The 72,089-nt window shown below is 40.8% G+C and overlaps 3 protein-coding genes and 1 pseudogene across 3 annotated transcripts; all 4 read right to left on the bottom strand.

The window, feature by feature from the left end:
* Nucleotides 1–15,473: 15,473 nt before the first annotated feature.
* Nucleotides 15,474–22,423, bottom strand: LOC114082793 (uncharacterized protein C2orf78-like). The gene is made up of 3 exons (XM_071601717.1): nucleotides 22,333–22,423; nucleotides 18,217–18,978; nucleotides 15,474–17,389 (listed from the first exon to the last, which is right to left on the bottom strand). The coding sequence occupies exons 1-3, from the start codon at nucleotides 22,421–22,423 to the stop codon at nucleotides 15,474–15,476; spliced, it is 2,769 nt and encodes a 922-aa protein (XP_071457818.1).
* A 23,689-nt stretch (nucleotides 22,424–46,112) lies between these two features.
* LOC114091955 (centromere protein I pseudogene) lies at nucleotides 46,113–47,490 on the bottom strand (annotated as a pseudogene).
* A 6,887-nt stretch (nucleotides 47,491–54,377) lies between these two features.
* On the bottom strand, nucleotides 54,378–55,392 carry LOC114091956 (uncharacterized protein C2orf78-like). Its single transcript, XM_027934523.2, has 2 exons — nucleotides 55,314–55,392; nucleotides 54,378–54,622 (listed from the first exon to the last, which is right to left on the bottom strand). Exons 1-2 carry the CDS (start codon nucleotides 55,390–55,392, stop codon nucleotides 54,378–54,380), a joined length of 324 nt encoding a protein of 107 aa, XP_027790324.2.
* A 3,336-nt stretch (nucleotides 55,393–58,728) lies between these two features.
* Nucleotides 58,729–61,128, bottom strand: LOC139701718 (uncharacterized protein C2orf78-like). Its single transcript, XM_071601255.1, is given in 3 exon segments — nucleotides 58,729–58,965; nucleotides 58,967–60,176; nucleotides 61,067–61,128. Coding segments are annotated over 3 exon segments (1,509 nt in total).
* Nucleotides 61,129–72,089: the final 10,961 nt, after the last annotated feature.

The following is a 72,089-nucleotide window of genomic DNA, read 5'->3' as shown; positions in this document are numbered from 1 at the left end:
TATACAAACTGCTGCTTCTGTTTCCAGTCCAGATTTCTAGAAATTAAACCCTGCCGCCGTCGCCTCTTCCCCGGGGCCACGCTCAGGGGCGCCGCGCTCGTCCGCGACCGTAGCTGTGCCAAAAAAACTATATATTATTTATAGACAGGGTCTCATGAGTGGCTTAGTATCTTGCTGTTTCTGATGTTTGCTTTGAACTCGGGATCCTCCTGCCTCAGCCTCCAAAGCTGCTGGGATTACACAGTAGTGCCACCATGCCCTGTTAAACCATAATGGAAAGAAAAGACTGCAATGGAAAGAAAAGAGTACAATGAAAAGAAAAGACCACTGACTCCAATTATGAATCAAATTAAAGTGTACATAGGAGTTGTCCAGGACTGTGTGTCCCTAAACCCCAGACTAGACCCCATCTCTCTAGCAACAGTTTTAGCATAAAAAGTTGCAAATGGTGATGTCTTGAGAACTTACAGATAACAGGATTTTGACGAGCAAAATACAAAGGCATATAGTAGGTTGATGATGTACATGGCTTAACATTTCAATGTAGGGAATAAATTCAAATCCCAACCTCAGAATTTATGAGGCACCACTGAGGTTTCATAATAGGTTGTTATCTGATCGGGGGGAGCCAGGAATTATGAGGAGCCACTAAGGTTTTAGAGAGGGTTGTTATCTGGAAACGGAAAGCCAGACATGGGTGAGGTCAAGGCATGGACAGAAAATCCAAAGAAGGTTAGAAATCATAGTAATTTATAGTAAAACAGAAATTAACTTTTCATGACTTTGTGATCTGATGGCTCCCAATCTTAAGATGAAATTAGGTTGGGTTCATCATTCCCCCCTTCTCTTTTATATGTCTCTTTCAAATCTTTGATAGGGTAGAGGAAGAGCTCTGAAGGAATTTTAATCCCTTAAGTGACAGTCCCCAACTTCCCAGACTCACCCAAAACTGGCCTCCCTGATCCAACATGATTGGATTTACCTATCTATAGTGACTGTCTATTTCTGGCTTCACTTTTGTAAGAAAAAGGAGCGACAACTGTTGTGGCTTCTTCGGAGCTAAGAGGGGGCGTGATGTGAGATGGGGCAAACAGCTTTGGAGTTGAAGTCTGGTTGCGGAAGAACAAGTTGTAAAGTCTTCTGGGAATGGGTGGTTCTATGAAGGAGAAACCAAAAACATGAGTACTGAACAAATATTGCAGTCTCTGGAACATGTCAATGAATATGAAGACAACAGAAGTTAATATTTCTCACTAGGAGGTTTGAAGCCTTGAGAAGGTGTCCCCATGATAAGGCCAGAGTAGACAAGGCCTTTATATTGGAATGTAAATATTCAACATCTTTAGAGTTATCAGGAATGTAAACACAACATTTAACTTTTAATGTTGCAGATGTCCATCCCCATGAGATGTAGTTATGCTACTCAGTGTCATCTGATCTTGTAAAATTTTTACTGGTACAACCTTCATGTCTAGTAGAGAACCCTTTATTTCTGTTACTTAGGGCTGGATAATCATACTAGCAAACATCAAGCCTACCTGTATAGGTTAGGAATATCTGATGGCCTTAAATTAACTAAAAACTTCTCATTCTGGCAGTTCCTCTTGATAGTTTGTTTTGATAGTTATCAGGCATTCCTGCCTAAGAATCTCTCTTTGTATCCTCCAGTCTTACTTATTTTGGGGGGGCTAACATAAGTGTATATCTTAAGTTATATTTAACTATTATTATTTATCTTTTAAATGCCTAGGAATGGCTATGTTTTGGTTTGGACTGTTTTTGTTAGGTGTTTAAGATGAAGCAAGTTCAAACTGACTGTTGTGTCTAGTTATTGTTAAGAGTCAGCTGAGTTTCCATGGGAGTCTCTCTTGGGGGAACTTGAGAGCAGTTTCTTAATTGTGCTAGTGCCATTTGCGCTAGGATGGGTCCAGGTCTTGCTGTCCATGTGGCTTCCCTTGGAAGCATTAGGGATGTCTCCCTTCTCCAATAACCCTCCTCTCCATAGCAATTGCGTCAATTGTCTTTCTGTTCTTTAGTGGTCTCATTATCTCCCTGATTGCGAGGTTATGTGGCCCAGAGTTGCAAAGCTCTTTAGAGAAGTTTCCTTTTTCTTGGGTTTAGACTGACTCAGAGGACAAGAGCCAAATATTGGTTGTTGGTTCTTTTAATTTAACTTTAATTTTTAAGTCTTGATCTTAAATCTAGCAAGTCTGTCTCATCAGTCTTAAATTAAGAATATTGGGCTTTAACTTTTATATCTATAACCTTACAGTCATTTACCCCTTTTTATTAATTGGGGTCTCTACTATCTTATCTGTCCCTTAGGTGATGGCTTATTATCGTAAACTAACCCAGGTTGTGTGTTCTTTTTTTTTTTTTAAACATTTTTTTTTGTTGTGAACATAGTACATTTATTTTATTTTTATGTGGGGCTGAGGATCAAACCCAGTGCCTCATGCATGCTAGGCAAGTACTCTACCTCTGAGCCACAACCCCAGGTTGTGTGTTCTTGAAGCAATACCTCTGTTAAACATGAACAGGAAACATTTAGACAGCTTATAAGGAAAATAGAAAATAAAATTAACAAGAGTAAAAATGTATTTAGTTTGTGTAATAGCTACCTTGAATTTGACTGAGTTATATAGTATAACACCTGTTTGAGATCCTAATAATCTTAACAACAAGAATGAATCTTTTGAACACAACTTTAAATGAACTGAAGTCTGGCCTGCTTTGGAGTCATTCTGACATGTAGTAAGATGGGAGGCAGAGCCTTATCTCAGGTAAGGCAGGGCTCTTTATAAATCTTTATAAACCTTAAGCAAAGTGATCTAGTTCAAAAGCCGATCTTTAATTCTTAAATATCATTTTATAAATTTTACATATATTGTTGCTCGAGGTCATATAAATAGTAGCTAACACAATATGATATTACATTTTTAAAAAATATTTTTTAGTGGCCAATGGATTTTTCATTTTGTTATTTTATATGTGGTGCTGAGTATTGAACTCATGGCCTCACACATGCCAGGCAAGTGCTCTACCACTGAACCACAACTCCACTTTATATTTAAAACATGAATTACAGGGGCTGGGATTGTGGCTCAGTGGCAGAGCACTTGCCTCATACATATGAGTCAAGTCACTGGGTTCAATCCTCAGCACCACATGAAAATAAATAAATACATAAATGAAGGTATAAAAAACATGAATTACAGAAAGGCTAAGAGCTTTTTTTTTGAGGAAAAGTAGCAAAATGCTTGCCGCAGTCTGGCTGGGCACAATTCAGGAGCCACTTGTCAAAAGAAACGAACTTTATTTTTAGAACCACACACGCCAAACAAAACAGCTCCTCAGGAAAAACCCTCAGAGCCCAACTGCCACCACCGGCTTCCCACAAGCCTCCCAATCTCCCCCACTCCTCCTGCTCTTGAGGCCGATTGGCTGGGTCACGTGGGCGGAGCCAAAAAGTCCCCCAATGAGCAGCTCCGTGGTCTGAAATGGCAGGGAAACAGCCCAATGAGCATCACCGCAGAGGAGCCAATCAGTTGGCAGCTATAAGTTGCTCGGGCCACTGTGAGCCAATCATCAGCTGGCAGCTGGAAGTTTGTTGGCAGCTGGAAGTTTGCTGGGGCCCCTTTGGCTGTGGCTCTCAACATCTCCCCCTCTCTGTTTAAACAACAAGCATGTGGCTTAGGGACCGTGCCTGCCTTAGGTTGTCCAATAGTACATATGGTCCTTACCCGTTATTGGATGAACTGACCTCAAGGCGTCAGCCTCCTGTCTTAGGTTGGTACCATTGCAATTGGATCTCACCCGTCACTGACTTCCGGTCCAGTATACAGCCACACCTGTGGATAGGTCTTTGTACCAGCGGGGGGGGGGGGGGAGGTGAGGTTCTTTGCCTCACCTCTGTTGGTCCCCAAATTTTAGCTGAATGACCATGACAAGCAGAAGGGAGGAAGATACACCAAGCCAATTGACAGCTCCTTTTGGAGAAATTGTACCACCGATGACATCATCAGCAAAAATACCCCAACACTACCACAAGTTGCTGCACCAACAGATAGTTCACAATGCATATAGGTGAGTTCACAATGCATACAAGTGATTCATAGTCCAGGCAAGTTCTGCAAGCAGTTCAGTGATGGTTATTGCAGTAGCTGTAGATTGGTTTTATCTTTGTCTTCACTGGCACTGGGATGAAGATAGGAATTCTGGCAATAATGGCTAAAGAAAAAATTATATAACATTCCAGAAGGCACTAAAAGAAAACAATTTTCTTAATAATTTACATTATCTTGAACAGAATTATTAAATATATTATTAAATATAATCCCTTTCCCTGATTTCTGGTAAAGAAGTCCCAAGGACTCCTTTGTTCTTTTTGTCTGAGTGGAGTGACAGGAAGAAAGGCTTATTAGGGATTGGTAAATAAAGAGTTAAGGATTCCAGAAGAGAATTCTGGAGAGTAGAAATGGTGGAAGAAAAGGAATGGGGAGATGGAAGAAGATCTAAAAGATTCCCTTTTGAGGCTTCATAAAAGGATTTGGGTATGAGAGGGAATTTGGGTATCCAGATGTGAAAATAATGAAAAAGGCCTAAGAGGGCAAGCTTATCTCTTTTAGTGGAAGATAGGGGAATGTTCTTTAAGGCCTGGAGTCATTCTGAGGGTATTGTATGGGAGTTGGGGGGTCAGTAGGATACCTAACTATTGCACCTGAGGGGAGCAGAGCAGGGTCTTAGATTGAGAGACCTGGTACCCTAGGAGGCCAGGGCAATAAGTAGGGTGTTGGTGATGTTTGGACAATTTGGGGGATGGGCTACGGAGCAGGAGATCATCTACATGTTGTATGAGATGGCTGGGGGATAAATTTAAGGTGGGCATGTCTTGTTGGAGAGCCTGGCCAAAGAATTGGGGACTATCATGGACGCCCTGTGGGAGAGGAGCTGAGGTGAGCTGCTGAGACACATTAGTGCCTGGGTCAGTCCAGGTAAAGGCATAAGTGAGCATGAGGAAGGATGGAGGGGAATAGTGAACAAGGTAGCTTTCAGGTGGAGCACTGAGAAATGTGTGGTGGAGGCTGAGATATGAGATAAGGGTATAGGGACTGGATACTGCAGGATATGTGGGAACACTTGCCTCATTGATTTTCCTGACATTCTGTACTAGCCAGAATTGGCCATTGGGTTTCTTTATTCTGAGTATGGGGAAGGTGTGAGGAAAGGTGGTTGGTATGAGGAGATGGACCTGTAACAAGTGGGAGATGATTGATGTGCTTTAAACCTCTGAGAGTCAGGGAGTTAATGGATATTGGGGAAGGGAACATAGTGGTATTTTTTAGTTGGATATGAACAGGAGAGTGGTGTTTAGCTATTTTAGGTTGAGAAGTATCCCATACTGTGGAGTTAATTCCAATGGGCAAAGAACAATCAGATACTTCGGGGACTCAGGGACTAGATCTGGGCCAGAATGTATTAAGAAGATGGTAGTGGAATTTAAAGGGGGGATGATGATTGAGGCTTTTACTTTGTGGACCAGCTACTGTCTCAGTAGGGAGAAGGGCAACATGGCATAACTATAAAGAATGGATAATGAGAAGGATCGAATTGTGCAAAAAACTGGAGTGTCTTTAGTGGATATGTAGGGGTTCCTGAGAGTCCTATAATGGGGGTGTCTGCCAAAAAAGTGGGCCCATGCCATTGTGTCAAAAGTGAATGGCTTGCCCCTGTGTCAATCAGAAATGAAACTGCATTGCTGTACATCCGCCATGTAACCTGGGGCTCCTCAAACGGACAACCTGAGGAGGTAGAGGCAGTGGAGCCCAGGCCCCCTCATTCTAGAAACTCAATGAATGGGACATGGGAAGAGGTAGCTGCACCAAGGGTAATGGTGTCCTTGTCTGGGTGTAGCTCGCCTTCCAGTGTCCTCATTACAAAAATTATAATTTTTTTTAACTAAGCAGTGTTTTTACAGGGCAATAGTGGAGGGTCTATTGCACTGCCACAGGAAAGGATATATTGGGAAAGGATCAATGCTTGCCCTTTCCAGGGATGTCCTATCATTGGGTGATGTTTGCTTGCTGCCCAGGGATTGTCTTGTCACTAGGAAAGGATGTATTGGGAAAGATCAATGTTATTAATGTTCTTCCTTCTTCCCCCTGATTTCTTCAAAGGCCACACTGTTTTGGAGGTTTGTCAAGTCCACATCATTGAAAAGCAGTAGGCCTAAAACCAGGAGGAATGTGGTGTATTGTTAGCTTTCTGTTACTATAACAAACACCTGAGATAATCACCCTATAAAAGAGAAAGGATTTCTTTTGTTTCACAGCTTTGGATGATTCAGTCCATAGTCAGTTGGCAAGGCAGCACATGTTGAAAGGGAGTTCATGGTGGAACAAGCTGCTTACATTATGACCTGGATAGAAGAGAGAGAAGGGTGGGGAAGAGGACATATTGGGTCCTATTTTCCCCTTCAATACTGGAAACCCTCAAACCTCAATGACCAGAAGATATCCTACTAGGCATCCCCCGTTTTTTTCTGGTAGTAAGGATTATGAGCTGTCACCAGCTCCTCTTTTAAAATCTTATTTTGAGACAGTATCTTGCGCAGGTGCTCAGACCATCCTGGAACCTGAGATCATTCTGCTCAGCCTCCCAGGTAGCTGGGCTTATAGACATACAACATTTATCCTGGTTTAGGCCTCACCTCTTAAAGGTTCCACCATTTCCCTCTAGTGCCAAGCTGGAGACTATGGGACATTCTAGATCAAACTTTATAGCATGTGGTAAGATTATTATTGAGAGCAGTATAATTTGTACATACTGAAATATGCAGGTTCAAATGCTGTTTGCCACTCCTGTTCCCAAGCTTCATCACAATGTTGTTTTCCATGCACTTAATTCTATCTTGCAGTCTCAGCATCATCATATACTCTAAAACTAGTCTAAAATGTGGTCTGAAGAACCTAAAGAGCCTTGGTATAACATAGCATCAAGTCCTCCCCGACCTAAACCATCAGTTTTTATACTAAGCTTATTGTCCTAAGGGACAACCCCATCCCTACATTTTGTACTGATCAGGATGACTGGGACTCATCTTCGTTCACCCTACCATACTATCTGTCACTGAGGTCCTTCCATATTCTCTTCTCAGTTTTATTAAAGATTGGAAACCCTCAAGCATCCATATGGTACATAGGTCCTACCAAAAACTGTCACATTTTATTAGAGTCAATTATTTCACAGTTGCTCCAAATATCCCTTACTCCTGTCTCTATTTTCCTGTCCACGTATTAGGTATCTGGAAAAAATACCTAAAATCCTCCAATGACCTCCCGTGAGGCTTAGGATTAGAATTCGTACTCTTTACCTAGATTGCAGAGTGATTCAGCCACTGTGGCCTCTCTGACCTCATCTCCCACTTTCCTTCTTCCTTGCTACTCTCCAGCCACACCATCAGAACATCTGCAGTTCCACTGCAGACCTTTGCCCAGCTGATTACTCTCATGAGGTGCTTTTGTAGTGCTCTTCACTTGGCTGGTTCCATCTTATCATTCATGTCACCTCCTCAGAGAGAACTTCCCTGTCCATCCATTCTAAGGAGCTACCCAGTTACCCTGTATCAGTTGGTCTTGTTTCAGTTTTCTTGATAGTCCTTACCTCTCTCTGATATGGTTTGGTTGGTTTATTGTCTTTCATTGCCCACTAGAATATGATGTCCAGAAAGACAGGAGATTTTCTGACTTGCTTCCAGCTCCCTTCTCAATGTCGACATTGTTTTGGGACCCCAGTAATGTTCAATACATATTCCCGGTTGCCCACATATTACTTAGGTCAGTGTTGTCTCCTTATACCCAAAATCAGTTCCATGGATGGTCTAGCCAATTATGGTGATAACTACAATGTGCGAAGCTAAACCAACCGTTATGTTCCTGGGACCAAGAATTCTTCAAAAGGCAGTCCTTGGTAGAAGCATAAAGCCTCAAGGTTAGATGCCTTCATTAGCTATTATGTTTGGGAATCTATGCTAGCCAATGGATCTACAATGAAAACGAACACATCCTGTTTTGATAGATTTCATAGATGTTGGCTTAGAGCCATCAGAAGAACAAATAATTTTAAAAGATGAGCAAAGGGACTGAGGTTGTGGCTTAGTGGTAGAGTGCTCACTAGCATGCATGAGGCACTGGGTTTGATCCTCAGAACCACACAAAAATAAAATAAAGATACTGTTTCCACTTAAGCTCAAATATAAATATTTTTTTAAAATTCAGCAAGATCCTTGGGAGGATTTAGGTGGGTTGCATGCATTGAAACACTACAGCAGCCTATGTAAAACATTGCTAGGGAACACAGGTTATCAGAAAGCAGAAACGGAATGTGTATTAAAGACAAAGTGTTCACACTGGTAAGATGTTTGCTGTGAACCCATTGGGAATATAAAAAGACAGAATTTGAAAAGTAGATACTTGGGAAGACAAAGATGGGATGAACTGGTTCAAATATAGGTAAATACACAAATGCATTGCAATTTTTAAAATTGTACATTATTATTGTAGGTAAATTATCTTCTTTATCACATGGAATTGGGATTACCTGATGATGTTGTCCCTTAAGAAGGGAGGTGACTTAGCCTTTGAAGAGGTGGGCATTAAGCCCACAAAATGTGGGCATTCAAGAAAAAGGTGGCGGTAAAACCATACATGTAAAACCATAACATGAAGAGTAATCTGTGTTTTGGAGCACCACCTATAGTTTCTTTAAAGACTGGTATCTCCTGTCAGCAAGGAAATGACAGATTTGGAAAACATGTTCTTCCTCATGCATGGAAAGATCTTTAATATGTGTGTCTGTTAAAATTAATGATTAAATGTGTACCTGATGGATTGGTTGTATTTTATAAATACTCTGTTCCTTTTTTTATGGCTAGTTAGCTATGCTGTATGTAATTTATATTAAGTAATTCAAAATCTTTGTTTCAGTTAAAAGTTTTATCTCAAGGTTGAGAATTTCTAAAAGAGTTAAATGCCATAAGAAACTTTAGGGTTGTTTGGTGTGCTTCAGGTCAGGGATTTTATCATTTTCTATTTGGTTTACACATTTACTTTATAAAGTGGGTAGTAAGCAGACACTGTAACTGTTTTGTATGTATAATTTTTAAAAGTTTTTAAAATTTATTTGTTCTTTTTGTTTATACATGATAGTAGAGTGTATTTTGACATATTAGGCTTACATGGAGTACGACTTTCCATTCTTTTGTGTTTGGTTTTGGGGGAGGAGTTTAGAGGAACATCCTTTAATGGTATATACGTCAGCACACTCCCACACCCAGATTGGAGTGGAGTCAAAGAAGCAGGGATGAGTGGGTGACCCCACAGAGCCTCACATGGCAAAGAGGAAGAGGAAGGTGACCACCAAACAGAAGAGCCGATGGCCTTAAAAGGCAAAGGAGAAGAGCTGTTGCTTTGAGAGATGGGTTCCTACCAGGGACAGAGATCAACGCCAACCCAGGGAGAGGAGAAAATGAGAGTGGGGGAGGGTGGAGGGCACAGGAAGGTGAGGGGAAGGTGACTGTGAGGGTCTAACCTGCACATACCCTGGGGATCTGATAGATAACAATTTGGCAACTCCAAGTGAACCTGGCTGGACACACATTTAGATTCTGGTTTAGATGTCACTGGCATAGCCAGTGGTCAAGCTGGCTTTATAAAATGGCTAATAAGCAACCTGGTAACATTTTTGTATTTCTAATTTTTAAAAAGTTTTTTTTTTTTTTTAAATTATTGATCATTTTGTTTATACATGATAGTAGAGTGTATTTTGACATATTAGGCATACATGGAGTATAACTTTGCGTTCTTTTGTGTTTGTTTGGTTTTCGGGGAGGAGTTTAGAGAAACATCATTTCTCTAAATACAGTTCCAAACCAGCCTCTGATCTGGTCACACCAACAGTGGCAGCCCTGCCACCAATGAACTTGTCTGCTGAGTCAATGTCCCAGGACACAGTCCTGTTCTGGAACTTCTGTCTGGCCACCTGGAGAGGAGCTGGTGTAGGAAGGCTGTTTAGATGAGTCCTGTGGTCTACTCAGGAGGGAGACAGACACAGGCCTGATTAGACCCCTGGTACAACAGCGGGCCAGAGCTGGAGTAATAAGCAGTGCCTGGGTGGTCTGCATTTTTTCAGTCTCTCACCTTTAGCCCTTGGTCCCAGTGTTCAGCTGCCCAACCCACGTATCCCTAACTTCCCATTCTTGTGGTTGTTTGTGGGGTGAAGATAACTGGTCATGTATTCACACATGAACACAGAAAACCTACGTCCAATTCATTCTACTGCCTTTCCTATTCCCACCTTCTTTCATCCCTACATTCCTCTTTCTCTAATCCAATGAACTTCTGCTCTTCCCTCCCCCATCCCCCAACATTCTGTGTTAGCATCTATGCATATCACAGAAAATTCAGCCTTTGGCTTTTGGGGGATTGGCTTATTTCTCTTAGCATGACAGTCTCCAGTTCCATCCATCTACTGGCAAATGCCATGATTTCATTCTTCTTTATCACTGAGTAATATTCCATTGTATATAGATACCACATTTTCTTTATCCATTCATCTGTTAAAGGGCTCTGTTGGTCCCATCGTTTAGCTATTATGAATTGAGCTGCTGTAAACATGAATGTGTCAGCATTAGTATAGTATGCTGATTTTAAGCCCTTTGGGTATATGCCATTCAACAAACATGTTCTGATCAGCTCTTATTTTTGAGACACTGTTTAAGACATGGGACACATGGAAATGAACAACATATGAGAAAATTTTGTGCCCTCAAGGGTCTTACATTTTATGAATTGACGGGCAAGGGAGTGATGGAAAGTCTAAACCTTAAAGACAACAAAGAATTAAATTGCACAGTGTATTGAAAGGTTCACAACACTGCAGGAGATGTGGTCCCTGGTGAAGGGAATCAGATGGAAGGAAGGGAGAAACCCTGAGAGGTGATTACAGTTTCAAAGAGTGTAGTCAGACAAAGCCTTATTGAAAGGTACAATTTGAGAAGAGGCTTGAAGGACGTGAGGAGTGTTTTTTAGGCTTGGAACAGCAAGTGGGCTCAGGGGGTCTGGACTGGAGTGATTGAAAGGGAGCATAGCAGTGGATCAGGCAGAGCCAGAGTCTGTGAAGCAGTACAACCTGTTTTTGTGAATAAAGTTTTATTAAAACAGAGCTAAGGTCCATGTATTCTCCTATTTGCATGGCCACGTTCATGCTACAAGTGCAGAGTGGAGCTGTGGAGACAGAGACAATCTGGCTCACAGACAGTTATGTATTTACCATCTATCGGTCTTTTTATGGAAAATGTGTATGTCCCCTATCATGGTTAGAGAAAGGCAGTAAATGGTTAGGGATTACGTTAGAGCAGAAATCGGGGAATGGAGTTAGAAGTGGGTAGGTTCTAGATGTGATGTGAAGAGAGGTCAGATGAAATTTACTAAAATTCCAAGTGTGTAATTGGGAGAGAGAGAGAAAGGAGTCAAAGAATGTCAAAGATTTCTGGCCTGGACAACTGGAAAGATGACCCTAAGGAAGACAAGGAAACTGTGTATAGACCCGACACCCCACCCCCACCCACAGGGGAAGGAGAGCAAATAGGAGATTCCTTCTCTGATGTGTTCAGAAAGAAGATACAAAGAAAAGAAAAAGACACATTTAGACTAGAGGCCATGTCCCCATTCTCCACCTGTCCAGAAGACTACTCCCTTTTCCTGTGGCCAGATGTCCCTCCCCCACGAACCTTGAGATTGCTTCTCACTCAAACACCAACATAGCAAGCAAAGACACCAGGTGCCATGGTCGTTACAGGTGACTCACAGTCGGCCTCAGAGTCTTAACTAGTCTGGGGGAAACGAAGCTCTGCTTCAGGGAACTGAAACCTGCAATATCCCCAATTTAAAATAATTATGTTATCCATCAAGATTTCAGAAAGATGCAGGCAGCAGTGCAGTTTGGAGTCTCCTAAAACAAAGAGAAGAAAAAGACACATTTGGCCTAGAGGCCATGTAAATAGATGAAAGAAAGCCAAACCCTGGAGTAGCATTTACCACAAAAGTAGAGAACACAGTATTCCCTAGGAACCTCAGAACAAGAGGATAGGGCAAACCACCAGCAGGAGGCACCAGACCTGCCTGGCAGCAGCACTTGCAGCAGAGGAAATGGGAGACAGGAGGCTTTCAAGGCTCCAGCAGGCGTTCCTGCAAAGCCCTGTGGGCCAGCAGGAGAAGAGCAGCTGAAACAGAGGGGTTCTGGTCAACCCCAAAGTGAGTGCAGTAGGTCTCCTACAATATGTATTATACGATGTATAATCAGTATGGTACAACAGCTATTTACATAGCATTTACATTGTAGTTATGATAAGTAATTAGAGATGATTTAGATCATTTGAATGTGTGCAGTCTCTCTTCAACTCTGTGGAATTTAGTGTCTGTGAGGGGTCCTGGGTGCAATTCTCTGTGGATACTGAGGAGCAGCTGTAAGTACAAATGTCCCACATTCAAATCGGAAGGGCTGACGCTGTCCAGGCCCTAAACTCTCTTGAAAAGTGAACAGCCAATGCTCCTTTTCAGGACAAGGCCTCACCCAGAGGAGAAATCGCTGGGAGGAACAATAGACACAAAGGATAAACCTCCCTGTGGAAACAGCCAGAAAATAAGTTGACATGTTTTTAATACTTCAAGAAGGAAGAGGAGGAGGAGAAGGAGGAGAGCAAAGGGAGAATGGGGAGGGACAGAACTGGAGGGAAGAAGAAGAGGTGGAGGAAGGAGAGGTGGAAGTTGCCGTTCCATCACATAAGAAACTCTATCCTCAACCATGCTTTTACAAAGAAAATGAATTTTGCATAAAAGTGCATAGCAAGAAAAGAAGGAAACCAAATCGCAAATAAAGGTATTCTAAGAAACAGGAGAATAGCATCCTCTCAGACGACGAAAACAAGTCAGAAAAGAACCCCCCAAGCACATCAGATGGTAGCCCACTCTTTCAAAACTAGCTAAAAAACAGAAGGCCAAGCAATGCAAAATAGGACAGAACCTGAGAGGGGAATGGAAAATTATATCATGGATATAGCTTTCTGTTTGGGATTGTGAAAAGTTTTGGATTTGGTTAGTGGATAATGCTTGAACAACATTGTGCATCTACTTAATGCTATAGAGTTATCCACATAAAAATGGTTGAAATGTTAAGTTTTATGTTTCATAATAAAAAAGAACAACATAAGTGGAAATTAGATGAGATGGTAGAAATCAAAATAAGACTAATCTAAAAGGGAAAACATGAATGAACATAATAGATAATATCTAAAAAGTAAGAATAATGAATTAAAAAAAAATGAAACACATGATAAAAAATATCCCAGAGACCTGATAAATAGGAAAAGCAAGAAAGCCAGGCAAATTCTACAAAGAAGAATGCAAATACACATAGGAATTTAATATGTCATAAAGGTTACATTTCAAATCTGTAGGTCAGATAATTTAAGAAATTGTGATAACATACATTTTGGGGTTAAATATCTCTGGAAGTTTCCAAAATGTGGGAAAAGGCGATGTCTCCTGTGGGAAGAGTGGTGAAGATGGTGACTGGCAATTTTGAGGGAATGGAAAGCTGTTGGGGCTGCTGGGTCCTGCAGCTGTTGGCAAGTTGCTCCTTGCGCATGCGCACTGTGCTTGCGTTGGGTGGAGATGGAAGCCAAGGAGTGATTATTTTCTTGTGAGCTTTGGTTCATGGTAATGGTCCCTGAAGACAGCGCTTGCCAGAATCAATGGAAGAGGACCTGACAGGCTTCTCAGTTCAGTATTTATCCCCCCTTTCAAGTGTGATCTCTCTCCTCATCCTCTACCCCAAAGTCTCCATGCTATGCTCTGAAAGCCTGGTTGGCTGCCTGCAGGGGGCCCTTGCCAACAGTGAGGACTTGAGGATACAAGCCTCAGATTGAGGCCTTGCTTCTCGACTATTAGTAAAGTGTCAGAGTGATGCTGGCCTTGTGTGTGAAGGTTAATTCAAGTAGTGCATCTTTGCAGACCTGGTGCATGGGTGTTGAGTCAGTGGTGATTTATTCCAGGCCATGTTCTGGGTGGGCCTCATGCTGCTGCAGTTCACTTGGCCAAGTCTCAGGTTATCAGCTTCCCTCAGGGTAACTGTGAACCCTCTGACACCCCTGGTAGATTCCCTGTGTTTTGTATTCACCTTTCCCAGCTAGGGAAACTGACCCAAACATGGTGGAGATGTGCCCTGAATCTTCTTTTGTAAAATGCCTTTCAGGTAGGCCCAAAACTAGGCCATTCTCCATGAGATGTTTTTTGTTTGATTTTTGCGTTTCTTCTGGTCAACCTGAGCCCGTCTCCTATCATTTTCAACTTGATTGACATTTTATCATTTTAACCCTAGTTTCAAACATTGTGTTATTGGTCAGCCATTTTGCCAATTCCTGATTCTTCCAGTAAGTCCATACATCTCTCTTCTTTTTGCCTTCCTAGTGCTGGATCATATGCCTTCCTCTTTCCCCCATTCCTAGCCTTTACTTCTATTATCCTGGCCAACTTTGACTTCCTTTCTTCTCGTGCAGGCTGTGATCCCCACCGCTATCAAACTAAACCACACTTAACAGCCATTCAAACTCAAAATTCCTGTTTATTATCTATTAATCAATTCCATTACATTTCTCTATTCAGTTTTATTAAGTTTGAAAAGTATACTGGAATGAGTACATATTCATACGTCTATGAGGACAAATGTTTGATAGCCAAGTGGTAACACAAGGCCTCTTTATTATCTATTAACCAATTCTATTGAATTTCTTCATTCAGTTTGACTAAACTTTAAAAATATATTAGAATGAATACATTTGTCTCTTTGTATCTACATATTTATAAAATTTGTATCTACACATGTAGAAAACTATGTGATGCCCAAGCAGTACCAGAAAGCATCTTTATTACTTATCTCTCAAAACAATTCTATTACATTTCTTTATTCAACTATATTAAGTCTTAAAAATCTATAAGTGAATACCTTTGTATCTATGTACCTCTCTGTATATATATGTGGAAAACTATTTGGTATTCAAATGGCAACATAAAGCCTCTTTATTATTACCCTCTAATCAATACTATATAGCATTTCTTTATTGAACTATATTACCTTTTCAACTGTGCCTAATGAATAAATTTTCAACTATCTATCTATGTGTATATGAGAACACTATTTGGTACCCATGTGGTACCCAAAGGCCTCTTTATTTTCTAACAATTCTCAGTGGTATCAGAAGGCCTCTTTATTATGTATTAGTGAATTATATTACATTTCTTTATATAATTTTATTAAACTTTGAAAGCATCTGAGAATAAATAAATGTGTATCACTCTATCTATATACATGTGGAAAACTATTTGGTCCCTAAGTGGCACCACTGATCTCAGCAGCTCTTACATTATGTAGCCATAGTAGCGAGAAATCTCCATCTCTCTTTCCCTCTCAATGAAGCACTGCACTCTCCCCAAAGCAGTGTACTTGGCAGCATTCTGACGCTCTTGTTGAGCCTTCTTCTTCATGGCTTCCCGCTCTGGCCTCTGCTGTTTGGTGATGGGAGTTGATACTACTTGCCCAGGAACATTGGGTTTCCTCCATGGAATTGGTTGTAAGGCAAAGTCTTGGAGTAGATATTGGTTTTGAGACTTGAGCGGTTGTGACTGGGGCTTGGTCCCAACATTGGGAACTGGTTGCCAATGGAGAGAAGTGCAAGATGATATTTTGTAGGGTGCAGGCCCAGAAGCAGCAGACCGAGGGACACTAGGCTGGGTAGAAGCGCTCATACCTGACTGAATGGCATGAGTCAAAACGGGCTGAGCTGGCTTGGCAGGACGCATCCAAGATGGGTTGGCAGTAGCTGGTTGGGATTGATTGACTGCCATGGGTTGAGCTGAGCTAGCGGGACCAGGCTGGGCAGGGTAAGCCCCAGTGGGTGTCCGTGAAGCCAGAGACTGTGGCCTCCTATTGATTACTGGTCGAGGTGGAGGTTTCTCCAGGGTCAGAAAAGGCAAAGGTACCAATTTAACCTTCCCAGGTGGTGGAGGCTCATAAATGGATGGAGCGGGACCTTCTCCTTTAGCGCTGATATCTGGGTTCTGGGCTTTGACTTGTGATTTCTCAGCACGCTTATCCGCCAGCCATGGTTTCATAGCTGGGCATGGACGGGGGTCTTGGGTACTGCCTGAGTTTCCCAGGGCCCGGGAGGAAGAGAGCCCAGTTTTCTTATCATTCTTCTTCCCCAGTGTGTGGAAAACCTGCACCGACTCCAGCATGTGCATGCCGAGACAGCTCCAAGGCTTTTTAAAGGTCTCTTGGCAAAGCTCAGGTTGGTTCCTCTTCCTCTTCAGTTTGGGCACTGTTGGCTTCTCTTCTGCCTTGACTTTGTTGCCTGGCTGCTTCTTCTCCTCGGCTTTCCTGGAGTTGTTTTCTCTGGTCCTCTTGGTCTTTTCCTGCCCATGGCCCTTGGCCTTGCTGTTCCTGCTGGATGCAGCTTCCTGAGCTTTGCTGATAGAGTGCTTGGCTGTGTGCACAGGGGCCCTACTACTGTCTGCATCCCTGTGAGCAACTTCTCCTCCTAATGCACACTCTAGGTCCCTTAGCTGCATTTTGGCCTGAGGAGTTCCATCAGGACACTCTGAGGCTTTATGTTTGTTCTTCCTCATTGGCTCACTAGGACCCTTTAAGGCGCTTGTGATTTCCTTACCCTGATTCACCGTGATGGCTCTGGTGTCATTGGATTTTGTTATTGTGGGACTTTCAGGTTGGTCAAAGTCTTTTAAGGAACTGAAAAGCTCAGGAAGTTGAATATCCCCCAGCAGTGCAGTGAGGTCTGCAAAACCACTGCTAAATTCAATCCCATTTTCAAGTGTGCCTTGGTCCTCAAGACTCAGGCTATTCCTTTCTAGATGGATATTTTCAGAATGTGGCTTCTCCTCTTGGTCCAGAGGACCAATGGAGGCCAGAAGCTGGTGGATTTCAGGGATGTCTAAAGGGAGTAGTGGAGGATCCTGGTTCTCCATGGCAATTTGGTAGGCATCCAGTGGTTCTGAGAGCATGGTGTTAATCTCACACAAATTCTTAATCTCTGTTTGTTCCTGGCTTTGATTTGGAGGCAATGCCAAGAAATCAGTAGAACTCTGGACTGGAGTTATTGTGGAAATGTCCCCAAGTTCAATTCGTGAGTTTTTCTCAATTATTTGGCTTTTTCTGTTATTGCAGATGTATGGGAATTCTGGAGGCTGTGGCAGACAAAATGTCTGACTTGGAGGTTGCAATCCCAAGGAAGCCTCCATCCCTAGGGAAGTTTCCATCCCTGCAAAGGAATCAAGGACGATGGTAAGTAGGATGCTCCCCCTTCCCAGAAACACACTATTCAGGGAAACCACCTACGGTGGAGAAAGCATTTCTCTTAGCTCTTTTTAAGGACCACTGACAGGTATCTGTTAAGAGTTGCGTATTAGTTACAGGTGATCCCTTGAAGTCTTACTTTTGGGCTGGTCCATCACCATGGCAGCATGGGTTTCTGGTAGAGCACTTGTCTCCTCTGTGGGAAACACCGAAAAACTGTTTCATGAAGTCTCTCATTCTCATATAGGGGCCTCTCAATTCTCTCCACTCTCCCCAGAATGTAAGAACTCTTAACACCATGAACTAGGTGAGGGTGGAGCTGTTGCTCATGAAATCAGTGTGAAAGGTCAGGGGTTTTGGACTCCTGCTTTGGGCAGCATCTCTACATACAGAGGTTAAATCCTTCAGTCAATTAAGGAACAATTAAATTGTCACACCCTGATATGTGTTGATGTATTTTTCTAAACCAAAGTAAAATTAGGGAAATATATTTATAGTGTGGTTATGTAGCTGGACTGAGTGCAGGACCCTTATCCGCCAGCCATGGTTTCATAGCTGGGCATGGACGGGGGTCTTGGGTCCTAGAGGTCTCTTAAACGCATGGGTGGCCATTATGCTATGCTGCATGCTTCTCTTACAGAGTCTGAAAATGGGGACTGCTGAACAAGATTGTGGTTAAAATCTCAGCACTTGAATTCTAGGGATGTGTGGACTCACAGTTACCAGCTGAAAACTGGACCCTCCTTTCGAATGGTAATCTTATTCCTTCCCCTTTTTGCTGTTTGTACTCACCTTGAAAATTTGTTCCTTCTATACTTTGAGTGGACACAGAGTAGTAGGTCACAGGTGTAGGGACTGATGGTAGGACATTTGTGGGCTGAACTTCCTTCAGCACTGTCACCATTTCTGGTTGAGGGGCAGCGGCACTAATTCCTGCATATGGCACAGAGCCATAGGATTGCAGGCAGGGCCAATGTTCTCCAGAGAGCAGAGTCCCCAGAGAGTTTTGATCATAGTAGTAGACCTGGCTTCCTTCTTGGTGGGGTAGTGAGAGGCAACGTCCTTGATTTGGAATCTGAGATAGTGTCACCTGGACGAGCCTACCAGATAGTAGTGGATACCCGGGGATCATGACATTGGCTTCGGAAGTTTTGTCATACTGGGATGTCATAGATAGGGAAGAATCTGCTGTATTCTGGTCAGTGACAGTCAGATTAAAGTCCCCGAGTGAAGAGGAGCTCTTTTCAGCACTTCCTGGGATATACCACTCAGAAATACTTGGATAGGGGGCAGGTGCCATGGGAGTCTGGTTCTGGCCAGTAACCCCAGACACCATGGCTGTGGTAGCATGTTGATAAAGGTAGGCACTGCCCATGAGTGGCTGGAAGGAGGTGCCACAGGTTGAGGGCAGTAACCATGCTGAAGTGGCAGCTGGAGCAGAGGCTCTGGAGAAGTTGCAGACACTTCCTGTCCCGGAAGCTGCATTGGTCACCACAGGAAGAGAGAGCTGCAGAGAATCAGCATTTCCATGTAAAGAAGAATTTTGGAAATTTTCTGTAGGAAGAAGAGGGTGGTGAAAATATTGATGAGACAGACAGATTCTTACAATATTCGAGGAATAATGACATCTTAATGTTGTAGTAATCAGGAAGGCCCTCATTCCAATAATCATTGAGAGACCCCAAATCACTCCATTTAGGATGGCTGCAAGTACTCTTCTGATTACCTGCCTTTTGTCTCAAATTGGGCCCAGAAGTCCCAAGTGGTCTGCTTCACACATTGTTCCCTAAAAGCATCCTTCTACCTGTCCTACCTTTCCTTTGAGCCTGCACTAGTATTGACTCCTGAATTTGCCCTAGAACTGAAGCATTTTCAAACTCAGAGAAAACCCCAACATTACCAGTTACCAAATGAGTCCTCCAAGGGTTAGTGAAGTGAGATCGACTTGTTCAAAATCAGCAACAGATTATGGAAACTTACTCCCTGGCCAGGACTCTTGTTCCAAAGACCAGAAATCTGGAGAAACAGAAATTTGTTTTTCCCTGTTCATAGAAAATCGTACTGATATCACCACAGTGATCTTTAGTATCTCCTTTTGTTTGTCCAGGTCACATGATATTTCCTGGAGTTCAGTTTTACCATCCAAATGATAATTTAAGCGTCATTCTTTGCCCTCTTTCAGCCTAACTGCTGATCCTACATGAAAATGACTACCTGAAATTCAGTTTCTCAAGAAATGCTTCTTGAAAGAAATTAAAACTTTCTGAGCTTCAGGTTACTCATCTTTGGTGTGGTTATAACAATACCAACAGTGATAATTCATCCATGAATAAAAGTGTCATATTACATAAGATTCATGTGGGGGCTGAGATTATGGCTCAGCGTTAGGGCGCTTGCTTAGCACATGCGAGGCCCTGGGTTCAATCCTCAGCACCATGTAAAAATAAATAAAATAAAGGTATTGTGTTGAACTACAACTAATAAATAGATATTGCAAAAAGTTTCATTTGGAGGGAGTTACAGTATGTTCTGGAAAGATAGAAGCAAAAGTCAAAACCAGCTCAGAACTAAAAGGAATGACTAGATAGTAATGAACATATGTATATGTAGCAAAAGTGAGTGTATATCAAATTTGCTAAGAAATGAGTTCTGTTATCATGCATACAATATTATGAATGTTTCTCTTTGATTTTAGTGAATACTGTTAATCAAAACAAAGCTCATAATTGAAGGTGAGTTTGAATGCATTCTCAAGCAGTACATATAGACAGAGAAACTATACTAAAAATGTGTGTAATTTTAAGTAAAGTGAACACAAATTTAAGTAAAGTGAACAGATGGGTAGCCACGTGGAGAAGCGAAAACTAAAGCCAAAACCCATGATGAATCTGGGCATGGTGTGGTGGGCCTCTGGTCCCAGCACGTGGGAGCCTGAGGCAGTGGGATTGCAGGAAACCAGGAATTCAAAGCCACTCTGGGCAATTCAGCAAGATCCTATCTGAGAAAACAAATAAAATATCCTGGAGATATAGCTTGTGTAGCATGCTTGCCTAGCATGCATGAGACCCTGAGTTCAATCCTCAGAACTGGAAAGAAGAGAAGAAAGGAAGAAAGAAAGAATGAATGAGAGGAAGGAAGGAAGGCATAAGGAGCAAGGCAGGGAGGGAAGGAGAGAGAAATGGAGGGAGTGAGGGAAAGAAGAAGGGAAGGAGGACAGAAGGAAGGACACAAGAAATTTTGTACATACTAGAGAAAAAAACAATAAGTGTAAAGTAATTTCATTACTGTTCTTGTTTCTCTTCCTCTAAGGATTACCAACACCAAATAAAAGACATTAATTCCACTAGGTAGATATTTCAATTAATATAAACACATTTTCTGATAATCCTTTTGGTTATTAAAAAAAAACCAGAAAAAATGCTTTAACAAAATCATAGAAGCCTAGTTTATTATCACATTTAGAGAAAAATCTTGTCCCTAAAGTCTGAGAAAACCATCACAGTATAATAAAATAACAAATTTAAAACAATTTTTGTCTTTTATTCTGATATTTTCTTCTCCCTTTTATATTAAAACAAAATTAATACAAAAATGTTTGAGCTACCCTACACCCCAGCCCCGAAAAATTATTTGAAATGTAGACAAAACAAAAAGTCTTCACATAATTATTTAAATAAACTTGGAATTAGAGGTGTGAGCTTGAATTTTTATTCTTATATAGTTCTTTCTTTCGGTTCTTAGATTTAGAAATCATCAATGACTATTTGTATATTGTCTGTTTTAGAAAAAAAAAAAAAACCGTTGTAAAGATGGAAAACAGCTTCATCTTGACAGCTTATATCTCACAAAGGAATGTGTCCTTCTGATGCAGGTTTGGACAAAACATTTTTTAGAAATCCCTGTAGTTTAAAAATCAGAACAAAGTAGGACATGGAAAATGCCATTTCCCCAGCTCTGTCTAGAACCACTTTCCTTGGCATGTTTGGAGGAAGAATAATTTCTAAAACATACTTCTAACATGTTCATGTTCAAACTGTCAACATCATCTGTGTTGAAAGAGATCATAGAAAAACTGTAACAGCCAAGTGTGACTTTTCTGATAACCTGCTTACCCCAGTGATACCCTAATTCAAGTCTTAGTTTCCTTGCTGGTCTGTTAATCTAAACATTCTCTAAACCAGCCTCTGGGAAGATTCAATCTATGCTGTCTGTTGGTTTAAATAAAATCTTTGCTTTTCTTCCACATCCATCCCAACCCACCTCTTTTTTCTCGAGAACATCATTCTCTTCATCTCTATTATTCAAACCTTTTCTTCTCCTTTATTTTTATATTTTCTTCCTCCACCGAGTTCCTGTTGCCTTGTGCTTAAACAGTCACAAACTTGCTTTCCCAAGAACATCTGCCTCCTTACAGCCCTGTCCTCCTGTTCCTCTCTCCCTATTTCTCTTTTCACCTAGTTTAAACAGAAAACTCCCAAATATGTGAATGTCCCTTTTATGAACAGCACTAAATTTGAAATACTGAAGTAGAAATCTTGGTGAAGGGAAACTGTTACAGAGGAAACCTCTTGGTTTCCACCCTGCCTAGGATTTGTCTCTTTCAGTTGAAACAACACAACCATGAAATCTGATTTCATTCTCTATAAACATGCCCCTCAAGATGCAAGAAAAGTAAGGGACCAGAACATGGGCAATCTGTTATCCTCATGTAGCAAATCAGGAAACAGATTTTGTGAGAGAGTAAGATAGTCCAGTTCTATACCTAGTACATGTCAAATTCCAAATGAAATTAGGTGTCCAGATTTCTAGTTCTATCCTTTCCCCTATTATTCTAAGCTCTTTTGACTCCATTAGTAAATTGAGGCAGGTAAAAGTCTAATGAAAAACTTTAAAAGTTTGTTTACTCACCTGACATGGTCAGAGAAGAGGTCACATCAAATACAAAGGATGAGGAGATCACCCCAGAGGATGTGTGGGTGGCTGAGGCTAGAGAATGCATGTTTCCCAATATGGAGTTCACTGGTCACTGTTTACTGGCCACTCTAATGACTGGTTACTGGTCACTGGTCACTTGCGATGATCCAAATTTGTTTACAACTACATGGCAAGCCTAAGATTCTAGCAGGTGGCAGTAGGTTTGGTGGGAGAATGATGTCACAAAACTGGCCGTTTAAAGGTATGAAGTAGCCAATAGAGTGGTCAGACTCCCAAGGAGAAGGTGCGATTGGGTGGGGAAAATGACAAGAGAGTTGATTGGGTGGAGAAAGTGAGAGGAGAGTTATAATAGAAACTAAATGGCTCAGTTCTGGTAGGTGAAGCCCTGCAAGAGGGACATAATGGGCTCACCCCATGGCTCCCTTCCTTCAGGCTCTTGTGTTAGGGATATCATCTCCGTGTTCCTCTTATATGTTCATTAAAATATTATGAATATGTTATAAATTATGTTTCACAGTATAAGAGGTAATAGTGATACATTACTCTATTAACATATGCAGTTAACATCCCTGGAGATGGAAGAAAGAGACATCTAGGTTGAGCAAGTATAGTGGTTCTGGAACCACAGAAGTTGATTTGATTAGTGAAGTTACTGCAGTATTCAAGGATTCAGAAAGGGGTTAAAAAGTTTTTTTTTTTTTCCTAGTTGTAGATGGACCCAATACTTTTATTTTATTCATGGGTCAAGCCCAGTGCCTCACGCGTGCTAGGCTAACGTTCTACCACTGAGCCACAATCCCAGCCCTAGGGGGAAGTTCCTTGAGTGCATTCTCTGGGGAATGATGTGGCCCAAGATTCTCTTTAGTTTCTCCTGATCCCTACTTTCTTTGGCCTGGGCTGGGCCAGGTTAGACTGGTAACTCTCTTCTGCTCTCCTTCCCCCACCCCTCTTCATTGTAGACAGTTTTTCATGGACAAGCCTTGAGTCTGCATTCGTGTACATATTGATATTACTTTATTTTGACTTCCAGAAGCAGGGGTCTTTTTTTCTGTGAGTTGATTCTTTGAAAAATGAACTCTGAACAATAGCAGCAAGTCTAGAGAGGTGGAAGACTTAGTTGACTGTAAAATTTCCCTCTCTGGATTTTTGTTGTACTCCTTTAACTTATAATTTCCTGATGACAGCTCCTTGGTCATGTAGACTTTCTGCCATGAGCCTCTTTCATATGTGAGAGGCACTGAGGATCCTTTCTCTCTTCTTATGTAAGTGAATCCAGTGTGGCAGTTACTGTGACTTCCTCCCCCTTGCAAACAGCCACTATAGAATCTTGGACTTCTTGCATTCTTTGCCTTGCATGTTTGGGTGGAAGGCCAGGAGAAAAGTTAAAACATTAAGAGAACATAAAAAAGTATGGATAACATAAAGAAAAGAGAGGTTAACATGGACTTTTAAATTTTAACTTTTTGTTAGAAACAAGTCAACTCATTGAGGTCCCATTTTGTGTTAATAAAAGAGGCAATTAATTTTTTTTTTTTTGCTGGGGGGATGGGTCCTTGGAATTTAAACCAGGGACACTTTCCCATTACCTCACATCCCCAGCCCTTTTTATTTTTCTTTAGAGACAGGATCTCACTATGTTGCTTAGGGCCTGATGGATTTGTGTAGACATGTAAAGAGAGGCTTGTGGAAAAAGCATTGTGGTTATGCTGTGCACCCAAGGAAGAGGTGTGTCTGTTCAGCCCAGGTTCATCTAAATTGGTTTTGCTTTTGATCCCCTGGAGAGTATTAGTTTCACCACTTTCTCTTGTAATGCCATAAAGTCAGTCAGGACTGAATTGGTAATAATATATATATATGAGTACTGAGCTGGTTTGGGGGAGTACAGCTATGGGATTTAATCATTTTCCTTGGTGGTAAGCTTTGTTTTTTTTTTGTTTTTTGTGGTGGTGGGGGTTTACCAGGGATTGAACTCTACCACTGAGCCACATCACCAGCCCTATTTTATGTTTTATTAGAGACAGGGTCTCACTGAGTTGCTTAGCACCTTGCCATTGCTGATGTATGCTTTGAACTTGCGATCTTCCTGCCTCAGTCTCCCAAGCTGCTGGGATTATAGGCGTGTGTCACCCTACCCAGAAATGTGGTAAGTTGTTTTTTAAAAAAATATCCTGTTAGTTGTCAATGGACCTTTATTTAATTTTTGGACTTCTTTAGAGACAGTGAGTAGATAGTGTGATTCACGATGTCAAGAACCCACAAGAAGAGAAGCGCATATATAGAAAAAATTGCTTATAAATAAAGATAAATATTGCATTTACAGGCCTATTTTTCCCATCTCTTACACTGCTAATTGTGGAATATATATATATATATATATTTTTTTTTTGCTGGTTGTGTGTGGGATAATTCTTAGCTAAGAGGGATTGTGAAATGTTTGGTGGTATAAAGATATGGCTTGGAGTATGTCAACTTTTTCAGGGTATATTTTTTTTTCTTTTTATCTCAGCTGCATACCTCAGATAGCTTACTTCTATAATACTGGCATGTAATATGAGACTAAGAACATACAGTGAGTATCTGTAAGCCAGATCATTCCTTATGTTCTCTTAGAAATCAATGGTATCCACAGCTACTATAGGTTAAGGAGATGGAGATGATGGAGATTTGTGCAGACCTCATGAATTCAGCAAAGCCTTTATTCAGCTGTGGAGTCAGGCATCAGATGGGCAGACTTTCTGGTTAGAAATGGCTGCTGGTCTGGGTTTATATAGGTTACACACTGGGAGGTAACTTACCCATTGAAAACTTTAACAGGAGGTGGGCATTCAGGAAAAAGGTTACAAAACCTAGAAATTTGTTTTTATTGGCAGTGTTTTCATAGGGCAAGAATGGAGGGTGCATTGTCCTATCACTGAGAATGGATATATTGGGACAGGTCCAATGCTTGCCCTTTTCCAGGGATGTCTTGTCACTGACTGATGTTTGCTTCCTTCCCAGGGATTTTTATGTCACTGGGAAAGGAAGTATTGGGAAAGGATCAATGTTATCAATGTTCTGATTTTCCCTCCCTCCCTCTTCGTAGGCCACACTGTTTTGGGGTTGTCATTTGCATATCTTTCATTCTAGACACTGAAAAGTCATAATGAATAGTGGCAATGATTTCAGATCTGGTTGCTTCTTGCTGAGAAAGGGTCAAGTAGGAGGACCCCTGCTCTCAGAGTTCTGGAAAAGAACATGGGTTCTCTGGTGTTTTAGGCTTAAGAAGAGTATATGTGGGAGTAGACTTGGGGCTCAGGCACAGTCCTCCTTTTGTGGTTTCAGAAAGTTGCACTGTATTCTGGAGAGGGCTTGAGCCAGACAGGTCACCTCATTAAGAAAATGTTTTTTGTACACAATTAAGAATAGGGAGAAGAAAGGTTATTATAATCAAGGTGACGATTAACAGATTTGTTAGTTCTAGGAAAACAATTTTAGCAGGTCCTATCATTGGGGAGCCCATTTCCCTTAATCAAGGCCATTGTATCCCTTTCAAAAACAGGGTGCACTTTCCATGATCTCAGGAGTTCAGGTCCTTTGGAGCATTGCAAGCATGATTAATGTTGGAACCATATTTTCCTGATGGTTTAATCATTTCCAACCTGCTTGAAAGACTGTGCAGAACTAGAATATAAATTAACTGTATAGTTATAGCTAGTAACCCAGGTATATGTGTAGAAAAGTATTTCAAAGAGTTGAGGGAAGAAATCCCTTTAGCTAAACTGCCCCAAATTTCTTATCAAAAGTAGATGTTTTTGCATTTTCTATGGCAGAACTTGAGATTGTAATTTTAATTCAAACAAGTATTGATATGAAAAAGATCAAGTCCATTAGGTGATTACATACATTTTGCCCTTGTGTCTCAGTGTCATCATATGGATCTCTAGTGACACAAAATTGGGTGATATTACAGTGACCCTGAAGTTTCTGAGCCCATTGTAAATCTTGTACTTATTCTCCTAGTCAAATAATAGAATCTTTTAGTTGTTGAATTTTGTTTGAATGATCCGGATCCATATGTTCTTGAGTTTGCCAGGTCTCGGTAACATTCTTATGGAATTGTTGAAGGTAATGGGTGTTTGGACCTGCTGATGCAGTGTCTCCGCTGCAGTCAAAGCAACAGTCCCAGCTCTCAGCCACCAGATGAGCCATTTAGCATGGTGTTTCAGGTGCCTCAGTAGTTCCTACGTGGATGGTACTTAAGGGGCCTCCTGCCATGGTACTTTTAATTTTACAAGGAGCCTTTTGAGAGTCATTATAGTTTGTGCTGAACTTTGCCATAGAGTTCAAATGTTGTTGTAGCATACACTTTACACAATTTTAACATAATATAGATTTTTGTGAGGCATCACAAAATTTGAATGGGTATTTGAATGGGTCTGGACCCTAAAACATAGGGATTTAATACACATACTGTGAAGGTACAATTCCTTATGAAAGGAAATGTTATAATAGATAACATTTTTCAACTTATTATATTGAGAATTACCCTTCCAGAATGGAACCACCATTTGACCCAGCTATTCCCCTTCTCGGTCTATTCCCTAAAGACCTAAAAAGAGCATGCTACAGGGACACTGGTGCCGCAGTCTGGCTGGGCACAAAATCACGAGCCACTCAAGCAGGAACAAAGTTTATTTTTTGAAACTGCCGCCAATGTCCGGTACCGCCCGGGAAGATTTTTTCCACCCACGCGGCCTCCTCCCAGACCCGCAGAGAGAGCTCCTCCCCCGGAACTCCCTCCTACTGTACTTCCCCAACCAATGGGAACTCTCCAGGAGTCCTGTAGCCGGCCTAGGTGAACAGCAGGAGTCCAATATCCATATGAATGCAAATCTTAACATAATCATATCATCTCAGTGGCTAGCTGGCGTCACCTTTCGACCAAAAATGCCATGCATCATATACTTGGCTCTTAGCACACTGGTACATCGATGTTCATAGCAGCACAATTCACAATAGCAAGACTGTGGAACCAACCTACATGCCCTTCAATAGAGGAATGGATTAAAAAAAAAAAATGTGGCATTTATATACAACGGAGTATTACTCTGCATTAAAAAATGACAAAATCATAGAATTTGCAGGGAAATGGATGGCATTAGAGCAGATTATGCTAAGTGAAGCTAGCCAATCCCTAAAAAACTAATGCCAAATGTCTTCTTTGATATAAGGAGAGTAACTAAGAACAGAGTAAGGACGAAGAGCATGAGAAGAAGATTAACATTAAACAGGGATGAGAGGTGGGAGTGAAAGGGAGAGAGAAGGGAAATTGCATGGAAATGGAAGGAGACCCTCAGGGTTATACAAAATTACATACAAGAGGAAGTGAGGGGAAAGGGAAAAATAATACAAGGGGGAGAAATGAATGACAGTAGAGGGGGTAGAGAGAGAAGAGGGGAGGGGAGGGGAGGGGAGGGGAGGGGAGGGGGGATAGTAGAGGATAGGAAAGGCAGCAGAATACAACAGACACTAGTATGGCAATATGTAAATCAATGGATGTTTAACTGATGTGATTCTGCAATCTGTATACGGGGTAAAAATGGGAGTTCATAACCCACTTGAATCAAAGTGTGAAATATGATATATCAAGAACTATGTAATGTTTTGAACAACCAACAATAAAAATTAAAAATTAAAAAAAAAGAGAATTACCCTTCCAGATCCCCAAAGTCTCCTCAGTCAGACCTATTTTCCATACTGTGTCCTGAATTGGCAGAAAATCCATTCTCATGGCAGGTGGTAATTCTCCCTTAGACCCGTATCTAGTGATGTTGGAATGGAAAACAGCTCTATAAGCCAGATGTTCTAAATTGTCTCTGTAAGGTAATTTTCATTCCAAAGCTCTAGATTCAGCATCAGTCATTCCCCTGGAGAACCCCAATCAATAACTTGTTTTCCTACAATAGAAAGATTCGATGATAGGGTTATCACCTTCAGACCGTTGTAAAACTTTTGGTGAATGATTTCTGTGGCAATGGTAAGAGCATTGAGTCTGCTTACTGAGTAATTAACATTAACTCCCTGGCATGCAGGTGAGCCTCTGCCAGTGAGGAAAATAAGCCTAGCCTCTTGATCCTGTTATTTTGGGACATATATTAGCCGAGTTTTGAGGCCCAGTGTGGTAACAATATGAGTTTCTGAGCGAAACACAAAGAGGGGGTCAGGAGGACAGTCCTGAATAATTGAACAAAGATTGTTGGGAGGACCTGGTTGTCAAGAAAGGACCAGGCAAGATGGCCTTGGAATTAAGATAGATTGAAGGGGGAGGATCAAACCATGTTACTGGGTGAGCAGTGACAGGCTGTAGAATGTGGGCCCTATAAGCCTCTGTGTCTGTAGCCATGCTGGCAGTTGTGCATATTATGAAGACCAGCACGAGGAACATGCTAATCGGAATAATGAACTGACCTGTTTTCCTCAATTGTCCCCAGTTATCTCTCTTAACGTATTCCCATGGCCTGGGGTTTGTCCTCCAGGCTCAAGACATTAACATTTTTGCCTGTAGAGAGAGGATTCTCACTGAATACACCAGGCACTTCTTGTCTCTGCTGTTTCTGGTCTGGTGTGGCAGTTTGTGAAGTTAAAGATGATATGTGGAAAACACAAAGAGAGGAAATAAATTTGGGTGGGGGTCAGGACAATGAATGTTCCTTGAAGGCAGGAACATTCTCCTCTTCTAATGTTTGAAGAGTTGAAAGATGAAGGGGGAGTAAATATGATGAATTGAATTTCACTCTTGAGTGCTATTAAGAAAAGGAAGTAGAGGCTGGGGTTGTGGCTCCACAGTAGAGCACTCGCCTAGCACATGTGCGGCACGAGGTTCGATCCTCAGCACCCCATATAAATAACCAAATAAAATACAGGTATTGTGCCCAATATAACTAAAAAAAAAAATATTTTAAAAAGGTAGAAGGATATCTGAGACAGAAACCCTAAGAGTTCTAGGAATGAGGGACAGCGGTTTCCTCAGGAATGGCTGGAAGGTAGGTCATGTGTAGTCCAGTGAGGCCTGTGACAACAGAATGATTAGTGGCATTAGCAGGAACAGGGATACATTACTATATTAACGTATATAGTTAATATCTCTGGAGAAGGAAGAAAGAGACATCTAAGTTGAGCAAATATAGTGGTTGTGGAACCATAGAAGTTGATTTGATTAGTGAAGTTACTGCAGTTTTCAAGGATTCAGAAAGGGATTAAAAAGTTTTTGTGTTTTTCTTTCTTTTTTTGTTTTAGTTGTAGATGGACACAATACTTTTATTTTATTCATTTATTTTTAAGTGGTGCTGAGGGTCAAGCCCTGTGCCAAACACATGCTGGGCTAACGTTCTACCACTGAGCCACAATCCCAGCCCTAGGGGGAAGTTCCTTGAGTGCATTCTCTGGGGAATGATGTGGCCCAAGATTCTCTTTAGTTTCTCCTTGACCCCTATTTTCTTTGGCCTGGGCTGGGCCAGGTTAGACTGGTAACTCTCTTCTGCTCTCCTTCCCCCACCGCTCTTCATTGTAGACATTTTTTCATGGACAAGCCTTGAGTCTGCATTCTTATACACATTGATATTACTTTCTTTTGACTTCCAGGAGCAGGGGTCTTCTTTTCTATGAGTTGATTCTTTGAAAAATGAACTCTGAACATTAGAAGCAATTCTAGAGAGGTGGAAGACCTAGCTGACTGTAAAATTTCCCATTTCAGAAGATTTGTCGCTGATATACAGGAATGCCTTTGATTTATGCGTGTTGATTTTATATCCTGCCACTTTACTGAAATCATTTATTAGCTCTAGTAGTTTCTTTGTAGACCCTTTTGTGTCTTCTAGGTATAGGATCATATCATCCACAAATAGTGATAATTTAAGTTCTTCTTTTCCTATCTTAATGCCTTTAATTTCTTTTGTCCGTCTAATTGCTCTGGTCAGTATTTCGAGAACTATATTGAATAGAAGTGGTGAGAGAGGGCATCCCTGTCTTGTTCCAGATTTTAGAGGGAATGACTTCAGTTTTTCTCCATTTAGAATGATGCTAGCCTGAGGTTTAGCATAGATAGCTTTTACAATGTTGAGGTAAGTTCCTGTTATCCCTAGTTTTTCTAGTGTTTTGAACATAAAGGGATGCTGTACTTTATCGAATGCTTTTTCTGCATCTATCGAGATGATCATATGATTCTTGTCTTTAAGTCTATTGTTGTGGTGGATTACATTTATTGATTTCCGTATATTGAACCAGCCTTGCATCCCAGGGATGAATCCTACTTGATCATGATGCACAATTTTTTTGATATGCTTTTGTATTCGATTCGCCAGGATTTTATTGAGAATTTTTGCATCCAAGTTCATTAGAGATATTGGTCTGTAGTTTTCTTTCTTTGAAGTGTCTTTGTCTGGTTTCGGGATCAGGGTGATGTTGGCCTCCTAGAATGAATTTGGAAGAGCTCCTTCTTTTTCTATTTCTTGAAATAGCTTGAAATGTATTGGTATTAATTCTTCTTTGAAGGTTTTGTAAATCTCCGCTGTATACCCATCCGGTCCAGGGCTTCTCTTGGTTGGTAGTCTTTTGATGGCTTCTTCTATTTCTTCCTTTGTTATTGGTCTGTTTAAATTGTGTGTGTCTTCCTGACTCAATCTGGGCAGATCATATGACTTGAGAAATTTATCGATATCTTCACTATCTTCTATTTTATTGGAATATAGGGTTTCAAAATACTTTCTAATTATCTTCTGTATTTCTATGGTGTCCGTTGTGATATTGCCTTTTTCATCCCGTATGTTAGTAATTTGAATTCTCTCTCTTCTTCTCTTCATTAGCATGGCTAAGGGTCTGTCGATCTTATTCATTTTTTCGAAGAACCAACTTTTAGTTTTATCAATTTTTTCAATGGTTTTTTGTTTCAATTTCGTTGATTTCCACTCTGATTTTAATTATTTCTTGTCTTCTACTACATTTGCTGTTGTTTTGCTCTTCTTTTTCTAGGGTTTTGAGACGAAGTGTGAGTTCATTTATTTGTTGGTTTTTTCTTTTTTTGAGGAATGAACTCCAGGAAATGAATTTCCCTCTTAAAACTGCTTTCATTGTATCCCATAGATTCTGGTATGTTGTGTCTGTATTGTCATTTATCTCTAAGAATTTTTTGATTTCCTCCTTTATGTCCTCTGTAACCCATTGATCATTCAGTAACATATTGTTCATTTTCCAGGTGATGCAGGATTTTTCCTTCCTTTTTATCATTGATTTCCAGTTTCATTCCATTATGATCAGATAAGGTGCATGGTATTATCTCCATACCTTTATATTTACTAAGAGTTGCCCTATGGCATAGTATATGGTCTATCTTTGAGTAAGATCCATGTGCTGCTGAGAAGAATGTGTATCCACTTGATGATGGTTGATATATTCTATATATGTCGGTTAAGTCTAGGTTTTTGATTGTGTTATTGAGTTCTATAGTTTCTTTATTCAGCTTTTGTCTGGAGGATCTGTCTAATGGAGTGAGCGGTGTGTTGAAGTCACCCATAATTATTGTGTTGTGGTCTATTTGACTCTTGAACTTGAGAAGAGTTTGTTTTATGTACGTTGCAGCACCATTATTTGGTGCATACATATTAATAATTGTTATGTCTTGTTGGTGGATGGTTCCTTTTAACAGTATATAGTGTCCTTCTTTATCCCTTTTGATTAACTTAGGTTTGAAGTTGATTTTATTCGGTATGAATATGGCCACTCCTGCTTGCTTCCGAGGGCCATGTGAGTGGTATGATTTTTCCCAACCTTTCACCTTCAGCCTGTGTATGTCTTTTCCTATCATATGAGTCTCCTGAAGGCAGCATATTGTTGGATTTGTTTTTTTAATCCAGGTTACTAGCCTATGTCTCTTGATTGGTGAATTTAAGCCATTAACATTTAAGGTTACAATTGAAATATGGTTTGTACTTCCAGTCATGTTTATTTATTTATTTATTTTAGTTTGGCTAGTTTTTCGTCTTTGGTTATTTTTCTCCCCCTTTACTGAGATACCTCCCACTGTTAGTTTTGGGTGCTATTTTTCAATTCCTCTTTTTGTAGTATTTTGCTCAAAATACCTTGCAGTGCTGGTTTTCTGGCTGCGAGTTCTTTTAACTTTTGTTTATCGTGAAATATTTTAATTTCATTGTCAAATCTGAAGCTTAATTTTGCTGGATACAGTATTCTTGGTTGAAATCCATTATTTTTCAGCGTTTGAAATACGTTGTTCCAGGATCTTCTCGCTTTCAACGTCTGTGATGAAAAATCAGCCGTTAACCTAATTGGTTTACCCCTGAATGTAATCTGCCTCCTTTCTCTCGTAGCTTTTAATATTCTCTCCTTGTTCTGTATGTTGGATATCTTCATAATTATGTGTCTTGGAGTTGGTCTATTACGGTTTTGAATGTTTGGGGTCCTGTAGGCTTCCAGGATTTGGCAATCCATTCCATCTTTCATCTCTGGGAAGTTTTCTAGGATTATTTCATTTAATAGGTTGTCCATTCCTTTGGTTTGAGCCTCTATACCTTCTTCTATCCCAATGACTCTCAAGTTTGGTTTTTTTATGACATCCCATATCTCTTGGATAGATTGCTCGTGAGTTTTAAGCATTCTTTCTGTGTTGACTATATTCTTTTCAAGTTGATAAACTTTGTCTTCATTATCTGATGTTCTGACTTCTACTTGATCTAGTCTATTTGTAATATTCTCATTTGAGTTTTTAATCTGGTTTATGATTTCCTGCATTTCTAGGAATACTGTTTGATTTTTTTTAAATCTCTATCTCCTGATATTGCTCGTTCTTTACCATTTGAATTTGTTTGTTTAATTCGTTTTCAAAATATTCTTTCATTGCTTGGTCTTGCTGTCTCATGTCTTCTCTAATATTCCGTTCCATCTGAGTTAGGTATGCCTTGAGTTCTTTCTCTGTCCATTTTTCTCATGCCTCTAGGTCCTACTGTAGATTTAAGTTGTCCTGCATTGTTTGTAATCCTTTTTTCCCTTGTTTTTTCATGTTGTTCACGTTACTTTCCAGCTCTGTTTGACTGCTGTGTTTCTGCTTTCTCCTATAAATTTGTTTTGGTTTTGTATTATCTCTGTTGTCTCTCCTTTGTGCTGGGAGACTATGCCTAGAAATGTTGGGCTTTATTGTACTTTAAAGCTGATTCATTCAATTCATAAAAGGCTTCCGGATTCTCTATGCATATAGTGATTTGTTGTCTGTTCTTAAGACTATATGTTTAGGTTAGGTGGTATGAGGGTTAGTATTTCTTGGCTACTTTAGAAGATTGCTCTACTGAAGGGGGATACTAACAGGTGATTGGATCAGGGTCTTGGTAGTAGCTAGGTATTTAGGAGCCCTATAGACAGCCTCGAAACATTCACCTATTTGCATTTAGACAATTACATGTAATGGAAGACGTAATGCTTGGGATGAAAGTTGGGGGGTAGGGGAAGGAAGGTGCTCTTAAAAAGAAAGAAGGAGAGAGAGAGAGATAGATTAGAGGAGAATGGAAAGAACAATAAAACTTGAAACAGGAAAGAAAGAAAGAAGGAAAAGGGGAGAAAAGAACAAAGAGAGAAAAAAAAAGAAAAATAATTGAAGTCTTAGAGATCCATTTTCTTCTCTTCCAGTAGGCGGAGCTGTGCCCTCCGAGCCGAGCTTCTGCCCTCTATGTGCCGATAGCAATCCCTGTAAGGCGGCTCCTGGGAGTCTCTCAATCCTGTTAGTCCAGAGCTGTTTCACTTCTCCGGCCCCTCCCCCGCTTCCTCCTGCCAGCCAGCCAGCCAGGTCCTGTTCACCTGAGGCGGTTCCCCAAAGATCTGGTTACACTTGCAGCCCCACCGCGTGTCCTATTTCCCGAATGACTGAGCACTCTCTCTGTCATTCATCTAAGCCCCAGTGCTGTGATGCGGTGATCTGGGGACCAACAGTTTAATTTTTCTGGACCCCTTTGGTGGACATGCCCCCGGAAACTGGTGGCTAAGACCTTGGGTGTCACCACTGGTGGCAAGAGGAGTTGGGGATCGGGAATCCCCTCTGCTTACCTACAGACACGCCCCTGGAGAGATTCCCGAGGTTTCCTGGCTGCTTGTATCTGGAGGGAGTGGGAGTCACACACGTGCTAAAGTGGATTCCGCTGGGAAGGAATTCCGTCAGCCGACCTCCGGTGACGTCACCTCTCTGCTATGGCGGGCCCCAGGCTCCTTGCCAGAGTGTCTGAAGGGAGGGGTGGGACTGGTCTGTCTCTGGTTGGTTTCAGTTCCAGGTTCGCTACTTCATGAAGGCCTGGCTAGAGACCTCTTCCTAGAGTCCCTGCGCCGCTCCTGCTGAGCCGCGCCTCAGAGGCTAGCCGCCCAGTCGCGGGGTCCAAGGGCGTGCAGCCAACGGCCAAGTCGCCCGGGCAGCGGCTGGCAGGTCCGGACCTCTACGCCGCGTGGCGGAGATTCACTCGTCTGGGGCAAACTGTCACCTCCAAAAATCCTACCAATTGCCGGCCGGTCTCTCTTCAGTGGAATTTCACCAGGAGCCTCTAAGCAGGTAGAATCCAAGCGTATCAATGCGTCTCTCTGACCCCGTTACTGAGGAGGTACTGAAATCGCTGCCTCCCCGCCCGCCGCCATGTTGGATCTCTCTATGTAAAGTTTTTCAAGGTTCTTTTTATTGTATTTAGCTCAGTTTCATACTTTAGATAACTTACTTTTGTAAAACTGGTATGTAAGATGAGACTAAAAACATATAATAAGTATCTGCAAGCCTGATCATGCCCTGTGTTCTTATAGAATTCAGGGAATCCTTAGGTACTACAGGTTAAGGTGATAGGTGTGAGACTGGTTGTTATGTGGTATATTACTTAGCTTTCTGTTACTGAAAAAAAAAAAAAAAACACCTGACATAATCACCTTATAAAGAGAAAGGATTTATTTGGGTTCACAGCTTTGGAGGTTTCAGTTCATAGTCAGTTGGCTGTGTTGCATTTGGGCTTGTGGCAAAGCAGCACATCATGGAAGGGAGTGCATGATGGAACAAGCTGCTTACCTCATGATCGGGATGGAAGGGAGAGAGAAGGGTGGGGAAGAGGAGGTATTGGGCCCCATTGTCTCCTTGAAGCCTAGGTCCTCGATGACCAAACGATCTCCTACTAGACACCCCCCTTTTTTCCAGTGCTGGGGGTGAATCCAGGATCACTCTGAGCTATCACCAGCTACTCTTTTAAAATCTTATTTTGAGACAGGGTCTTGCTCAGGTGCTCATGCTGGGCTGGAATCTGAGATCATTCTTCTCATCCTCACAGTTAGCTGAGATTATAGACATATAACATTGTGCCTGGTTTAGGCCCCACCTCTTAAATGTTTCACCATTTCCCACTTGTGCCAAGCTGGAGAGTAAGCTTTTAGGGACATTCCAGATCAAACTTTATAGCATATGGTAAGATGATTTCTGAGAGCAATAGAATTTGTACATCCTAAAATATTCAGGTCCAATATACACTTATAGTTAGGCAAATGCTGTTTTCCTCTCCTGGTCTCCAAGCCTGATAAATATTTTCTCTTCATAATTCAATTGTAGCTTGTAGTCTCAGCATTATCATAGACTCTAAAACAAGGCTAAAATGTGGTCAGAAGTACTAAAGAGCTTTAGTCCAACACTCTGGAACTTAGCATCAAGTCCTCCCCTGACCTAAACCCTCAGTTTTTATATTGAGCGTATTGTCCCAGTGACAATCCCATCCCTGCATTTTGTGCTGATCACAATAGCTGAGACTCATCTTGGGCACATACCTTCTATCCCTGATGTCCTTCCATGTTTTCTCCATATTCTCTTTTTGGTATTCTTAAAGACTTGAAATCTTTTAGCCTCTATATGGTACGTAGGAGCTACCAGATACTGTCACATTTTTTTAGTGTCAGCTACTTACCTGTAGCTGTAAATATCCCTTCCTCCTGTCTCTATTTTCCATTCTAGTGTACTAGGTATTCGTGAATACATTCTTTTACCCTTGTTGGAACCACCCTTCTCTAAGCCTACTCTTTGCCAGTTCCCATACTTCCTGGAGACTCTATCTTGCCTAGGTCTGGATTTTGTTGTGTCAACTATAATTGAGTTTGTTGTTGCCCTACTTCTGTCTTTTTGAAAATGTAAAGTGTAAGACCAACATTCCTATCCTAGTTTCTGAGAAAATTGTGCCATTTTTATCCTTTTTATAACAGTTGTATCATTTATTTGTTCTAGCCTACTGATATGGACCCAGTTTTAATTATGGGTGGAAATTCAGAATTGTAAATGCTTGTGAGTTGAAAATTGGTTGGAATATGACAGTTCCCCAAATATTAAAGCTAATGTGGTCTTTTTGCCCACTCCTTCACTCATTCAACTATTTAATAACTGACTTTTCTGACCATCAGTTTACCCAACTCAGAAATTGTTGTGAAGATTAATAACAGTACATGTAAGGTGCTTAAAAACATTAGAAAGAAAAAAGTAAAATTTACTTTTAAATACTATAACTATCATGATTATCTATGATTTAATCTGGAATTTAGTACTTTTTTCTGTCTTGAGACACACTGTTCTTTGCTCTTCTACTTGTAGTTGAATTCAGAGTTTTCCTAACATCTTGAGTCCTGATGCCTGATAAGTATGTGCACATATTGCACTGAGCTGCACTATTAAGTCTCTCAGTTTGGGTTTGTTTTTGGTATTTGCTAAAACATAAGAGTTACCTACTTTAGCATGTTATGAAATAGTAACCCAGTAAAAGTCTGTCTATGAATAGGAGTGTAGGTTGACAGAATTTTGGTAGATCAATTAAGCAGTATCCTTCTAAATTTTAAGTTGTGTATCCTTAATTTTAGAATTTTTTCTAGGTATTTCTATTTCTAGATATAGTTGTACATATGTGTAAGGATATTGCATTGCATGGTCTGTAACAGAAGACCAAAACCTAAAACCAAAGTTTGTAATAACTAGAGGTTCTTCAACATGGGACCGGTGAAATAAACGCTGTTACTTTCAGTTATGTTACTTATAGTCCATGCAATGCTCTATGGTCATTAAGAAACTTGGATATACGTATAAATGGAGAAAAATCAATATTTTAGGCACATGGTAGAGAGAACGTATCCTAAGCTGTTCTAATGTAAGTAGAGGATACACAGATATGTGAAAGTAGATATTTCTATAAGATACACAAAATGTAAATGTAAACACTGGGTCACATCTTAAAGAATACGGTAGGAACTGGGTGCAGAGGGACCTAATTTTTTATTGCAGCTCCTGTACCATTTGAACTCAGTGCTCACAAAAACTCACAAACCTGTGCTACAGGCCTACGGCCATAGATGGCGCTGTCGCCGCCAAAGTCCTGTTTGTCAGTCTAGCGACTCAGCAAACCAGTCTGTGAGCCATCACGAGGGGCGGTGGCGGTGGCGCAGGCGCAGTGGCAACACGCCTGGCACTGTGTGGGTAGGTGCCAGGGAGACTCTTCCTACCGGGTATCTTGTTCTGGCACCCAGGAGCTGACTGAAGTCTTCGACCCTTTGACCCGCTGGCATTGGGTGGACGTCCTCTCGGCTCCCACCTTAATCAATGGCGTCATGGCCGCAGTGGCTGGGGCCGGGCACCCGACTTTTCTGGACATCTCTCAGCAAAGAGGAAGGATGGAAACCGCATCGCGAAAAGGTAATATGCCCTGGGTGCTGGGGATGGCCCTTCTGGCTCTTAGCTTCTGGGTGTGGGCTCCATGTCTTGTATCTTAGCCTCTCACTGTCGCTGCCAGGAGCTTGGCACACGCACCAAGCTGGGATTAGAGACTTTGACCCTGCCTGCGCCACTGACAGAAGCTGAAAGAAGCTGTAGAGGTCAGTGAATTCGTCCACCCTTTTAAAAGGGGAAGGCTCTATCCATTACTCCTTTGGTCTACTAGTGCTTTGAGGCGGGACTTGGTGTTGGGGATGCTCCTTGATCATCCAAATGGAACCCCCTCCTCAATTGAACCACAGAATATATGAGTAAAAAGATTTCAATTTGAGCCTGACGCGGTGGAGCAGGCCTGTAATCCCAGTGGCTCTGGAGGCGGAGAGAAGAGAATGTGGAGAGGTGCCAAGGAACTCAGTGAGAGTTCAAAATAAGGCTTGGGATATGGCAGAGGGCCCCTCAGTTCAATCTCTGTACCAAATAAATAAATAAAATAAGAAAATAAATTTGAATGAATTTCTTAGTATCTGGAGTGAGACCAGTCTTGAAAAGTTCTTTTCCATTATTTTCAGGAATCACCAAAGGCAAACTGGAGCTTCCTAACAAGTGTCACCTGAGAGATCTTCCTGTAATCCAGATGGTTAGTGTTGAGACTCTGTTCATATTTGCAGTGAAACGGTTTACACCTTGAAAGCTTCCTTCCTCCTTTCCAAGCTTACATTAAGTCCCTTTCATTTGATCTCCTGAATATCTTTTGAATCAGCCAGCTTTTGAATCTCCTTCAACATCATAATGCAGGTCTTGCCTGACCTATGGCATTGGAGTCCAGTGGTGTCCATAGATCTATTCTTTCCATTCTTCCAGTATGTTTTTTGCAGAAATCTTTTAAATAGGTCATTACAAAAAATTGAAATGGAAATGGAACTGGAAGAAGTTCATAGTTCTCATAGACAGAGTAAAGCATTATTTTGAGAATAAAAGGAATCTCCTTACATGGTCTATAGGGTCCTGTATGGTCTTGGATCCTCTCTGCCTCCCCAGCCCCATTTCTTGCTTCTCTTGACTTTCTGTGCTTCAGATATATTGAATTAACTATAGTTAATTTTAACTTGTACTATAGAAGTGAGCGCAAATATTACTTTTCAGGGTTGACTCCTAGTATTTTCAAGAGAAGTTCACAATCCCTTTTCTTTGGAAGAGTTTTCAAACATAAAGTTTAAATTCTCTACTGATTGAATTTGATACTATCAGATGTATGAAGATGAAAACATCATTTTTAGTGAAAGAATTGAATTTAAACTATTGTCCTGTGTTTGTTTTAATAACACCTCGGTATTTGGTTAGCTTTTGTCAGGGATGCAGAAGTTCTGACCATCTGATTTTAGATATTGCTTATTTCTGGAGACCTTTGTTCTGTTGCCTTGGATCTGTTTTCCAGATGGGCAGATGGGAAGAAGGGTTACTATCAGGCAGGAATGAATAAGTTAAGTGGCAGAATGAGAAGCAGAGAATAGGAACATGCTCTGTGGGCTATGACTGTGGTCTTCCAGAAGCCTTTATTCTGTTCAGGGAGACAAGGCTAACATACAGTTTGACTAACCAAAAACATATCCACTAGGTGGAAAGACCACCTCCCAGTTGGACAGAGGATGCCTGAGACTGGATTCATTGCTTTCAAAGTTCCTTTGCAAAAGGTAAGCAAAAGTTAATTCTGTATTCTTTCAGAAATCTAAATTCACCATAGAATACTGGTTTTGCTTTCTTTTCCTTTTCCAAATTAATATAGAATTTTAACATACATAGCTATATATGTAAATTTTAACACTAGATGAAAATTCATTCAAAACAAATTGTTCACTACAATGTTGTTAAAAAAAAACTTTCCTTGTAATTTACTCATCATAAACATAGGTGCCTTTTTGCAGTATGGGTTAAAATCCCTGGTATCCTCCCTTCCAAGTGGGAATCTGAAGGCAAGGAATGCCCTTTTTCTCTTTGGTAGCTGTGTAGGCCACATGGCCATCAAAGAGTCGAGTTGTTGTGGCCATCAGAGGAATAACATGGACTTCTCAGAGTGAGAGGGTATAATGAAGCTGTGACACTTTGTGGTGAGGAGCTTTTTTTCTGGGAGGTTTTTTGGGGATGTAGCTGCTTGTAATCATGCTACAATTGGCCTCTGTAAGTTATGAGATGACATTGACTCTGCCTTCTCCACCCAACTTCCTGTAGGTTTTACACATATGCAAATAATGGAACCCTTATTTATGGCTGTTTCTGGGACTTATGAGTCAAAAGTCATGCATCCATATGGTCTACGTTCCACAAAGCCAGAGCTGGGGGTTTGGGAGGAGAGCTTTTGTATTCAGGCAACGTGTCTTCATTGTTTATGTTCCTAGCCACATTCCTAGAATAGAAAAAAAAAAAAAAAAGCCTTTTTGGCTCTTCTTATCTCTCAGAGCCATTCCATGGAAGGATTATTCTATACAGTGTTATTATTTATGAAATTACAGGTATTTGGGTTGAATTTGAATAATTCCAGCATGTTGTCCAGGATACACAGCTTTTGCAACTTTCTACACAGTGTCATAGCTTTTTGTTGTCTTGTCTGCTTATACCTGTGACCCTGTGTGCCAGCGTTTGATACACCACTATATTTAGAAGCATGGCTAGCTGTAGCCAGACTGAAAACATGGAGTAGGTTCTTCAACAATGTCTTTCCTTTGAATGCATGTCCTATGGAATTTAGCCAAACTACTTATTTTCACAAATAATATTAAGAACCAGCTTCCACTGTTTTCTACAGTGTTTTTTAAAATTTATTTATTTATTCTAATTTGTTATACATAACAGCAGAATGCATTTCAAATCATAGTACACATATAGAGCACAATTTTTCATGTCTCTGGTTGTACACAAAGTAGAATCACACCATCCGTGTCTTCATACATGTACTTAGGGTAATAATGTCCATCTCATTCCAACATCTTTCCTAACCCCTGCCCCTTACCTCTCCCTCCCTCCCCTTTGCCCTATCTAAACTTCCTCCATTCCTCTCATTCACCCCATTATGGATCAGCACCCACATATCAGAGAAAACATTTGGCCTTTGGTTTTTTGGGATTGGCTTACTTCACTTAGGATGGTATTCTCCAACTCCACCCATTTACCTGCAAATGCCATGATTGTATTCTCTTTTAATGCTTTGTAATATACCATTGTGTATATATACCACCGTTTCTTTATGCATTCATCTACTGAGGGACACCTCAGTTGGTTCCATAGTCTAGCTATTGTGAATTGAGCTGCTATAAACCTTGATGTGGCTGCAGCACTAGAGTATATTGATTTTAAATCCTTTGGGTATAAACAAAGTGTGGGATAGCTGGGTGAAATGGTGCTTCCATTCCCAATTTTCTGAGGAATCTCCATACTGCTTTCCATAGTGGTTGTACCAATTTGCAGTCCCATCAGCAATGTATGAGTGTACCTTTTCACCACATCTTCTCCAACATTTTTTGTAGCCTGTATTCTTGATGATTGCCATTCTGACAGGAGTGAGATCAAATCTTCATTTTGATTTGCATTTCTCTAATTGCTAGAGATGTTGAACACTTTTTCATATATTTGATGATCAATTGTATTTCTTCATTTGTGAAGTGTCTGTTCAGTTCCTTAGCCCATTTATTGATTGGGTTATTTGGGTTTTTTTGGTGTTCAGTGTTTTGAATTCTTTATATTTATTAGAGGTTAATCCTTTATCTGAGGTGCATGTGGTAAAGATTTTCTCCCAATCTGTAGGTCTATCCTCATGTTATTAATTGTTTCCTTTTGCTGAGAAGAAGCCTTTCAATTTGAATCCATCCCATTTATTGGTTCTTGTTTTACTTCTTGTGTTCTAAGAGTCTCGGATTTGTTTTTTTCTTTCTTTCTTTCTTTTTTTTTTTTTTTTTTTTGGTGTTAAGTTTTTTGAGTTCTTTAGATATCCTAGAGATTAGTGCTCTGATTTGCCTGTGGTAAAATTTGCTGCCATTCTGTAGGCACTCTCTTCACCTCACTGATTGTTTCATTGTTTCTTTTGCTGAGAAGAAGCTTTTCAGTTTGCATCCATCTCATTTATTGACTCTTGATTTTCATTTCTTGCACTATAGGAGTCTGGTAAAGGAAGTCAGGGCCAAATCCTACATGATAAAGATTTGGTCTTTTTTTCTATTAGGCTCAGGGATTTTGGTTTAATTCCTAAGTCCTTGATCCACTTTGAGTTGAGTTTTGTGCATGGTGAGAGAGGGAGTGGCTTAATTTCATTTTGCTGCCTATGGATTTCCAGTTTTCCCAGTACCATTTGTTGAAGAGGCTATCTTTTCTCCAGTGTATGTTTTTGGTGCCTTTGTCTCGTATGAGATAACTGTATTTATGTGGGTTTGTCTGTGTGTCCTCTATTCTGTACTTGGTCTACAAGTCTGTTTTGGTGCCAATACCTTGCTATGTTTGTTACTATTGCTTCCTGCTTCACTCTTCTTGTTAAGGATTGCTTTGCCTATTCTGGCTCTCCTATTTCTCTTTAGTTGATAACCAAAGGACTTAAAAACAGCATACTACAGGGACACTCGCCACATCGATGTTTGTAGCAGCACAATTCACAATAGCTAAAATGTGGAACCAACCTAGATGCCCTTCAATAGATGAATGGATAAAAAAACTGTGGCATTTATACACAATATTACTCAGCAATAAAAGAGAATAAAATTATGGCATTTGCAGGTAAATGGATGGATTAGTGAAGTTAACTAATACAAAAAAAAAAAAAAAACAAATGCCAAATGTTTTCTCTGATATAAAGAGGCTGATTCATAGTGGTGTAGTGATGGGGAGCATGGGAGGAATAGAAGAACTCAAGATAGAGCAGAGAGTTGGGAGAGGAACAGAGGGGGCATGGGATTAGAAAAGATGGTGGAGTGTGATGGACATCATTATCCAAAGTACTTTTATGAAGACACAAATTGGTGTGAATGTAGTTTGTATACAACCAGAGATATGAAAACTTGTGCTCTATGTGTGCATAATAAGAATTGTAATGCATTCCGCTGTCATATATAAATAAAAATAATAACAAAATAAAAAAGAAAAAGTTAATTTAAAAAAAGATTTCTTATACAACATAGTGAGTACATGGTTCAGGCTTTCTTCTTTTTTTGAGGAGCTGAATTTTTAATTTAATTTGAAATATTTTAATTGATACATAATTGTACATATTTATGGTGTACAGGGTGATATTTCAATATATATGTATACACACAATGTATAATAGGGTAATTGGCGTATATATTACATTTCAAATATATATCTTTGTGTTAGAGAACATTCAAAATCCTATTAAGGAGTCATTTTGAAATATGCAGTTCATTGTTGTCAAACTCAGTTTCCCTACTCTATAAAACATTAGTTTTCTCCCCCAACAGCACCCCTTTACCTGTAAACCATCCTCTCTCCAAACTTCACTCCCCAACTTTTTCCAGCCTCTGCCAATCACTATTTTACTCTCTCTTAGGACAATCAACTCTTTGAGCTTCTACATACACATGAGAACATATAGAAATATTTCCGCCTGTGTGAAATGAAACCCTTTGGTTACCTGGCTACAGCATACCAATGTCCTGATTTTTCTTCTAGTTCAGTGGTAAGTTTTTTGTTTGTTATTCCTATTCTTTACTTCTTAATGTTGGAATACTCCAGAGGTTAGACCTTTGCCATTTTCTCTTTTTCAGCTACATTAAGTGATTTTTATCTAATGCCATGGTTATTCCCTAATGACTCCCAGATTAATTTTCAAGCCCTAAATTACACTGTGAAATTCAATTTTCTATTCAACCTCTTGAACCCAACATGGGCAAAATAGAACTCAAGTCCATGCTTCTCCAAACCTTCCTCCAGTTTGCCTCATTTCTATCTCAGAATTCACCTACTTGTTCAAGAAAAGAAAATCTAGGAGTCATGTTTTACTTTTCACATTTCTTCCTCCTTATATACAAGTCATCAATAATCCTAATTTCTCTATCTTCGAAACAGAGACTGAATGCAAAATGTAACCACTTGTCCGTCATCTGTGAGATTCGCCTAAGACTCTTGCCTGGAATATAGTAATAACCTATTTGGTCTCCCTGCTTTTCCCTCAACCCTCTTCTTCCCTACCTTTCCATTATAGCTTCATATTTCATACAGGGAAGCCAAATTGTACCACTCTACTTCTCAATCTCACTAGTGGCCTCATTTACATATACTTACTAGGCTAAATGGACCTTTTGTAAAATAGTCTCTGCCTTTCTCCCCTAGTTCTTATGACTCTTTTTTATTTATTTTTTATGAGAGAGAGACAGAGAGAGAGAAATTTTTTTAATATTTATTTTTCAGTTTTCGGTGGACACAACATCTTTATTTTATTTTTATGTAGTACTGAGGATGGAACCCAGTGTCCCGCGCATGCCAGGCAAGCGCGTTACCACTTGAGCCACATCCCCAGCCCCAACTCTTTTTTCTTAATCAGTATGCTGCATCCTCACCAGCCTCTGCTATTCCTAAACATGCCACATAAGTTAATATTCAGGGCCTTTTCACTGCCTTAACCTCTCTGCAGAATGTTCTTTCCTAGTCGCATGGCTTATATGCTTATGAGATTCTCTTCCTATGTTGCCTCTTTAGACAGACCTTCCCTAGCCACCTTATTTATAGTAGCAACCACCTCCACATTCTGCCCCAATCCCTGCTTTTTCTTCTTAGCACCTGATGTTATATATTGTTTATAATGTTTTGGTCAGTCTTCTTCACTGGGATGTAAACTCCATAAAAGCAGGTACATTATATGAGATACAGCTGTATAACCAGCACACAGAAGTATACCTGGCACATGGTAAGGAATCCAATACATATTAATTCAGTCTATGAGTGGATGAATGGAATTTCTGTTATCCAATAACGTAGTTTTTGTTTGAATGAATAGGATATTAAAGAAAGTTAAGGATGTGCCCATAAAGACAAAAGATGAATTCAGATTCATTCCTCTCAAATGATACGAATTTTTTTTTAAGACTAGGAGAGTTATTCAGTAGTAGTAAAGAAAAAATTTATTTTTTGAAATACTATTTCAGTTGTTGGTGGGCTTTATTTGTTTACTAATTTTTATTCATTTACTGTGCAGAGAATTGAACCTAGTGCCTCACATATGCAAGGCAAGCTCTCTGCCACTGAGATACAACCCCAGTGATTCAAAATGTATATTTTCAACAAGAGAGTTTACTTTATATGAAATTCATAAAAAGCCTCAGTATTACTTTTGAATGGAAAGTTACACTTAGTGTATTTAGGCCTGAACATTTAAAAAGCAGATATATATACATACACATATACACACAAATACAATAGTTTTATTAAACCCTTCAGTATAAACAGAAGCATCTTGATTATCCCCCTATCCTTTCCCCTTTCTTCCCAAAACAAATTTTTACCAGGAGGCCATCAGCTACTCAAGGCTTTAGAGTCCTATCTGTTGTACCTTTTCAATTTGGTACTGCTGCACCTGTTCATAAGAAAACATGGCAATATCTACATTGGTTTCACAGAGGCAGCAAAGTATTCTGCATAAGTATGTCTGTGAATTTTCTACCACTATGCAGCTGATAGTTTACAAAAATATGGAAAATCCCACCACGAAACAGATGTCTTTCTGTGTGTATAATTTGCTAGAAGGCAGGGCATGGTTAGGAGGTCAGTTTTCACTAGTGAGCTGAAAAATCTAAATTATGAAATATAGGTAGCCACACCAAGGCCCTCCTGAGCCATGGACAGAAGGCTGTTCTGAGTACTCCTGGAAGATGGCAGTCTGTTAGTGAGATGAATAGGGAAACACAAGTTCAGCCACTTGGCTTCTCTAGAATTGAGGAAGGATTTTAAGCCAGCATGTTCCGTTTGGATGTCAACATTCATTTAACTTTTATCACGGTGGCTGTGCTCTCTGATAAGGGGACAGCTGTGATCATGGCACAGAAGAATTATGAATATTACTTCCTATGAAGACTTTCAAGCCAAGTAACCCTTCTGAGAAGAAATGCTCTCAATACCAGTTCCATTTCTTCCCCCAAAGAGAGCTCATGTTTATTGTTCTTTCTTCTGGACTTTCCTGCACCAGAAAAGGAAGCAGCAAAGCTTAATAGAGAAGGGCAATAGACTCAATTTAAACTATTGTATTACTTACTACTAGAGGTTTTTCTAGGATTTGGAGGTCAATATATGTTCCTTTCTAAAATGGTTTGCACGTGCACAGGCAGCCAACCATGGTTGTCAAGTAATGATAAAATTGTTCATAGATAGATCTTGCTGCTGAAAAAGGAGTCTGATTTTGCCTTTTGAACCAACTCAGTTTTCTTTGCAGCAGTCAAACTTTCACGATACCTGTGCATAATATATCAGAGCTGGTTCAGTATACTGGTACCCAGGCTGAGTAGTGCAGAGTCAAAGATCCCAGGAGGAAATAGTACTAAAGGGCGGTCATAATTTACATAGTGTGACATACTTTCTCATAGAAATCCCAAATGAAGTGCAATAAGAAAGTACTGCTACTCTCCAGTGATATTGCAGTAGTGGACAGCCATCCTACATAGTGAATCATAGACACAGAGTTCATGAATCGACCCAAGGTTGTCTCTAGAGGACTGCTTGTCACAGGTTTCATTCGAATGTCCACAGAAAGCCACAGCAGCCAATTTTGCAATGGTTCTTTCAGACTGTGAAGAACACTGAACTTGAAAGAAATGGCTGATGTAAAGAAGAGCTGTGCTGGATGGTCAAAAGGAAGAGGCTTCACATCTGAGAAACTACTAAAAGGAATGCAGCTTAGGAACTGAAGGAATTGTGACCAACAACAGAGGCCATCCCAGAGAGGGAGGCTCTTAGACAGGAACAAAACCCTTCCTGTAGGAAGCAGTGGGCCCTGATGATAGTGTCCAGCAAGTTGGGAAAGTCTTATCTCCATGTTCATAAATTTTCATTTTATACTAAATACATTCTTGTTGTAATATTTGCTCAACCAGTGATAGAGAACCCAGTAAGATCAACTCATCTCTGACACAGTTACTATAGGGAAGTAGCAGAGAGTTGTTCAAAATGAGCCCATCTGAGCAGTGGAAAGTCAAACATCTGCACAAGCCAAGGCCCTTCCCACCACAGCATGAGTCTCTTTTGTGTTCCCTGAATCTCTCACAAATGTGCCTGCTACTGTGCATTTCTTGGAGGCTCTGTGAAGCTAGAGTTTCTGAGACCAACTCCAGGACCCCTCTGATGCACAGCATGGTAAACCACCACAGCCCTGTTCCAGTGCACTCCTGGTTCTTGAAAAGCTCCAGGTGGAGTACCATTCTCTTCCTTTACTCATGTCTAAAGCAGTTTCTGTCTACTGCTAAGTCCTTCTCATTAAGACTCAGGTTAAATCTGTTCCACTTCCTTTATGGATTTATTGAGCACTTACTTAGTAATGGATTCTTTTAATTGCCTCCATTCAGTGATATCTGCTTCCTCAAAATTCCTAGTGCTTGTATGGTACGTAGTATGAAAATGCTATTTATTTTTTATTGTATGTTTTCCATCTCTCCAGAGTGATTGGACACTTTTTTTGGACATGTACTCTGTGCCTTACGTATATTTTATATTCCTAGGGCCTACCAAAAGTATGTGCTCTAACCTTGATGATATAGGTAATGACTAGATCTTTCTACTAAATTTAGAATTTGGTATTTCTAACTCTAATATTATTAATCAGTTCAAGCCAAGGGACTCTGAAAAGTAACCAAATACATAGTCAACAGATCCAAAGTGACTACACTATATAGTCCTTGGTTCCTTCTGTGAAGGATTTGGTACAAAGAAAAACTGACCCTGATTATTTTCTCTGAGAGTCCTGGGAGGTCAAGGAAAAAGAAACAGTCTCAGTTCAGGAAAGAATGAGTTTGTTTGTTTATTTGGGTTTTATTTATTTATTTATTTATTTACCACTTTTCCACAGAGAATTCCATGTGTTTCTACTCCCTGAGCAGTGTTGGCACTGGCTGACTGGAGAAACTGTTGACACAGCTTCCTGGGCACCTGCACATGGCACAATCCATGGATTGTAGGAACTGGACTGGAGAGGGGAGAGTCTGAGACCATGAGGCTGAATCATTCCAAGCAGACCTCACAGCTGCTAGCACTGGGAGAGCAATGCTAAGTCACTGGAATCCCTGCAACTTCAGACATTGAGTGGACATCTCACTCTAATGGCATCAAAAATGTGTTGTAAAGTCTCTTCTGCAGCCTGTAGCCAGAGCTCATTAGGAGATGTGATGGTTAATTTTAGGTATCAGCTTTACTGCATTAAGGAATAGGAACATGGTAAAGAATTACTTCTGGGTGAGACTTTCAGGGGTGTTCTGAAGGAAACTGATGTGTGGTTGTACAGAATGAGTGGGGAATATCTACCCTCAATATGGGTGGGCACAATGCATTCGGCTTCGGGCCCACATAGGAACACAAGAAAGGCAGATGTAAGTCACTCGTCTTTTTCTGCCCCTGGGAAATAAAATCTGTTCATTTTAGAGGATGGATTCCAAGACTGGCACCAAGTGACTCCTAGATTCTCAGGTCTTTGGACTTGGGCTGAGAATTATGCCATTAGCTTCCTTGGTTCTGAGGGTTTTGGATGTCGACTGAGCCACATGACCAGCATTGCAGGGTCTCCATCTTGGAAAAAGGCTTCTGTGAGATTTCTCTTCTTCTGTAATTATATGAGCCATATGTCTCTGCCGAGATTTCAGAGTATGTTGTAGAAAGCCTGAGAGCATGGTCGGAGGCATGACCAGGATCAGAGCCACCAAAGAGACTACCCTTTGGGGCAATGACTTGGCATTGTAGGAGTAGGGCAGCCCCTCAAGACCCTAGAACCAAAGAGCCATCAGCCAACAATTCCGGTCTGGACAAGATGAGGGCAAACTGCTAACTTCTGAGAGCTGCTGGGTGAAGTGAGCCCAGCAAAAATATAGCAATGAGCTGTATGAGGCCTTGGAGGATCCAACCCTTGTCTTAGTGTGCACCTGTGCAGGACATGGAATCAAAAGAGATTGTTCTCCAACTTTATGACTTAATGTTTTCCCTTTTTTTGTCTGGCCTTGAACCTGAGAATCCTCCCACCTCAGCCTCCCCAGTAGTGGGCTTACAGGCATGTGCTACCATGCCTGCTCCAGTCACTCAGTTCTTCATTTGTTCCTCCCTTTTGGAATGGGGGACTGACCGTCCTATACCTGTTCCACCTTTGTATTTTGGAAGCATGTGACGTATTCATTTCACAGGCTCACAGCTGGTGAAGGATGAATTGTGTCTTGAGTCTCACCCACATCTGATTTATCGGAACCTTTGGACTTTTGAGTTCATACTCTTGATGCTTCAAGAAAAGGGTAGGCTTTAATTAGTCAAGGTAAGACAAGTGTAAACTACTACTTTCCATAGCATTTCTAAGAAATTTAGCGATTTTTTTTTACAAAAGCCAATGCTGATCTCTAATTCACTGACCATTTAAATCTCTGAATAACCTTAAAAGCTGAGGATTTGATTTTATTTTTTTTAACCTTTATTTTATTTATTTATTTTTATGTGGTCATGAGGATTGAACCCAGGGCCTCACCTGTGCTAAGTGAGTGCTCTACCGCTGAGCCATAGCCCCAGCCCTGAGTATTTGATTTTCAAGGATAGCACCAGCTTTTAAGAAAATTCACCTGGCTTCAGCTGAATTGTATGGTTTCAACAAAGGCCTCTTTTACAAGATAGCCAGTGTAACAGAACAGAGTATGGCAGTCCTTATCCAAGGGCGTTCCCTTATCAAAGCCTGGTAAGTGGGATCACAGAGGCACTCCTGGGATGAATCCCCCAGAATGACACTGGCAGCAAAAAAATGGAAGAGGATAATAGCAAATGGACTCATTACTTTTAGAGTTGCTCAATGCTCAAGGATTCAGGGATGTGTCCACCACTGGTGGCTTAGCTGGCTTTGCATTTTTGGTGCACTCTGAAAGGTGTGTGGATGACCTAGGTAAGGTGGGAAAGTATCGACCGGGTAGAATGTCTTCATTGACCTCCTGGGTACTCCCCAACTAGGACAGAGTCTTCCCCTGGCCTTCTTGTGGGAGGTTCACATCTCCATGGTCAAACGTGAGGACCAAGAATTTCAGAGACACAAAAGAGAAAACAGATGGCATTAGAAAGAAGACCAACATCATCCCATTCTAGTACAAAGTGTGTTTACCTCACGAACTTCTACTTGAAAACATTTAAAGAAAAAAATATGTTGTGGATTTTATCAAATCAGGTCTGTCTCCTACAAGAAGGTGGAGAACATCAAGAAAGCTCAAATCATGATGAGAGTATTGGCATACTCAAACACCTACAATCCTTGTAGCAAAATTAGGTTAATGAATATCATGAGAACAGGCCGAGGTGGATTCAGTTCTACTAACCTTCAAGTCAGTCATTCGCTGTCATTAAGTTGCTCTGCCTAGAGCATCATAAAAGTAGGTATGGTACCTTGTATATCTTCCATCATTTATCTTTTACAGCTACCTACTTGCATTTATCCTAGTACCTGAAAGAGCACATTTGGTGAACTTACAGGAGGATTGTTAAGTGACTTCATGTGTGGTCATTTTAATTTAACCTAGTAACTGACATTTTCTGTGCTTTACTTTTTCATATTTGTGTCCAAACTTGGTTAGGGAAACTTGTCTGATTATTACTGCTCACTAAACCACTCTTGCTTTCAGTCTAAAACATTGTGCCTCATTTTCATGGCAAGGTATTTAATTCTTTTTTTAAGTAAGGTTTGAACCCAGGCATGTTTTACTACAGAGCTACATTCCAAGCCCATTTGATGTTTTATTTTTGAGACAAAAATCTCACTAAGTTTCTCAGGGCCTTGCTCAGTTATTGAGGTTGGCCTTAAATTTGTGATTCCCCCGAGTCTCCTGGGACTTTGTAATGACAGGCACCAGGCCCAGCTGAATTTTACTTTACTTTTTAAACCAGTTTGAGAAACATTATTTTTAGTTCTAGTTATAAGTGGAACCAATTCATATTTCTTGTGCCACTGATTGTTGTGACCATATATCCCAGTCATCAAATGCTTTTGCAGGGGTGTGGTTTGGGGGGGTGGCTGGGATTTCAGGAAGGTACCACCATATCAGCTTGGAATTTAGATCTTAAAATAACAATTTATTTATATTCAAAAACTAAGCACTCATTTAATAACAAAAGGGCACAAAGTAGTTTTGAATGTGGGGGAGAGGCGTAGTTCCCAGTCTGGAAGTTTTCTTTCCCTGTGTCTTAAACTCCAGTAATTTTCAATCTTTCCAGTTAGTCTTGCTGTTAGACTCCAGATTTTCTTAAGAATTTCATTAGTTTCCATAGCCTCCAAAAGAAAAGTGAGTATTTGACATGTATTGAACTGTAGTATTCCCTAGCCAGCACTCTCTAGAATGTACAAGTTATACAATTTATCTTGTAATTTAGAGCCAGAGTCCATAATTCCATCTTACTCCTTCTCAACATTTTTTTTTTTTTTTGCTTCAGTCATTACTACAATGCCCCTGGGAATCCGCACATTTTGCTTCTTTTATGTAGCCACCCTTTGTGTTTTCTACTCGAACACTTCCCTAGAGTTAGTCATTTCTAGGCCAGTTCTCTCACGTGGTTTCCTCAATATTCAGGTCACATTTCCTTCATAAAACATTCCCTCTAAACCCCTCTCATGGTCATGAAAACCTGGGGAACTGCTAGAGATGCAGAGGCACTGCATCTCCCACAAAGCCCCTTGCAAATCTAAAACCTCCCCAAGTTGCCTCATTGGTAAACTGTATTGTGGAGGCGGTGAAAGGAAGCAGCAGGAATCAGCAGAGGGGATATTTACAGTAGAGAACAATGCATCCACAAGTGCTTGGAGTGCCCTTCCTAAAGGCACTCAAGCCCAAATTGCCATTCCCAGGCAAAATCACCTAAGGTTTTAGGTCTTTCAAATGAAATAGCCAGGATAGTGCTGGACCTTGCTGGTCAGGCAACAACCCAAGAAGACCAGAACCTTAAATGGCCTTGTGCCCAGTGGACAGTGTAGAGGACATACAGCAGCTGCTCCTTTCAGAGTCCCATGCTCAAAATTCCTACCCACCACATCCAAGACCCTTTACCTCCTTTCCTCCAGGATGATGCCTGGCGACATGCCCACTAACATCCATCTGTCAATTATATTCTCAAGGATTTAGGACCAGGGTTGAGAAGGTGGTGAATGAGGCTAGAATCAACTTCTGGAAAATCTGACCAATGATGAGCAAGCTCTGCAGCACCTAGCTTTTAAAGGAAAATAGAACCAGAAGAAAGTGGACCCCAGTAGTTAAAAAAAAAAAAGCAGTGACCAAGCTGACTTCCTTTTTTTTTTTTTTTGCTTTTGGGTAGGTGTTTCCCAAGACATATCCCCTCTGTTACACTCACATAAAACTCATATTCAAAGAGGGATTGCTAATTCAAGTAAACTAGCCGACTTCTTAAACGAATCAGGGATTGTAACCCAGGACATTGTATTTGTTTTCAGCTTGTTTAATTTTCTACACAAAATATGTAGCGTGAGGTATTACGGAGGGAATAAGTTATTGGTTAGAAGAGAATGTAAGACTGTAAGAATACCTATAAGATGTGTTGAAAGTGTTATGGTGAATTAAGACAGAAGAGGCCAGATACCTAAGGAATTCTCAGGAACCAGATTTATTAATTGCAGGGTTCAGAGGTGGCTTGAGCCTAAGAATTCTTCCTCTGAAAACAGATGATAGAAATTCCTTTAATTTTCTACCCGGTGGGAGTAGGGTGGGGTGGGGTAGGAGGTTCAAATACCATGGAATGTCATTCTATCCTCTAGATAGATACAGGTTTCACAAGTTTTTACCAAGAAAACATAAAAATCATTTTTTAATAAGAAGCTTTCAGACTACTCTGTCACACCTTTTGTGTGCAAACCTGACATTAAAAAAAGAAGAAGAAGAAATTACCAACCTCAATATCCTCTGCAGACTTCCTGCTGATCTGACAAAGAGAAGCTTAATTATGGCAAGGGTCTTCTGGGTGGGTATGACTGGCCTGCTTCAATAGTGCAAAAGCAATGGTTTCACAAAGACACCTACATGATAAAGTTCCTGCCCCTGCAACCAGGACAGGGTGTTTATATACCCAAGTGCAAATAGAGTGCCACATTCTACTTGTAGGTATGCATATGTTTGAATATGTACACACCTTTTTTCCAGTAAGGTTCAGCAGGCCTGCCACAGGAGACTTTGTATGTCACCACCTTGAAAATTTATGCTTTGTTTTAAAGCTTAACTCGGTGGACACTTTCTGAAAATTTATTTGGGAGCTCCCTGGGAGCTTGTTCTATGGTAACTTATTTGTCAAAGTATAACTTAAAGATCCAGCTCAGGTGTTACCAGATCATCCAGTGCCTTTTTTCTGCCAAACATAATTGTGTATATATCTTTTGGGGTTATATTGCCACCCCCAGCCAGAAAACCCTTGCCATAATTAAGCTTCTCTAAAGTGACTGTGTGGTCACTGGCTTTTAAAATGACTGAAAGCACATTATAGGTCACCCTCCCATCCCCAATGCACACTAACATGCATACCAATGCAAGGCTTCACTATTTAACTTATGGATCCCTTGCAGAAGAATTTGGGAAGACACTTGTACACAGCACATCGTAGACCATACCTAAGGTAAACAGTACCCATCTACTTCTCTGTTGACTCTTTCCCTTCAGAATATGAATATAGTGTTTTGCCTAAAGAAATGGAGGCATTGGAGATACTGGTCAAACAGAGGGCATAAAGTATGGGTCAGGTCCTTGCAGGAGCCAGTATAGGACAAAATCCAGTCAATTCAACATTTTGATAAATACTAATTGAATAGCTGTTTCTAGTGTTAGGGATATAACAGTGAATGAGTCCAGCAGGTGGATGCTGTTATTGTGCAAGTGCTATTCTTGTGGAAGTAGAGCTCCTAGGATAGGAACCAGGCTCATCTGCTCCCATTGAGCATAATCCCCAAAGTAACTCATTTTTCCTAATGTTTTTAAAACATTTTTTTAGTTGTAGATGGACACAACATCTTCCTTTAATTTGTATGTGTTGCTGAACATAGAACCCAGTGCCTCACATGTGCTAAGTGAGCGTTCCACCACTGAGGTACAACTCAGCCCCCCCCCCCCCTCAGCTTTTTAAAGGTCTCTTGGTAAAGCTTAGGTTGGTTTCTCTTCTGCTTCATCTTCGGCATGGTTGGCTTCTCTTCTGCCTTGACTTTATTGCCTGGCTGCTTCCTCTCCTGGGATTTCCTGGAGTTGTTTTCTCTGTTCCTCTTGGTCTTTTCCTGCTCATGGCCCTTAGCCTTGCTGTTCCTGCTGGATGCAGATTTCTGAGGTTTGCTGTTAGAGTGCTTGGCTGTGTGCACAGGGGCCCTACTACTGTCTACATCCCTGTGAGCCACTCCTCCTAATGTGCACTCTAGGTCCCTTGCCTACATTTTGGCCTGTGGAGTTCCATCAGGACACTCTGAGGCTTTATGTTTGTTGTTCCTCACTGGATTACAAGGACCCTTTTAGACAGTTGAGTTTTTCCCGCCTCTGATTCACCATGATGGCTCTGGTGTCATTGGATTTTGTTATTGTGAGACTTTCAGGTTGGTCAAAGTCTTTCAAGGAACTGAAAAGCTCAGGATGGTGAATATCCCCCACCAATGCAGTGAGGTCTGCAAAACCACTGCTAGATTTAATCCCATTTTGAAGTGTGCATTGGTCCTCAAGACTCAGGCTGTTCTTTTCCAGATGGATAATTTCAGAGTATGGCTTCTTCTTTTGGTCCGGAGGACCAATGGAGGGCAGAAGCTGATGGATTTCAGGGCTATTTAAAGGGAATAGAGGAGGATCTTGGTTTTTCATGGTAAACTGGCAGGCATCCAGAGGCTTTGAAAGCATGGTTTTAATCTCATTTAGTTTCTTATTCTCTATTTGTTTCTGGCTTTGAGTTGGGGGCGATGCTCAGAAAGTAGTAGAACTCTGGACTGGAGTTATTACTGAAATGTCCCCACATTCAGTTTGTGAGTTCCTCTGGAGTATTTGGCTTTTTCTGTTACTGTAGCAGTTGGGGAATTCTGGAGATTGTGGCAGACAAAAGGTCTGACTGGAAGCTTGCAATCCCAAGGAAACCTCCATCCCTAAGGAAGTTTCCATCACTGCAAAGGAAGGAATGGAGAAAGATCATAAGTAGAATGCTCCCCCTATGCAGAAACACACTAATCAAGGAACCTTCCAACTGTGGAGAAGGCATTTCTTGTAGCAGTTTTTAAGAACCATGGACAGACTTCTGTTAGGAGGTTAGGAAGGAAGGAAGGAAGAAAAAATAAATTTTTTACAAAATAGAGAACAAAACAAGAAGTGTAATGTAATTTTATCACTGTGCTTGTTCATCTTCCTCTCAATATTACCCATAACAAGTTAAGGATATGAATGCCAGTAGGTAGATACTTCAATTAATATAAAAATTTTTCTGATAAACATTTCAGTTATAAAGAGGCAAAGAAAATGCTTCAAAATGATCATGTAATTTTTATTTGTCCTAAAATTCTAGTTTATAATCATTTATAACAGGAAAATGTTGTCCCTAAAGTCTGAAATAACCATCACCAATAGAATATAATGATAAATTTAAGTCTAAATTTTTTGATGGTTACTGGTGCTGGGAAGTGGAACCAAGACTTCATATATATTAAGCATGCCCTTCACCATGGACCTACTCCTCCAACCTACAATAGTTTTTTGATATACAGAAAAACCAAAAAGACTTCACAAAATTATTTTAGATAAATGTGGAATTAGAGATGTGGAACTTGACTTTTTATCCTTCTGTAGGTCTCTCTTTTGCTTCTTAGGCTTAAATACCATTAATGACTCTTTGTATGTATTCTATTTTAGAAAGAAAACTCTTGGAAAGATGAAAAATAGCTTCTGCTCCAAAACTACCTGTCACACAAAGGAATTTGTCCTCTGATACAGGTTAGGGCACATCAGTTTTTTAAAATCCATGTAGTTCAAAAATCAGAGTAAAGTAGGACATGGAGAATTCTGATGCCCCTGCCCTGTATATAACTACTTTCATGACATGTTTATATGAAGAATAATTTCTAAAACATACTTCTAAAATGTTCAAACTGTCAAAATCATCTGTGTTCCAAGAGGCCTTAGAGAAACCATATCAGCCAAATGTGACTTTCCTGATAAACTGCTTACCCCAGTAATACCCTAATTCAATTCTTAGTTCCCTTGCAAGTTGGTTATTCTAAACATTCTCTAAACCAGCCTCATTTTGTGCAGATCTGGGAAGATTTCATTCTGCGCTGTCTATTGATTTAAAATCTTTGCTTCTCTTCCATATTCTATCCCCACTAACCTCATTTTTTTTTTTGAGAACATATCCATGCTGATGTGGCTGAGGTTGTTTCTCAGTATGGAGATCACTGGTCACTGTTCACTGGCCACCAGCCACTCTGATGACTGGTTACTGGTCACTGGTCACTTGTGATAATCCAAATTTGTTTACAACTGCATGGTAATCCTAAGATTCTAGCAGGTGGCAATAAGTTTGGTAGGAGAATGAAGTCACAAAATTGGTCGTTGAAAGTTATGACATAGCCAATAGTGCAGTCAGCCTCCCAAGGAGATGGTGGGATTGGGTGTGGAAAATGACAAGAGAGTTGATTTGGTGAAGAAGGTGATAAGAGAGGTATAATAGAAACTAATGGCTTAGTTCTGGACAGGTGAAACCCTGCAAGAGGACATAATGGGCTCACCTCATGGCTCCCCTACCCCAGGCTCTTGTGTTAGGGATACCATCTCAGTGTTCCTTCTAAATGTTCATTAAAATCTTATGAAAATTTTATAAATTACATTTCACAGCATAAGAGGTAATAGTGTATACATTGCTATATTAACAAGTACAGATAATATCTCTGGAGATGGAAGAAAGACATCTAGTTTGAGCAAGTATAGTGGTTCTGGAACCATACAAATTCATCTGATTAGTGAATTTCCTGCAGTTTTCAAGGATTAAGAAAGGTGTTAGTTAAAGAGGGTTTTTTTAGTTTTAGTAGACAGAATACCTTTATGTTATTCATTTAATTTTATGTGGTGCTGAGGGTCAAGCCTATTGCCCACAGATGCTAGGCTAATGTTCTACCACCGATCCACAACTGCAGCCCTAGGGTGAAGGTGAAGTTCCTTGAGTGCATTCTCTGGGGAATGATGTGGTCCAAGATTCTCTTTAGTCTTTCTTTGGCCTTGCCTGGGCCAGGTGGGACTGGTAATTCTCTTCTGCTCTCCTTCCCCAACACCTCTTCATTGTAAACATTGTTTCATGGACAAGCCTTGACTCTGCATTCATATACTCATCAATATTACTTTCTTTTGACTCCAGGAGCAAGGGTATTCTTTTCTGTGAGCTGATTTTTGGAAAAATGAACTCTGAACAATAGAAGCATACTCTAGAGAGGTGGAAGACCCAGCTGACTATAAAATTTTCCTCTTCTGGACTTTTGTTGTACTGCTTTAACTTATAGTTTGCTGCAGACAGTACCTTTGGTCATGTAGACATCCTGCTATCAGGCTCTTTCATATGTGAGAGGCCCTGAGGATCCTTTCTCTCTTCTTATGTAAGTGGATCCAATGTGGCAGTTACTGTGACTTCCTCCCCCTTGCCAACAGCCACTATAGAATCTTGGACTTCTTGCATTCTTTGCCTTGCATGTTTGGGTGGAAGGCCAGGAGAAAAGTTAAAACATTAAGAGAACATAAAAAGTATGGATAACATAAAGAAAAGAGAGGTTAACATGGACTTTTATCTATTAATAAATTCTATTAAATTACTTCATTCAATTTTATTAAATTGTATTAAATGTATTAGAATGAATAAATTTGTGCCTACATATCTACATATTTATAAAAATTTGTATCTATATATGTGTAGAAAACTATGTAATCCCCAAGCATATCAAAAAGTCTCTTTATAACTTATCTCTCAAACTATTCTATTACATATCTTTATTCAACTATCTTAACACTTAAAAACGTATCAGTGTATAACTTTGTATCTATGTAACTCTATATATGTAGAAACCTATTTGGTATTCAAATGATACCATAAAGCCTCTCTATTATTTACCTATTAATCAATCTTATAGCATTTCTGTATTCAACTATATTACATTTTGAACTGTGTCTAAATGAATAATTTTGTATGTATCTATCTATCTATGTATATATGTGCAACACTATTTGGTACCCATGTAGTACCCAAAGGCCTCTTTATTTTCTATCAATTCTCAGTGGTACTAAAAGGCCTCTTTATTATGTATACTTATATTATTATATTACATTATTAATTTAATTTTATTAAACATTGAATGTTTATGAGAATAAATAAATGTATATCTCTCTATCTATATACATGTGGAAAACTATTTGGTCCCTAAGAGGTACCACCGATCTCAGCCGCTCTTACATTATGTAGCCATAGTAGCGAGAAATCTCCATCTCTCTTTCCCTCTCAATGAAACACTGCACTCTCCCCAAAGCAGTGTACTTGGCAGCATTCTCACGCTCTTGTTGAGCCTTCTTCTTCATGGCTTCCCGCTCTGGCCTCTGCTGTTTGGTGATGGGAGTTGATATTACTTGCCCAGGAACATTGGGTTTCCTCCATGGAATTGGTTGTAACGCAAAGTCTTGGAGTAGATAATTGGTTTTGAGGCTTGGGCAGTTGTGACTGGGGCTTGGTCCCAACAGTGGGAACGGGTTGCCACTGGAGAGAAGTGCAAGATGATGTTTTGTAAGGTGCAGGCCCAGAAGCAGCAGACCGAGGGACAGTAGCTTGGGTAGAAGTGGTCACACCTGACTGAATGGCATGGGTCAAAACAGGCTGAGCTGGCTTGGCAGGACGCATCCAAGATAGGTTGGCAGTAGCTGGTTGGGATTGGTTGACTGCCATGGGTTGAGCTGAGCTAGCAGGGCCAGGCTGGGCAGGGTAAGCCCTAGGGGGTCTCCTTGAGGCCAGAGACTGTGGCCTCCGGTTGATTACTGGTCCAGTTGGAGGTTTCTCCAGGGTCAGAAAAGGCAAAGGTACCAATTTAACCCTCCCAGATGGTGGAGGCTCATAAATTGCTGAAGAGGGACTCTCTCTTTCAGCACTGATATCTGGGTTCTGGGCTTTGACTTGTGATTTCTCAGGACCCTTAACCACCAGCCATGGTTTCATAGCTGGGCATGGACGGGGGTCTTGGGTACTGCCTGAGTTTCCCGGGGCCCGGGAAGAAGAGAGCCCAGTGTTCTTATCATTCTTCTTCCCCAGTGCGTGGAAAACCTGCACCGACTCCAGCATGTGCATGCCGAGACAGCTCCGAGGCTTTTTAAAGGTTTCTTGGCGAAGCTCAGGTTGGTTCCTCTTCCTCTTCAGTTTGGGCACTGTTGGCTTCTCTTCTGCCTTGACTTTGTTGCCTGGCTTCTTCTTCTCCTCCGCTTTCCTGGAGTTGTTTTCTCTGGTCCTCTTGGTCTTTTCCTGCCCATGGCCCTTAGCCTTGCTGTTCCTGCTGGATGCAGCTTCCTGAGCTTTGCTGATAGAGTGCTTGGCTGTGTGCACAGGGGCCCTACCACTGTCTGCATCCCTGTGAGCAACTTCTCCTCCTAATGCACACTCTAGGTCCCTTAGCTGCATTTTGGCCTGAGGAGTTCCATCAGGACACTCTGAGGCTTTATGTTTGTTGTTCCTCACTGGGTCACTAGGACCCTTTATGGCACTTGTGATTTCCTGACCCTGTTTCACCATGATGGCTCTTGTGTCATTGCATTTTATTATTGTGGGACTTTCAGGTTGGTCAAAGTCTTTCAAGGAACTGAAAAGCTCAGGAAGGTGAAAATCCCCCACCAGTGCAGTGAGGTCTGCAAAACCACTGCTAAGATGAGGAGAGAAGATGGCGGCGAGGGGAGTGCATTGTCCCCGTGTGCTGCTTCACTGTGTGGGAGTATGACAAGTCAGGACGGCTAAAGGATATTTTGTTAGGAATTTCCAGCAATAGTGGGGTGCTCCGGAACCTGGAGGAAGGATTTCCATCACACGAGGATCGGCTACGGGGACTCAAACGCGAGAGGTTTGTCACACGGAGGGTAACACTGCTTATTCAGCAAATCGCCCCGCGGCTAAAGTCTGCAGAGCGCGCTGGGATAGAGACGCAGGGTTACAGCGCTGCAGTTTCTGCCAGCCACGCAAGCACCGTACTCAGGGCTGAATTCTGGGTTCGAGACGGGGGAAGGAAGCGGTCCATCTCGGTTCTCCACTCCGGTCAGACCACAGAGGAGGCCAGCAGCCACCATGTTGGTAAACTGACGTCACCACCCCTGTTTTCGACTGACCGCAGCTCATTCAGCCATAGATCAGGTAATTTCAGGCTGCAATTCGCCTGCGGCTTGCAGACAGATTGCTAGGGTTCAGCGCCTGGGTGCTTCTTAGAACCTGATCCTATTGGAGCGAACACCGAGCGCGGGGCGGCCGAGTTCCGGCTCCCGGAACCGTACCGGAACCGCCCTGGCCCAGGGCTGCGGAGCCTGCGGAGGCTGCTTCTTGGACCCTGCGCCTATCAGAGCACACACCAAGCACTAAGCAGCCGAATTCCGGCTCCCGGAACTGAGCCCGCGGGGACTGCTTCTTGGAGCTTACACTTATAGGAGCTTACACAGAGCACGGAGCGGCCGAGTTCCGGCTCCCGGAACTTCCCTGGCCCGGGGCTAGGAGCCCGCGGAAACTGCTTCTCGGTCCGGGTCCTGCTGAGGGCCGGTCATGACTCACCCGATGCTTTGGTTGCCTGGCAAGGGGAACGAAATGCTGCCATTCGCATAGGATACCAACATGGCAGAGATCTGATGTCAGCAGAAAGCGGCGGAGGAGAGAACTTCATCAATACCAGCGGTGACATAAGCAGTTGGTCTCCCGGTAGGGGGGGTGAGGCACAGTCACCCGAGTCTCCTCAATTTGTCGTCGAGCCAGAGGGGAGGAGCCGGGCTGCCGCCAGTGCCCAGAGCAGGCCCAGCGGCTCGCCAGCGTGGTGAACACGTGACCCCAATTGGAGAGGGGGCGGAGCAGAGCCGCCACCCGCACCCGCAAGGTGGGCAGACCCGCGACCCAGTGGTACATGGGCGTGGTAGGAGGGGCAGGGCAGAGCCGCCGTTCGCGCTGGCAAGGTAAACAGACCTGTGACAGCCTGGCGGGTCAGGCCCAGTGGCCTGCCAGTGTGGTACACACGTCACCCCAACTGGAGTAGGGGCAGAGCAGATCCTTCTGCCACGCCCGGATCAGGCCCTGCCGGTGTGGTGGTCACGTGACCCCAATTGGAGTGGGGGCGGAGCGGAACCGCCACCCGTGCCCGCAGGGTGAGCAGACCAGTGATCAACCTGCAGATCAGGCCCAGGGGTCCGCAGGCGTGGTAGGAGGGGCAGGGCAGATCCGCCGCCCACGCCTCCAAGGTAGGCAGACCTACAACAGACCGGCAGATCAGGCCCAGGAGCCTGCCAGCGTGGTACAAACACCACCCTAATTGGAGTAGTGGCAGAGCAGAGTCACCGCCCGTGCCAGGAACAGGCCCAGCGTCCTGCAGGCGGGGTAGTCATGACACCCCAATTGGAGTAGGGGCAGAGCAGAGCCTCCACCCGTGCCCGAAAGGTGGGCAGATCTGCGACCGACCAGCGGGACAGGCCCAGTGGCCTGCCGGTACGACAGACACGTCACCCCATTTGGAGTAGGGGCAGAGTAGAGCCGCCTCCCGCGCCTGCAGGGTAGGCAAACCTGCAACCGACCGGCGGATCAGGCCCGGTGGCCTGCCGGCGTGGTACACTCGTCACCCCAATCGGAGCAGGGGCAGAACAGAGCCGCCGCCAGCTCCCAGAACAGGCCCAGTGACCTGCTGGCGTGGTAGCCACGAAACCCCAATTGGAATAAGGAGAGAGCAGAGCCGCCGCCTGCACCTGCAGGAAAGATACGCAAGCAGAATGAAAAGACAAGGAAAGAAAGGACCACAAGCAATGCAGGTCAACGCAACTTTAGAAGAGGTAACAGCTGCAGCAGATGGAATGTCAGATAAAGAATTCAGGATATACATGCTTCAAATGATCTGGAGTATCAAGGAAGACATTAAACAGCAAAATCAGACAATGAAAGATCACTTCGACAACGAATTACGCAAACAAATCCAGGAAGCAAAGGATCAACTATACAGGGAGATAGAGGTTATAAAAAACAAACAAACAGAAATCCTAGAAATGCAGGAACCGATAAACCAACTTAAAAACTCAATGGAGAATACTACCAGCAGAGTAGAACACTTAGAAGATAGAACATCAGACAATGAAGACAAAGTATTTCAACTGGAAAAGAACATAGACAGCTCAGCAAGACTGTTAAGGAACCATGAGCAGAACATCCAAGAAATATGGGATAACATTAAGAGACCAAACTTAAGAGTCATTGGGATACAGGAAGGTACAGAGCTCCAAACCAAAGGAATGAGAAGTCTATTCAATGAAATAATACAAGAAAACTTCCCAGAATTGAAGAATGAGACAGAATCCCAAATCCTAGAAGCCTACAGGACGCCGAATGTGCAAAATCATAAGAGATCCACACCTAGACACATTATAATGAAGATGCCCAACATACAGAATAAGGAGAGAATTTTAAAAGCTACAAGAGAAAGGAAGCAGATTACATTTAGGGGTAAGCCAATCAGGATAACAGCTGATCTTTCAACACAGACTCTGAAAGCTAGAAGATCCTGGAATAACATATTTCAAACACTGAAAGAAAATGGGTTCCAACCAAGAATTGTGTATCCAGCGAAATTAAGCTTCAGGATGGAGGATGAAATTAAAACCTTCCACGATAAACAAAAGTTTAAAGAATTCGCAGCTAGAAAACCATCTCTTCAAAACATCCTTGGCAAAATATTACAGCAATCTATGCTAAACCTCAGGCTAGCATCATCCTAAATGGAGAAAAACTGAAGGCATTCCCTCTAAAATCTGGAACAAGACAGGGATGCCCTCTCTCACCACTTCTATTCAATTTAGTTCTTGAAATACTAGCCAGAGCAATTAGACAGACAAAAGAAATTAAAGGCACAAAAATAGGAAAAGAAGAACTTAAATTATCACTATTTGCGGATGATATGATAATATATCTAACAGACCCAAAAGGGTCTACAAAGAAACTGCTAGAGTTAATAAATGAATTCAGCAAAGTGGCAGGATATAAAATCAACACGCATAAATCAAAGGCATTCCTGTATATCAGCAACAAAACTTCTGAAATGGAAATGAGGAAAACCACTCCATTCACAATATCCGCAAAGAAAATAAGATACTTGGGAATCAACCTAACAAAAGAGGTGAAAGATTTATACAATGAAAACTACAGAACCCTAAAGAGAGAGATAGAAGAAGATCTTAGAAGATGGAAAAATGTACCCTGTTCATGGATAGGCAGAACTAACATCATCAAAATGGCGATATTACCCAAAGTTCTCTACAGGTTTAATGCGATGCCAATCAAAATCCCAATGGCATTTCTTGTAGAAATAGAGAAAGCCATCATTAAATTCATATGGAAAAACAAAAGACCCAGAATAGCAAAAGCAATTCTAAGCAGGAAGTGTGAATCTGGAGTATAGCGATACCAGATTTCAAACTGTACTACAGAGCAATAGTAACAAAAACAGCATGGTACTGGTACCAAAACAGGCGGGTGGACCAATGGTACAGAATAGAGGACACAGAGACCAATCCACAAAATTACAACTATCTTATATTTGATAAAGGGGCTAAAAGCATGCAATGGAAGAAGGATAGCATCTTCAACAAATGGTGCTGGGAAAATTGGAAATCCATATGCAACAAAATGAAGCTGAACCCCTTTCTCTCGCCGTGCACAAAAGTTAACTCAAAATGGATCAAAGAGCTTGATATCAAATCAGAGACTCTGCGCCTGATAGAAGAAAAAGTTGGCTCCGATCTACATATTGTGGGGTCGGGCTCCAAATTCCTTAATAGGACGCCCATAGCCCAAGAGTTAATAACAAGAATAAACAAATGGGACTTACTTAAACTAAAAAGTTTTTTCTCAGCAAGAGAAACAATAAGAGAGGTAAATAGAGAGCCTACATCCTAGGAACAAATTTTTACCCTTCACACTTCAGATAGAGCCCTAATATCCAGAATATACAAAGAACTTAAAAAATTAAACAATAAGATAACAAATAACCCAATCAACAAATGGGCCAAGGACCTGAACAGACACTTCTCAGAGGAGGACATACAATCAATCAATAAGTACATGAAAAAATGCTCACCATCTCTAGCAGTCAGAGAAATGCAAATCAAAACCACCCTAAGATACCATCTAACTCCAGTAAGATTGGCAGCCATTATGAAGTCAAACAACAATAAGTGCTGGCGAGGATGTGGGGAAAACGGTACATTTGTACACTGCTTGTGGGACTGCAAATTGGTGAGGCCAATTTGGAAAGCAGTGTGGAGATTCCTGGGAAAGCTGGGAATGGATCCACCATTTGACCCAGCTATCACCCTTCTCGGACTATTCCCTGAGGATCTTAAAAGAGCGTACTATAGGGATACTGCCACATCAATGATCATAGCAGCACAATTCACAATAGCTAGACTGTGGAACCAACCTAGATGCCCTTCAATAGATGAATGGATAAAAAAAAATGTGGCATTTATACACAATGGAGTATTACGCAGCACTAAAAAATGACAAAATCATGGAATTTGCAGGAAAATGGATGGCATTAGAGCAGATTATGCTAAGCAAAGCTAGCCAATCCTTAAAAAAACAAATGCCAAATGTCTTCCTTGATATAAAGAGAGCAATTAAGAACAGAACAGGGAGGAAGAGCATGAGGAAAAGATTAACATTAAACAGAGATGAGTGGTGGGAGGGAAAGGGAGAGAGAAGGGAAATTGTATGGAAATGGAAGGAGACCCTCAATGTTACACAAAATTACATATAAGAGTTTGTGAGGGGAAAGGGGGGGGAAACAAGGGAGAGAATTGAACAACAGCAGATGAGGTAGAGAGGGAAGATGGGAGGGGAGGGGAGGGGGATAGTAGGGGATAGGAAAGGTAGCAGAATACAACAGTCACTAATATGCCATTTTGTAAAAATGTGAATGTGTAACCGATGTGATTCTGCAATTTGTATTTGGGGTAAAAATGGGAGTTCATAACCCACTTGAGTCAAATGTATGAAAGATGATATGTCATGAGCTTTGTAATGTTTTGAACAACCAATAAAAAAAAAGAATAAAAACTTCATTGGTACGACATTTTGTTCCATAGAACTCCCAGAATCTAACAAATATTTCAAAATAAACTCAGTGTGATGTGTTTGCATTAAGGAAAAAAAAAAGATTAAGGCATATGTTTTTTTGTTTGTTTGTTTGTTTATATGCTGGATTGTTTAACCATCTCCTGGAATGAAATCTGTTTTGTAAATTAAATGCACAGATAATATTTACATAAAGTCTGTTTCAGAACATGAATTCAAGAAAGGGTCCAAAACTTTAAAGAAAGTTATAGGTATGGAAGTATGTTTGTATGGAAAATTAGAAGGAAAAGAAATGTTTCTGGATGAGAAAGTATTTTGTCTGGTAAATGAATATTCTTATGCTAAAGTCTAAGATGAAAGAGGACAAAACTTAGGTGTAAAGAAGTTTTGAATGTTTAAGTTGCAGAAGGTTTGTGGAAAGTAAATCTCAAAAAGTTTGTGTTTGTGATTAAATTGGCTATGATTAGTATAGTCAAAGTTATTTGAACTGTAATGGACAGATGAAGCCAAGTCTAAAACATTGATCTGCTCTTATCAAGATAATTTTCTTGTATTTTTTATGTTTTATTACTTGAGGAAACTAAGTTTTAAAATGTTAAATGATTACTTTGTAAAAAGGTAAATAAACAACTGTTATTTAGGCTATAACAATATAGTTGACACCCTAAATATATGCAATTAGGTATACGTATGCATCTGAGAACTACATCTCTTTAAGCCTTGTCTAAGTGTTATGTAAATGTTTATAAAATGAAAGTTTATGTGAGCTTACTGGCAATAAGTGCTCTCTTTTATACATAATACCTGACATGGAAGGGCCACATTGTAATTTGAAGACCTCTAATAGCTGTTTGCTCTGATAAATCAATTTCTGATCATTAACACTGTCTCCTAAATGTATAAGAGATTTAAGGCTATCCTTTTGATTTTTGTTAACCCATGCAGACCTGTGATTATTGTTACTGTACACTATGGATCTTAAATTGTACTTGAAAAGTTAAGCTTAGTTAAATGTAAAGCTTAGGGGAGCACTTTGCTAAGTTGATGTTCTCCAAATTAAAATTATCTGTAGCAAAAGTCTTGGATTTGTATAGAAATACAAGTTTGGTTGATATTTATTCATGTCATTTAATGTTTTATAGCTTGGTAAAGTAACCTATTGTCAATGAGTTATATATAAAATTTTGTGTTACTCTTCACAGTTGAATTGTAATTTAAATGCACTTTTGGAAGATAATAAAGAGATCCTGATCTGTTTAAAGGTGACAGTGTAAAACATGGAAACATCTTGTCACTTTTTCCACAAAGCGAAAGTTAAAAGGTCTCTTAGCCTTTCTTTGATTCAGATGTAATGTTGCATTGTGTTATTATGAAGAGCCCTGCCTTGCCTGAGATTAGGCCCTGCCTCACACCTTACTCCATCTTAGAATGTCTCCAAAACAGGCTAGACATCAGCTCATTAAAGTTGTGTTCAAAAGATTATTTTGTTGTAAATATTACTATGATCTCAGACTGGGAATATAATATATAACTAAATAAAAATTCAAGATTATAAAAATAATTTTTATTTGTCCACAATTATTACAAACTGACTATGTTTTTGCTCTGTGTTTTAGTCAGCTATTTCACTGCAGTGACTAAAGGATATGACCAGAACAATTGTAGAAGAAGAACAGTTTATTTGAAGGCTCACGGTTTCAGAGGTCTTAGTCTACAGAAGGCCAGCTCCATTCCTCAGGGCTCAAGGTAAAGCTAAACATCATAGCAGGAGAGGGTGGCAGAAGGAAGAAGCTTACATAATGGTGATCAGAAAGCAGAGAGAGAGACTCCACTTGCTAGATACAAATATATACTCAAAGCCACACCCCAGTTCCCACCTCCTCCATCCACACACACCCTACCATTTCAGTTACCACTCAGTTAATCCCTATCAGGGGATTAAACCACAAATTGGGTTAAGATTCTTGAACCCAATAATTTCTCCTTTGAACCTTCATGCATTGTCTCATACACAAGCTTTTGGGGGATGCCTCACATCCAAACCATTAACACTGTTAATTTCATTTTGTATTTTCCTTGTGAGCTTTATAACTGTTGCCTGTTAGTGTTTTGCAGAGGTACTGCTTCTTTGAAAAACCAACCTAGGTTAATTTGAGATAATAAGCCATCACCTACAGAATACATAGTATATAATACTAATTTCCAGTATTATATTTTATTTAGTATTATTATATAATACTAATATTATAATATAATATTATATAATACTATATAATAATATTATTATATAATAATAATATTGTATATTATTATTAATATTATATAATAATATATAATATTATTATATAATACTAATATAATAATTATATAATTATTTAGGATTATTATATAATACTATTTTTGCAGTATTATTATTATCAGAGGAAGATGAGTGTGGGCATATTTCCCAATTAAATGAAAGGGATAACTGTAAAATTATAGATATTGAAGTTATAACCTGTTACTTCCTCTTTAAGACTGGTGAAACTAGCTTGTTGGGTGTTTAAAACCAAAAACTTGGAAACCAAAATCAAGAAATTAAAAGGGCCAAGGAAAAAACAGCCAACATTTTTGCCCTTGCTCTCTCAGGTCACCCAGGACTCAGAGAACTATGGAACCCCTCTCTGGTCCTGCAATCCTGGTCAGTCACTCATTCTGCATATCAGGGAGATTAAAAGGACCCTAGAGAACTGGAAGCCAACTAGTATACATTCTACAAAGAGGAGGGTCATTGGAGAGAAAAATGTCTCTGATGCTTCCAAAAGAAGCCACATGAGGTCAGGTGGCACCACTGGTTAATTTCATTTTGTATTTTCCTTTAGGAAAGCTAAAGGAGCCAGAAGGCTTTGTACATGTGCCCAAGAGTGATCTCTGAGGAATCTCAGCTGACTCTTAAGAATAGATAGGAACAAGGTTAGTTTTGACCAACTTGGTCTTAAACACCTAGCAAGAGAGTGTATCCTGAGCAGAGTCCTACATGGACATTTAAAAGGAAAAACAATTCATTTTTAATGTACTTTAAGATACACAGTTGTGTCAGCACTAACAAAAGTAAATAAATCTGGAGGCCATAAAGAAGGGTCCTTGTGTTGGAGTGCCTACTAATAATAAATGCAAAAGACTCTAGAGTTCCAACTTTGTCCTGAATTAGTTTGAGTCTGATCTTAGACCTACTAATCCTCCAACATTCCACATTGATAAACTTGATCAGATTGTGAGTTACTGTCCTCATGGTTTTCTGAGACTAGCTGAAATACAAATGCTTTTGTGCTAATTGTTTACAAAAAATAATGCTTTGCTGTATTGTTTATTATTGTCTTAGCATGATCCCTGCCTTGTCCAGTCACCTGCCAGATGCCACATGGACTTCTGGATTGCTATAATGCTGACTACCCTTAACTGTCCATGCCCCACCTGATAGAGAACAAGGACTTTGGGTGACTTCCCCCAACTTTGCCCCTTTCAGCAGGAAGAGGTTTACAGATGCCATTGTCCATTTTTTCCATAGAAATGGAATGTAGATATTGACAGTAGAGAACTGTTTATGTTTTGAGTATAGCCCTTGATTCTCTGCTACTGCAACTTATTTTTTAAATGGACATGTTTCTTTCTCTTCCTCTCTCCCTGCTCCTCCCTAATCTCTCCCCCTGTCTACTCTCAGGAGAAACAGGATTACCTTTCTTCCCCAACCTAGACAGACTTATCTGTCCTTGAGCATTCGCCCACCACAGCATTGAAATAATCCAGACTTTATGGATGACACCAGAAGATCTCAGAAATGACTCTCTCCAATTAACAAGTGAATTATGACTTCAACAGAGAACATGTGGAATGTAGCCTTTGAATCACCTCTTTAAAAGCCCCTTGTTCCTACTGATGGGCACAATCACAGCCTTTGGAACAGGAGTTCCCTGTGTTTCTCCTTTGCTAGGAAAGCAATAAACCACCTTTTTCTCAAAACCATGTCCTTGCTATTGAATTGGCACTGGGGACAAGGACTGAGATTTCAGCAACAGGGAATGAATGGTGTTTTAAAAAGGTATAAGGATGTCACAGAAAGTGACATTAAGAATTCTGGGTATGAGGGTCAGCAGTTTCCTCAGGAATGGCTATGTGCGGGGTCATGTGTAGTTGGGAGAGGCCTTTACAGGCTTCTTCTCACAACAGAACAATAAGAGGCATTAGCAGGAATAAGTTTGAAATTGCTTAAATGGATCCAGGATGGGTGGCTTTGTAGTTTGGCTGTGATAAGAGTGATCAGAATCACCTTAAAAAATGGCCCTTCCTTTTTTTTTGTATGGAGTCTATAGGTTGGGAAGGGGAGAGGTAACCTAAATCCCCTATGGAAATAGGAGGGGTCCCTATAGATTGGGCCTGAGGAAGATGAGTGTGGGCATATTTCCAGAGGGCACCCCTGATGTGAGCTAGGAGGGATTTTAGGACATCAGGAGGAATGATAGGTGGTTGGGGTTGAATGGGTGCAGGGAAGAGGGGTTTTCCATAAATAAATTCAAAGGGGCTGATCATAAGAGGGTTTGGGGGCAGTGTTTGGATCCAGAGAAGGACCATAGGGAGGAGCTTAATCTATTCTAAGTGAAATTATCTATAGATAATTTGGTTAAGGTTTCCTTTAAGATCCTATTTGTCCTTTCAACCTTTCCTGAGTACTACAGATGATAGGGAATGTGGAAATTCCATTTTCTATTTAAAATTTAGCCAAGTCTTAGGTAATAGAGGAAGTAAATTCAGGGCCATTACTGGACTGGAAAGAAGCAGGTAACCCAAAGTGTGGAATTATTTCTCAGGAAATTACTTTTGGAATGGTAGAAGCCCTCTTATCATTAGCTGGAAAGGCTTTGACCCATCCAGTAAAGGTGTCTACTAAGACTAGGAGATATTTGATTTTTCTTACAGGAAGCATGTGGATGAAGTCAAGTTTCCAGTCCATGGTAGGAAGGACTCCCCTAGATTAATATGTGGGAAATGGGGGTGGTCTCACATTGGAGTTGGGGTTAGCCTTGAGACAAGTGGTGCAGAATTGAGAAATTTACTAGAGATACTATAAATCTGAAGAGGACAGGTTTAGTGGATTCTTTATGAATAATTGGAGGGAGTGAATATCAGGGTGGAATAAACTGTGAAGGTAAGATAATAGGGCTTTAATTTCATCAGGGGGAAGCTGGAGTTTGTTTTTGGTTTTTTTTTTGGGGGGGGGTTCTGGGGATTGTATTCATAGGCACTCAACCACTGAGCCATATCACCAACCCTATTCTGTATTTTATTTAGAGACAGAGTCTCACTGAATTGGTTAGCACCTTGCTTTTGTTGAGGCTGGCTTTGAACTCTTGATCCTACTACTTCAGCCTCTCAAGCTGCTGGAATTACAGATCTGTGCTACCATGCCCAGCTGAAGAAGGAGTTTTATGAGGATAGAATATAAGACTTGTGATGATTGAGTGTGGTGGTGAGAGAGAGTAGCCTGCTTCACTAGCCAGTCTGCTCTAAGTACAAGAGTCTTGTGTTTGAATCTGAAGGGCTGAAGATGTCCAGCCCCTCTACGCTCTTGAAAAATGAAAAGCCAGAGCTCCTTTTCAGCCCATGGCCCCACACTGAGGAGAAATTTCTGGGAGGAACAATAGACACAAAGGATAAACCTACAGGTGGGAAACAGCCAGGAAATCTTAGAAAGCAAGCCACCATGTTTTGGAATACTATAAGAGGAGGAAGAACAAGAAGAAGGAAACCAGAAGAATAATGGAGGAGGGGAGAAGGAGAGAAAAAGGCACAGGGAAAAGAGGAGGAAGTTATTGTTCCATTACACTAGGAACTTTATCTTCAATCATACTTTTACAAAGAAAATGAAATTCACATAAAAATACATGGCAAAAAAAGATGGAAACCAAATCCCACATAAAGGTATTCTAAGAAAAAGGAGAATAGCATCCTGTCAGATAATGAAACAGATCAGAAAAGAACCCAGCAAGCAGATCAGATGGTGACCCACTTTTTCAAAACTAGCTGAAAGACTTTAGGAAAAACAATGCAAAATGTGACAGAACATGAGAGGGGAATGGGGAATTATATCATGGATACAGACTTTTGTTTGGGATGGTGAAAAGTTTTGGAGGTGGATAGTGGATAATGCTTGAACAATATTGTGAATCTATTTAATGCCATGGAGTTATCCACTTAAAATGGTTTAAATTGTGAGTTTCAACCATTTGTATTATATATGTTGTTCCACAATAAAAAAGAACAACATAAATGAAAATTAGATGAGAAGGTAGAAATCAAATGGAGACTAAAAGGGAACACAGAGTGAACGAACATAATAGATGATAATGCCTATAAAAAAAGAAGTTTTTAAAAATCAATAAGATGATAAAAATTATTCCAGAGAAATGGTAAATATAAAAGGCAAAAAGCCAGGCAAATT

The sequence above is a fragment of the Marmota flaviventris genome, chromosome 14 (assembly GCF_047511675.1).
Source record: "Marmota flaviventris isolate mMarFla1 chromosome 14, mMarFla1.hap1, whole genome shotgun sequence".
Taxonomy (NCBI): Eukaryota; Metazoa; Chordata; class Mammalia; order Rodentia; family Sciuridae; genus Marmota; species Marmota flaviventris.
Note: the sequence above shows the minus strand (reverse complement) of the source record. Positions and strands in the feature narration are given on the sequence as shown.

Bases quoted from the DNA above. Each gene is read 5' to 3' on its own strand.
- LOC114091956 (XM_027934523.2), bottom strand. From the start codon at position 55,392: ATGGAGGTTTCCTTGGGATTGCAAGCTTCCAGTCAGACCTTTTGTCTG. The intron at 54,623-55,313 runs GTAACAGAAAAA...CTGTGCACACAG, and splicing joins AGAATTCCCCAACTGCTACA to CCAAGCACTCTAACAGCAAA.
- LOC114082793 (XM_071601717.1), bottom strand. From the start codon at position 22,423: ATGCATTCTCTAGCCTCAGCCACCCACACATCCTCTGGGGTGATCTCC. The intron at 18,979-22,332 runs GTGAGTAAACAA...TTCTTCCTACAG, and splicing joins CTCTTCTCTGACCATGTCAG to AAAATTTCCAAAATTCTTCT. The intron at 17,390-18,216 runs GTGAGTACAAAC...ATTCCTTTGCAG, and splicing joins AGAAGGAACAAATTTTCAAG to GGATGGAAACTTCCCTAGGG.